Raw genomic sequence first — 68,674 nt, forward strand, 5'->3', positions numbered from 1 at the left:
CTCTTTCTCTGACTTCACTAACAAACTACTAGAACAGAATGTTCTCATCAAATTCAACGTCAAGAACACTCAAAAAGAGAGAAAAACAGGGTCTCTAAGGCTTTCCTAATCTCATCCCCATCTCCTTCTCTACTACACAGAAATCACCAAAATGATGCTGGATACGAAATGAAAACCGGAGTAGCTTCCTTATACATACAATGACCGTATCTATATTTAAGCTTTCAGATTTAAGATAAACACACATAATCTCCTTTACCGTGCACCCAACAAATTACCTATCAGTCAACCCTCTCAAAACAGAAGTTCGAGAGGTTACAAAGGAAGTTATTGTTTAAAAGTCAAAATAAGCCAATACTGTTCATATGCCCTCCTTCTGAACCAATACAGATATGAGCAGGAAGCGCGCAGTGCCATATTTCCCCGCCTACGGGAAAACAGTATATAAAGCTCCACCCAAAGGTTTCAATCATTCTTACTTCTCACAAACGACTCATTATAGTCACCTTGTGAGACTTTGTATTTAAAAAAAAAAAAAAAAAAAAACTATAAAAATTTCTTTGCCTTCTTCCTGTCCTTGTCATACATCTAAAATGGTAAGTATAAAACTTTTTTTTATGAAACAAATCTATTTTTTTTTTAAAGAAAAGTCAGTGATTTTACGACAGTGAAGTGAACCAAAAAGCCTATCTTTTCACCACACCCGGTGTTAAGAATATATTTATTTATACCTTTAACTTGTACACTTAAACAATATTTAAACCACCACCGGCATGAAGGTAGTGTTGTCGGTAACAAGAAACTCTCAGGCGTGGTCTTGAAGAATGTTTACACCGACAATCAGGAGTTTGCTCGCTTAATATAGCTATTAACCTGGACATAAAAATAGGATAGAAGATGTTTGGTTCGAACTGACCACAAGGAAACTGCGAGTCTTTCGTTAGCGGTTTTCACGAAGCTGAATGTGGGTCATCCCGTTTCTCACTAGTCACGGAAACAGAATGCGATTTTTTATAACTGTGCTTAGTTCATATACTCAGCCAGTACACCACCGTATTGGCAACTTATTTATTTATTTCTAACTTCAGAGATGTCATTGATTTTTATTAAAATTACAATGAGAGAGTATGATCAGGAAATGACTCAGTAACCTACCACGTGGTAGAATGATGGCCATTGCACATTCCAGCTTGCTTCCTAGAACCAGCGACGCGTACATCCTCATACCGGGGTAGGTGAAAAAACTAGTGGGTCAGACCGATCCTAGTGGCAATATAGGCATTGTTCTCCAGTTCAGTCTGACTTGTTACTTGAACTTTGATTATGAAGTTGTTATGAGTCATTGACTATCTAGAGGCAGATACTTAAATGTTCACATGATTGCCTTAACACACGAAGTACATGAGAGTACATGGTGGTTTTCCCTTTCAATGGTCTCTTGAAATTCTAAATAGCAGCTAATGCAGTCATGTGGTTTGGTTCACTGGTTTTAGCTGGTTGCACTACAAAGAAGGCATTCTTTTGAAGTCCATCCCTCATGCATGCTCTATTTGACCAAGGGTTTGAGTATGTTTTATGGCTAGTCATGCCAGTTTGGTCTCATTCCTTTTTCTAGAGCAATGGTTATTTAAATAACCAAGTACAGTTTTTTCAGTGTGGAGAAAATGCTTAATACAAGTTCATGAAATGGTATACATGCTCTTTGCCATTTGCATTGAATGATATGGCCTGGCTTGCATGTAGCAAACTCTTAAATCCTATATCTTTTTTCACAGCGTGAGTGCATCTCCATCCACGTGGGTCAGGCTGGTGTCCAGATTGGCAACGCCTGCTGGGAGCTTTACTGTCTTGAGCATGGCATTCAGCCGGATGGGCAGATGCCTAGTGACAAGACCATCGGAGGGGGGGACGACTCCTTCAACACCTTCTTCAGTGAGACTGGGGCTGGAAAGCATGTGCCTAGGGCTGTGTTTGTGGACCTGGAGCCCACTGTCATTGGTAAATGATGCTTCTTTAAGGGAAATGGGTTTTAATGCTACACGAGCTTTACAAGAATCTTAAACCGTGGAGTCCTCTTAGCTCACTCCTTTTCAGCTCTCACTGCAACTCCTCACTGTCTTTTTCTTCTCAGACGAAGTCCGCACTGGAACCTACCGCCAGTTGTTCCACCCTGAGCAACTGATCACGGGGAAAGAGGATGCTGCAAACAATTATGCTCGTGGTCACTACACCATTGGCAAAGAGCTCATTGACCTGGTGCTGGACAGGACTCGCAAACTGGTGGGTATCTCAGATGTTCTCGATGCAGCAAACGGAACAATTGTTTGAACGATGCTTCTTTGCATTGGCTAAAATCCATTGTTCCCTCCACAGGCTGACCAGTGCACAGGTCTGCAGGGTTTCCTGGTCTTTCACAGCTTTGGAGGTGGCACCGGCTCTGGTTTCACCTCCCTGCTGATGGAGCGCCTGTCTGTTGACTACGGCAAGAAGTCCAAGCTGGAGTTCTCCATCTACCCAGCTCCCCAGGTGTCTACAGCTGTAGTAGAGCCTTACAACTCCATTCTGACCACCCACACCACCCTGGAGCACTCTGACTGTGCCTTCATGGTGGACAATGAGGCTATTTACGACATTTGCCGTAGGAACCTAGACATTGAGCGCCCTACATACACCAATCTTAACAGGCTCATCAGTCAGATTGTGTCCTCAATCACAGCCTCCCTCCGCTTTGATGGTGCCCTGAATGTTGATCTGACTGAGTTCCAGACCAACTTGGTGCCCTATCCCCGTATCCATTTCCCACTGGCTACGTACGCTCCAGTGATCTCCGCTGAGAAAGCTTACCATGAGCAGCTCTCAGTGGCCGAAATCACTAACGCTTGCTTTGAGCCAGCCAATCAGATGGTCAAATGCGACCCTCGTCACGGCAAGTACATGGCTTGCTGCCTGTTGTACCGCGGTGACGTAGTGCCCAAAGATGTGAATGCTGCCATCGCCACCATCAAGACCAAGCGTACCATCCAGTTTGTGGACTGGTGTCCCACTGGTTTCAAGGTTGGTATCAACTACCAGCCCCCCACTGTGGTTCCTGGTGGAGACCTGGCCAAGGTGCAGAGGGCTGTGTGCATGTTGAGCAACACCACGGCTATTGCCGAAGCCTGGGCACGACTGGATCACAAATTTGATCTGATGTATGCCAAGCGTGCCTTTGTGCACTGGTATGTGGGTGAGGGTATGGAGGAGGGAGAGTTCTCTGAGGCCAGGGAGGATATGGCAGCTCTGGAGAAAGATTATGAAGAGGTTGGAGCTGATAGCCTTGAAGGAGAGGAAGAAGGAGAGGAGTACTAGAGTCTATTGAAGTTGTTCGTCATCTTTTATATGTTCCTTTCCATTCTGTTTGTACACTCTTCCCTGGAGTCTGAAAGCACTTTGAATGTTGCATAAATGTGAAATAAAGGTGGATTCAAACATTCATTGTTTCATGTTCTGGTTTTTGATTTGTGTTTTTAATTGGTATCTTCCAATTGCATATTTGTACTTTTAAGAAACGGTATTGGTAAAGGGCTGACTCCTGGGGAGTTTTCTGGAAAGCAGGTTGAGAACTCAATAGCAGAGCCCCGTGGCTTCATTCTCCTAGCAAAACAAAGCCACAGGGCTCCTCTATTAGGAGACTTACTACTTGCTCTGAGTTAATGAACTCTTTTACTCAACCCGCTTTCTGGAGCACCCTTCTCAAACTCAATCTGAAAAGAGACCACCCCCCCACCCCCTCCCAGGGGTCAGGCTTTCTGTATTTTGTTCCACAAATGGTTAACGTTGATTAACAAGATCAACACACTCTCAGTTCAAAAAAGTTTGTGTCCTGTATTTATCCCTCAAAAAGACAAACCTCATATTTTGATCCAGACAATTTGTTTTGAGGTTAGTATTTTTAACATACAAAGGTAACAAAGAGACTACAAGAAGACTAAATATTTATGTACTCATTTACAGTGCTATATTTGTTCTTTATTCAGTCATTGTAAGTGAACTTGAGCTGAACCAGAGCTACATTTAACAACTGCTTGTGATGCAATCAACTTCAAATAGAGGGCACTGTTGAACCAAAAATGTATAGCACATGCATTATCTTAACAGGAAATGGTGCATACCTGGGGGGTGTTCCAGAAAGTGGGTTTAGTGAAAATTCTGAGTTTGCTAATTCGAAGTAGTAAACCTCGCAATAGAAGAGCCCTATGTCCTTGTTTTGCTATGAAAATGAGGCCATAGCTCTCTTCTATTAGGGGGTTTACTACTTTGAGTTAACTGAGTTTTCACTCTACTCGCTTTCTGGAATACCCACCTGCTCTCAGGGCTTTAAAAGCTTTAAAATACTGGAATATATCACATAAACCATTAACTTATTTGTAGATATTTTTAACATCACAACTCTGATATTTAGAATTGACAAAAGCTTGTTTAATTTGTAAAACTTTGTTTATACCATGTTGTGTTAGAATGTTTTTCTGCCAAAGTGTTGTGTAAGTTAAATTGGAAAAGAGCTTTTCTGTACTCCCAAGTGAGAATCCTGGGGAGAGACCAGTTCACCACCCTAATCTAAAATTGGGACTGGTATGAAAACTGTCATGGGAAGACCTGTCAGGGCTTCAGACAGGTGGAGTTTAAAAATATATTCTTTGTTCTCTCTAGCAGACCTAACTGAAATAAGGGATTAAACACAGTGACATTATTCTTCATTTCCATAAGGCCACATTGTGATGGTAATGTAAAAGGGATGTGTAATGATCTTTGTGATAATAATACTGATGAATATAGATGATACTGTGATAATACTTTGAGAAACTGAGGCTAAACTGAGGTTGATGTAGTAGCGTTTTCAGTTCCCCCTTTGTTCCCTGGGTGCTACTACTGGTGGTCGAGTTAGAATGTCTTGATGTGTACAGGTGGAAGATGGTGAGTAAATGTGGTTCTGGTTGGTCCAATGACCATTTATTGTCTTACAAATTTTGCATTGCAGATAAATTATATCAAAAATAAAATAATCAATTTAACAGAAGTGGTGCACAGAAAGTCAGTGTGCGTCTCCTCCTGCACCGCATGGCACTGCACAGTCCAACTCTCTCTCAGCCGCCCCAGATGCTGTGGCTCCCAGTTCTTAAAACCTTCCCCTTAGGCTCCACCTTCAATCTCCCAGCTATCCTCAAGGGAGGGGTGGACGTTCACCTGTGTCAATGCACACACTAATAACAGCAAAGAAAAAATAAAAATCAACTCAAAACTCAATTTGGCTCCTACAGTTGAGATGCACTCAGACAGACTCAGATGCTTTAACAGTTGAGAAACAGGTTTATTTTGTTTGAAAAGTTTCGGACAAGATGAGTTATCATGAAATAAACACATTTCAGTATTGCAACAAGCATCATCAGAATTGTCACCAAGAGATGAATTATTGAATAGGTTTTAACAAAGTTCAGAAAGATACTATGGATACTACATTTTGAGGTAAGCTTAACTGGGAATACCATCTACCAAAAGTGACAAAAGCTTGAAACTTTTGAAAGAACACAGTTTACCCAACAGTTCAACCATTAACCTGACCTCCAGCTATGATCATTTGGTGTAAATCTACAGAAAACATTTAGAATATCCTTTTACCTCAGTAATAAATGTGCATTTTGATAGTAGAACTGACTGATTACTACCTTCTCTCCTACAATGTGGTGTTCCTTCTATGTTTTCTACATCTATGCATCCTCTTTTATCAAGGTAATAAACACTGGTGTGAAATGAACAAGCATTTGACTGAAGATTTCATTCACTGTCACACAATATGAGTACATGTATTGATGAAAAGTTTTATACTTTTGAAATGTACAAAACACTCACTTCAAATGCGTACACATGCATCAAAAATTTTTGGATTCTAAAAAGACAGCACATTTAGATTTACTGAGTAGTATGTTGTTTTCAGAAATTGAAAATTGTTAATTCTGTGTCTTACCTGTTCTCAATTTTTACTCTGAATTCCTAATTTTTCTGCTTTTTATGCATGTAACACAAATGCCATAAAAGAGCGAAAAGTAAATTGTCAAGTTTTTATTTACTGTCAGCAACACAACTTGTAACACTGACATATCCACTGAGGTGCCATTCTTTCGAACAAGTGATTCCTCTGACAGCTTAATCTGTGAAAAGACTAGAAGAGTTCTAGTGGACAGTAGTTATAAAAGGAAATTCATTCTGTGCAGAACATACACTCAGTTACAAAAGGGGTCAGATACGATTCTTTTTTTTCCTAGTGGCCTTAAACATGCTGTAGTCATATCTGAGTCAAACTGCAAAACATTACATTGAAAAACTGTTTGCAAACATTTTTTTTTCACTTTTACAAGGTCACAGCACAAAACCTATATAGTAAAACACCTTTCTCAGTTTTCCTTTAAAGATTTCCTGGTTAATTTTTTTATGTCCCAAAGTATGCAGAGTATCTTTGGGTGTCATCTACATTAGGATGCATCAGGGACATTCTTCTGGGGAAAAAACATTGCAAACAACCTAAGGCCATTTTTCATTTTTATCTTTCAATCAATGCAAGTGGTGTCTTCCTCCACTGCTTTAAGATTTCACTTCCTCCTGGACATTTCTTTGATTTCTTACCATGTAAAATTGCCACATACATACACACATACATACATACTGAGCGAACATGAGTGTGATACAGCATCAGCACATAACCACATAATTAATTGATAAAAAAATGATCTAATTAAACATGACCAAACAACTTTTACTGTGGACAGTTTCAGTCGTTTTTGTACAAAGAAAAGTCTTTGGTTTGTGACTCTGTGGAAGACTAGTCATTTATGGTGTCATGGTATTGAATAGTCAGCGGTGGAGCTCATTTCAGTGTTCACTGCAAGGCCCAGTGTCTCTGTCTCTTTAAGGGGAGGACCTGCTGTGGCTGGGCAGAGAAGTTAAGACGTTTTGCTCATCAAAAAAAAACAACATTTTAATAGCGCAATATTGAAGATATTGAAGAGAGATATTGAAGCTTACTTGAAAAACAGAAACAAACTTAGTGACAACAAATATAGGATAAACAGATAGAAAAATGTAGCATTCTTGAAGGACTAACTTTTTTTTGCAAGTTGTACTTCAGCTGATGAATTGTATGTCATTATATGAACGTGTCATCTTGCAACTGATCTAAACCTCAGCTTCAACGATGAAGATAAAATTAACTTTCTGACCACTGGTTTCTTTAGGATCACATTTGTTTTGAAAGCTGAATGCTGAGTTACAGGAGATCAACCCATTTGTGATAAGGCCGTAGCTGTTTTCAGACATGTGAACAATATAAAGTCTGTAGCCCTTTTTAAACTGAAGATTATCTGTTTCACAGCTATATTCAAACCACAGTTACACTTGACACAGCACTGTGAAATCCAGCTGTGCCTCTTTGAAACTGAGAAATGCTGAGAAATAGTCACTCACTGAACAACGTCTTCCTTAGCATTAAGACAAACACTCATGTACTGTTCCATGTCTAGATAGTACCCATCTTGAGATCAGCTAAGATGAGCTTCACTCTAACTGTTCGTCACATCCAAAGAGCCTTGGGCCTTGAGAGAGGTGTCCACGTCGGCTCATCTGGGTCATGTCCTTGTGCCTGATAGTCCTGACTTATTGCCTATGAATACCCCCAAATCAGAAAAACATACACTGACAATAATAACATCTGATATTATTTAAGTCTGTGAATTGCACAACGGAAAAAACAAAACAAAACAAGAGACAAATTGAACACAAAAGAACTTGCATTAAATATATTTCTAGACAGTTTACTTACAACATATAAGCTCTGTTTGAGTTTGGGTTAAAATTTTAGCTACAGGTCGACTCAACTGATTTTGATCATAGACATAGTTGAGGCACTTCTTTCAGTCATATACTTTATAACATACTGCTGAAATTGCTTGTTTTAAAATGTTTAAAAGCAACTGCCACAAAATTATGAAGTTTATTGCTGTTACAAATGTGCAGTAATTTTGCACACGTATTTTTTTAATCTTACCTAAGGCATCTTTGTCTCAGGACAGGATGTGAACAAAGAGAATAGCCAGACCAATGTTCAGCAGAATGACCATGGAAATCATGATTGTGTTAGGCCCCTGGAGAAAAAACAACACAAGACCATGTGATTTGGTAACTTGCTAAAAAGAACAAACCATCAATTTTATATTACTCAGTAGGATTCATTTTTCAGGGTTCACTAAAGAAATTAATAGAAGAAATTACGAGTTTGACTATAAACTCAAAGACAACACTGAAGCTACAGGTGATTGGATTTCTAGAAAGGGATGTAAAAAGCCTCTTTGAGGATAGGAATGTCTTGAGGAGGGGCAGTCTTACATCAGCCTGCCTGACTCTGAAAAAAAGCAGTCAGGGGATTAGAGCCAGGACTAAATTTCAAGGAACACAATCTGGCGGTGTCATCTGTACCCGTTTGAGCAGCATTCAGCACTCAACACTGGGGGGCTGCTCTGTGCAGGAATGAAGACCCCCTCCTACAACATGTCCAATCTCCACGACAGCTGAAACCAGACACTAGACTCTCTACACTTGTGGATAACCTATAATTATGGCATAGAAGTCATACTGAGATTATCTAAAAAACTCATGTACCATTGAAACAGGGGTTTGTTGTAACATGTTGAGTGTGGGTACCATCCATTGTCAAATACAAACAGAAACAGAGTTTCATAATTCTCCTCTGAAATTTATAATGCTGAATAACACTGGACACCAATAGATGTTCACAATATACTACTACTATTTATCCAACTTTGGGTATAATTTTCTTGTCCAGATTTTACTTAATCAGAATGCTAAATCTCACAAGTAACACAGTTTATCCTGACAAGTGTCCATGAAAGTTAGCTTTTAAAAACTGCCCTAAGATCATAAAATCAATTGCATTTATGGGTTTTTTTTGCTCTCTAGGTTGATGTTTAACAATTTTCAGCTTCAAACTAATAGCCCAAAATAATCTGAAAACTGAAAGGTCAGTGGTGGAATTCCCAGTTGTATCTGAAGAAATAGCTATGAAAACACAATTACGCTGAGCATGGAACTGTTTGTAAGAGAGTATAAACACTGAGCGCTGGGTAATTATCCTGTAAGACTGGGGAGGACATGTTGGCTGAGATGGAAGGTCTGGTTGTGGGGGATAAACAGAGATCAGCATGTAATAGAAACCAGGATAAATCATCCACTTGTTTTCCTGATGTTTCCAGTATCATGGCTTACATTGTAGTGCTAGTTATTTGATACAGCAGTAATTCAAACCTATTTTGAGATATTAAGTATACTTTGTGGGAGCTGGGAATTAAGTAAAATGACATTAAAATTATATATTGCCAGTCCAAACTTGATCTCACACTAAGCCATGTATCTGAATTTTACTGTACTTCTTATAAACATAGCCTTTTGCTGCAGAAAGAAGCAAAAAAAGACACCTTACATTTCTAACAAAGAAATACTTTAATGTGTTAACTTTGGGGGGATGAGAGGTGAGAGGTTTGGGGAAATGAAGTATGTTAAACTGCTTCATAAAGGAATGCCTCTAACACTACCTGACTGTGTCTGAGTGGGAGTGAGTTTGAGTGGTCTTACCTCATCCACCTCTGTGGCCTCTAGCACTTCACTGGGGGCTTTGACTACAAGCCTCTGCCTCATCTCACTTTTAGACTCAGCTTTAGTTGCTGGTTTGACAGCTGGCTTGGCAACAGCTTTAGGTTCTGGTTTAAGCACTGGTTTGTGCTCAGGCTTGGGGGTAGCTCTTAGTGCTGGGCTGGGTTCTCGTTTTGGTGGCAGTTTGTGTTCCACTTTGTTAGCTGGTTTCTTTTCTTCCTTGACCTCAGCCTTAAGTACTGGTTCGCTCTCCACACCAGAGTGGGGGCGCTCTTGGACAGATTCAGCTCTATGTTTGGGCTCAGCCGCCTTGGGTTCAGGGGTGACTGCTTTGGAAGATACTTTAGAGGGAGGGCGGGGAGGCTCTTCTTCGTCTGTGGTGGAGACGAGGCTGGTCCTTACTGGAGTGGCTGGGGCTGCTTCAGCCTCCTTGGGTTCCAAGTCCATCTTCTGCAGTGGCATGATCTCCAAGTCAGAGCCTTGTTCGGCCTTGGTGCTCTGGCGGCTCGGGGTGCGCGATGGGCCTCGGTTGCTGGAAGCAGGCCGGTCCTCCATGGCAGCAGGGGCAGCAGCTGAAGCAGGTGCAGAGGATGGAGTGGTTGGTCGGCTACCTGCCCGGCTGCTGCCCCTGCTACCACTACCCCGGCTGGTTTTGTCTCCATTCCAGCTCCCGGGGCTCAGGAGATGGGAGTCTTCTTTGCTGGAGCTCTGTTTGGAGCGTCGGGACTCTGGAGGGGTGATGCCAGGGGTTGGGGACGGGGTGCGGGCCGGAGTAGAATTCGGTCTCAGGCTGTCCATTTCTTGTGCAGAAGGGCTCTCTGGAGGTGTTGGTGGAGACTCCTCAGCTAAAAGTGGCTCATGCATCACCGTGTCTGCATTCTCATTGCTTTCCACAATCTCCTGCAGGGCTCGTTTCTTAAGGTACTCTGGGCCTGTTGAACATATAATGACACAAAGCTGCTTTACTGTGATATCAAAAGTGATTTCATAGAGCTGTTGGGCTTAAGTGCTTTTACGCAGGACATTTCACACATCCGCACACATATATATGTGTTGCTAAAATTTACTTCATGTTTGCCACAAATATTAAATAAGTATGTGTGTAGAATGGTGCTAATGGTGCAAAGCAATGTGTGTAAAATCGTGCTAAGATTGATGAAGCGGCACAGGACAATAAAAACTCAAACATTTCACCAAGGTCTTCAAACAAATCATTTAAATTTCCTGTTAAATTTAATTCATTTGATAAAAATTTGCAACCGTTTTCTTAAATTGTTCAGCTAAATGTGCACTGCCCTGTACTGTCATGTCTAACAACAAGATTTCTAGGCTGTGCTATCATAACTTAAGATTTCTACACTGTGCTTTCGTTACTCCAGGTGACAAAGTAAATCCTCTCAAGACCAAGATTGACGCTACTCAAATAACTGACTCACCACTAGTGTTATCTACTGCTCAATTAACTGACTCGCCACTAGTGTTATCTGCTGCTCAAATAACTGACTCACAAGTAGTGTTATCTGCTGTACCAGCAGAGCTGTGAGCATAACAACAGACTCTGTTTCCAAGGCTCCCTTTTGCCTGATTAAGTGTGCTAATATTGATGAGATAATTGAAGTTGTAGACAGTGGTGGATTTTAGGACTGTGACTCAAGTCTATATTTATATTTGGGCCTCTTAATCTTTACATGGTCCACTCTCTCGTAATGTATCCACTGAAGTCAGTCGGAGGGGACAACACTCAACAGCTGTCACTGACATAAGAAAATTTGTTACACCTTAATTTATTCATCGGTGCCAAAAAAAAAACAGTCATATGTTAAGATCAGTCTGTGGACATACATAGACATGTATGGGTATCACTACACTCATTTACAAATTCATATATCTTGGTCAACCCATAGACTGTCGTTTTGAAACTGCACCACAAGACCACGTCTGAGTAGTAAAGACAGAAGACCTATTTTCTTTAATTAATTTAGTCACAAGGAGAGATACTGTTTACTTTGTGTAATGTGATGCACATCATATTGGTTATACTAGTTACAAATTACTTACAATGGAATATCTAACTTTTCTTGATGTCCTCAATCATTACAGTTCATTTGAAATATTGTGGTGGAAAATCAAGTGAATTCAATTCACAGTATTGACTAAATACCCATGTAAACGTCTAGTGAAAAACCTGATGTTAACACTAGCTGCTTACCCACTCTCACTGACTGACTTTGTATTGTGGGACACAGAGTGGAATTTGGGTTACATGATTTACAGTTTTTGCCTTGGACATTTCACACCAGTTGTTACATGACAAGATGGTATTTGTCTATGAACAGAAAAGAAGAGGAGTTACACTCTTCTTTTCAGTCAGGACAAGCCACAGGGTCACATCTGACTGCTTTGCATCGCAGCTCAAAGGCAGCGATACGATCCTTCAGCCCCCCTGTCGGACGTGCCTTTTTTTAGCCATTCAAAATGTGACTACCCTTGGGGTGAGCTTCAGAACAAGATCTGCTGAATCAGCAAACAGATATTTACAGCATGGTGCTAGAGCCATTAAACACGTATTTCTCTCTGTCTCTGTCATTCAGACCATCTTTCAGCTTCATGTTCAATGCACTGGCATAACTCACCCAAAGACCAGCTCATGGTGCATACAGTTATTCATTTCACTGAGCATCTTACTCTTCCTGTGAGTGTGAGGGCTTTGCAGCTGTCATAGTGTGGTAAACTGGTATGTACCTGGTTGATAGAAGGAAGGTGAGAGCTCCCTGGCGACCATCCTGGCGACGCTGGATTCAGCGTTGGAAGCCTGGGCAGCCTGTTCAGCTGCTTCTGCTTTAGCTTTAGCATGAGCTGTCCTGCAAGAGAAAACAGATCACTCTGTAAAAATGTTATTTTGTGGTTAAGAGAAAAATTGTTCTATGTGTTATACCTGGATTAACATTGCAATAACTATCAGGTATTTACTGTTTTATGAGAGGAACATGGGTGCTTTGGGTTTTTGAACTGGTGGGATATAAAATTGGGGTACATAGTATTGAAAATCTATAGCATAATACTTCAGTCATACCATAATGCAATCATAACATAATCCTTGCATTGTGCTGTAGTCTTGCTTTCTTGCTTGTTTATGTTGTTTTCAAAAACACTTACTAGCTGTAACCAGACCTTCATGACAAAAACAAATCTATGAAAAAACCCAAAACAAAACAAAACTAAACACACACTTGGAGAGAATCAACAAACCCATAAATGTAATCTCGTATGGCATTAATTCAGTGTGGCTCTTAAAAAGGACAGTTCCTGACACATGAGCTCTCTGATTTAAGTGTCTGGCTTCTGCGGTTCACAGCAACGGTGACAAAAGCTCTTTAAATTACCAGACCTAATAAGACAGACACGTCGAAATTCCGATACTACAGATACAGATGTTCCCTACAGATAAAGATTCAAAGTAAAATGTGACATACATATGATCCTGCTTTTGGCAGAACAACAACAATTTTCCCCCTTGAGGTCATTTTATGTTATTTATGTTATGTTTATGTTTTGTATTGGAGTTGCTGGCATCACCGCTGTACACAACTTGAGCTCAGCGAGGCTGTTTCGTCTTGTCTGTATTTGGAGACTTAGGTTAGCAGTTGTCTGGACTAAAAAAAGCCATGTGCACATCCCCTACATTTAAGAGTTCCCATTCTGTACACAGCCCTGTCCGTAACAGGCGGAGTACAATTAAAGCCCCAAAGACATTTTTTTTATTCTATGAATGGTCTCTCAACTCAGATCTAGTACAACACAAGCAAGGCTGATAGTATGGCTTGAAAATGTTGGCAAGATGCATGGTTGAGGTCGCATGGCTGAGTAGTATTATTAGTAGGAGATGGTGTCCTCTTCAACCATTGAGCTAGAACAGACATAAATTACCCTTTTAACAGTCTGAAAATAAGATACGGTTACAGCTATGCAGAGGACACCTGCAACACACAAAAACACTGCCTTCAGTTCTCATCTTCTTTTGTTAATACATTTACACATGATTAGCATGCATGAAGAGTAGTGCGTTGTAGAAATTACCATGGTTTAGAAATTCAAACATTTCTACCAAATTTTGTACACTTAAGAATTACGCTTTGTACACAATATTTCTCTGTCTCATTTCTTAAAATACAATGAGTAAATCAATAGTTTTAAAGTATACAGCACCCCATTAAGTGTGAAGATCGATATTACATTACAGACAACTTGAAACTCTGGAAAGTTCTTTAGCTCACTAAAACAATGTTTTCAGAAACCCATACGGCCTACTTTATGCATAATAAAGACCTTTTTTTTTTAAAGAAGACTTCTAAAAATTCCTGAAAGTGTGTTCCAATTCCTTATCACACACCAATCTTTTTGATTTTCTGTGTAGTGGAGGTACAGGAGTTCAGTCCTCATTGCAGACTTGGATCAGGGCTCTGTGAGTGCTTGACATAGTGTAAAGTTACACTGGGCTGAAAATAGTCACATCCACTTGAAGAATCCATAGAGGAGCCACTTCCCAATGGAACTATTAGAAAAGTTCAGTTGTCCCTGCGGAACATCCTAAATGAGCACCTGTCTACTTTAATTCAACCATCCATCTTTGGGGATCTTCTCTGGAGGCATTTGGTTGAAAGATTGCTGATGAAGGCTAGTTGAGAAAATAGCTAACTGTTCAATGCAACAGCCTCCACTTCTACGCTTGAACTTCCTCTAGATTAAGCTTTTACTGAAACTAAGTAGAAACGAACTTTAATACGCATGTTTCATTCATAATTTAAATGGACTGCAAAATGTTTGGGCCGGCTTTGTCGCATCTTGTCTGTATGCAGTCAACAGCATGGAAATAAAGCTACAATGCTCTGCTCACATAACAAGAGACAATGGCAAAATATGGGGAAAAACATTACAACTGCCTGGCAAACTGGTGTAGAATGGATAAGCTGAGTGTTTTGACTGGTACTATGGTGGCGTAGAGCTTGTTTGGTTAAAATGGCTGCCTGGATTGCTGGACTGCCAAATGGTAGGCGGAGAGATCTTTGACAGATGGCATTTGCTACAGACTACTTGCCACAGTTCACTGAAATGAACACACATATACACACACACACACACACACACACACACAAACACTCTGCCTCCCTCATTACACCACAGTGTTACCCAAATGCAACTGTTCAAATCCGCATAGCGGGCCACTTTTGATTTGAGTCACTTCAAACATCAAACTGTTCAAGAAGCATTGGATATTTTACTGAATTAAATCTCCCCAGCATGACAAGGATCATATCCCAAATATCTGATCATAAGGGAGCCCGCTGGTCTGGTTCCCACACAACAGCACAATGACTCTGACAGGTCTAATCAACCACCTGACTTAAAAGTGCCTATCCTTTTACTGCAGTCATACAGCAATAAGAGAGCAAAAAAACAGTTTCTTCACTTTTTGACAGATGTTGCTTTACATGTACACATAAAAATATAGACATTTTGTCTCCTGACTCATCCTGACTGGTCTGCTTTGTGTCATGTCACAGTCTTGCTCTTGCGTGACGACAGATAAGCCTTTAGCACAACATTTACTGTTAGAACGCAGCGTTGAGAGGACACACTCACGATGGGCATCAGTGATTGATGTTCTGAAACTAAGGCGTATGCCCTGTGATGGCATTTCTGTTTGACCTGACAGACAAACGTTCACCAGTAAAACCATTAAGAGTCAACAAAACTGTAAGCTTACTGCATACTGCTTCAGTCTGAACTGTACTGATAACATCTTCATTTTACACTACTGTTTCAGTGGGACTGCTTCCTGTATTCTTTCTGTGTTTCCCTTGATTAATCTATGTCTTGTTGGATTTACTTTAAAATAACCACAAATGTCACTGAACAGACATTTGGAAAACAAATTTTCCGGTGAGAAAGAGCCCTTGGTATGTTTTGGATATGCTTTTATTATTGACGGTTGTGTCAGTGCTACTCTGTGTGTGTGTGTTGATATTTATCTGTAATGTGCTGTAGTGGCAGAGAGTGATAGTGTGTGATAGTGAGTGATGGTGTGTGAGTACAGGACTGTGCTTGGGTGTTGGATATGTATATACTACCAGGCATTTCACAAGTTTACTGCCTCTACAATATTTATATCCTCCAAATCATTCTGACACCCCCTGCTGAAGCAGGGCTTCACTGAAGCCTATAAGATTGGGCAATGTTTTAAAGAGAAGCAAAAAAAACTTCCATCCATGTAAACTTTCACAGTTTTACATTTCTGTGTAACATTTCTGTGTCCTGAACTAGTATAACCCTGAAACAACACCAGTTCACAGTTGGAGGGTTCTAAGAAGGGATAAATGCATATGCCATCTTTTGGCATTAGTGTACAATCGCTTAAGTCTGTTTTTCTACGACTCCGGAAATGAGTTGAATTATATCTCCTTAAAACTTGGTGCAGAAACACGTCGGTGCGGGTGGCTGAGGAGACGGGCCTGAAGGGAGCTATCAGCTGCTGCATGCCTCTGCGATTGTGAGGCAGCAACACTGCCTGTCCTTATTTAGACAGGCCTCCTTACTGACACTGGGCTTATGTGCGTCATTTACACCCAGTACTTCCTTGGCCTCCGCTGAGACTCGGCCCCCGGACCAGCCTCAAACTCAAAACACTCAATGTCAGAGGCAGCGCTGTTAACCTGTGCCCGGCTCTCAATGAGCAGCTTGCCAAGTATTTTTATCTGTGACTTCACCACAATGGTCACTCAACCCCTGGGTCAGAAGGAAAGTTTATTTGGGCACTGACAGGATCACAAATGTGGTTCACAACAGGTACAAATGAATATTTTTGATTAGCTTCCTGCTGTTCCCAGTTTCTGTCACACTGTGAAATCTGATCATACTTAAGTGTATGTTACATAAGGAGAGTGTAGAAGAGCAGACATTGCTTTACCTGAGAAAGTGACCTCTTAGTGATCTTTCCATTAAAGAAACTAAACTAGATTTGATCAATGTTTTTTTTTATGCCTTGTGAAATGACATGACAAATACCAGTTTCCAGCCTGAGACCACCAAAAACTAAAGCCTTTGGGATGCAGAATCCAGGCAATCTTTGTGTCTCACTACGTGCATAGGCTCTTGACTGTTCCTCATGTTTATTCCTGGAGTCTTTGTGGCTAGGCCTGGCAGTGGATGTGATGTAGGGAGCCACAAGCCACTGACACTGCTAATTGTACTTGTCTACAGAGGTAAAATATTTAGATTTCTATCTACCCTTGACAGGATCTGTTGTTCATCATTGGGATTCTTACTGTTATAAACAAAGGGCTAATTTCAGGTGTTCTGGCTTTGATAAAAACTTCCTTCCTTGTAAGGCCATGCACAAACCAAGGCATGACTAGTCTGTCCTCATCAGCATCATGGAACACTTTCTCATTTTAGCCCTGGGTATATACAGCAGGACACAAAAACTGCACAAAGTAAATGAAAATAATGGAAATACTGTGGGAAACTACAGATCCTATGCGCCAACTTGACAAAATAACTGCTCCTAATTTTAGTTAAAATTGCACAATTTCCATCCTATGCCCATTTCATTGGGAAATAGTTACATATCATTTATCAATTTTGTAATTTTTTTTTTTCATTTGGTTTCTCTTTTTTTATATAATATGGTTAAAGGTGGCACTGTGAGCAATTTGCCAAGTCAAATTCCTTGTATGTGCAAACTCACTTGGCCAGTATAGTGATTCAGACTCAGATTCTGATTCTGGAAGCATCTGGTTTAGATTGTCAAATATCCACTGTGTGACTTTTATAGTTAACTTACCCAATTAAATTATATAGTGAACTATTATAATTAACATATAATTAACAAAGCTATTTATTAACTTATGATCATGTCTTGTGTAATCCTTTGTCTGACTGCTCAATGTGGGCATGTGACACCTCAATTATATGAATTTAAAAAAAAAAACCCACAACAGGCCATTTAATGCTTGTTATTTAAAAAGCAACAATCACAATCCACTCGTAGACACAATGCAGTCAAAATGGACCTCCTCAGAAATATACTAGTGAAAATTTTGCTCTGCCAACACAGGACATTCAACAGTAAACAGTTGAGTCCAAAAATGTTGTAGCTGGGATCTTCTGCAGTGTACTGGTCTCATTCAGTGAATTTGACAGTAATTCCTGCTTTATCCTTCCCAAACTACAATAGAGTGCGATGCACATGCCCATAAAGGGAACCCTGGCTGAGCTCATTCGCATGGAATTTACTGTCACAGGAAACAAGTTTGGTGTTGCCAAAATGATAAATGCATGAATATTCAACAAGCATACCCTCAACAGTGAAACAAGAAAGTTAAACAAACACAAAACAGCTGTGAGATTGTAACTATTTGTCAAAAACTGTAAGCTGCCTTAGACATAAAATACACAACAAAGCAACAGCTTGTTAAGTACGATAGGATCATTTGTCTCTTCTGATATCACAATGTTCCAAAAGTAACAAGGACAAAAAAGCATATTCCTAATGAGTTTTAAATAAACCCAGTGGCTATTTCAACCCATTTTCCCATAAAGAGTTTCCTCTAAAATATACCACAGCAAATAAAAAAAGATCTCTTACTTGTATTACATCGGCTTCAGCCTCAACCATCTATGGCACAAGATCTTTATTTAAGATAACCACTTCACATCTCATGCTGCAGTACTCTCTACTAATTTCAAAACAGTGGCTTTCCTTCATTGCCTGAAGACATGTTTACATGAGTTATCTTTGAAACTGTGCTCCTCTGAGGTGTGGATAAACAAGAACCTCTTGGAAACCTACACAAGGTTCCCTGAAAACTGTGTTAAAATGGCCAACATCATCAACTACTGACCTGGAGGCAGCGATTTCCGCCTTCTGTTTGGCGATGGCAGCTGCCCGCTGTGCTCCTTCCACGCTGCGCTCCACCTTCTGTTTTATCTTTGTGCCTTTCAGTTGGATCATCCTCTTCTTCACTGCCTTCACTAACATGTTGTTCATGTACTTGCCTTCCTCTTTGCCACCTTCTGCAAAGGTGGTGCAGCCATAGCCATGTCGCTGGTTGTCAAGCCATTCTCCTTCGTACTTCAAGCCACTAGAGCGCTCACTGATGCCGTAGCCCGAGCGTTTGTCGTTCTTCCACTCCCCCATGTAGACCTCGGTGGTGGTGGCATCAATATCAGCCTCCACCGGAGGGAATTCCTGGCCCTCCCCTTCACCCTCGCTCTCACCCAGGCTGATGGTGGAGTTGGCGTCACTGGCAGTGGAGCTGAGGGCAGATTCGCTGCGTAAGAAGCTGATCTTGCTCTTCTGGCTGGAAAGCGAGGTACGTGAGTCAGACTTCTTCAGCTTCCCCAGCAGTGAACCACGGCGAAACAGACCCTTCTTCTTTGGTTTGACGGCTTCTGGGTCCACCTGCAGGGTGAGGGCAAAACCACCACGGGCTGGGCCTATGGGAGTGGAAGGGGTAACCACAGTCTCCTGGCCTGCCGCGTTGGTGGTGGTGATGACCGGGACATCTTGTTGCAGCAGAGTACCATTGCTGTGCTCGCTGCGCAGGGAGGTAAGTGAGTTACGCAGAGGGGAACGCACAACTGCCGCCATACCATAGGGGACACTCTGACGCACACCGTAACCATGCCGCATGCCGCCTGTGAACTGCCCCTGGAAAGTGCCTGAAAGACACAGGAAAGAGTGAAAACAGTGTAATACACTGTCAACTGTCAACTTACTCACACAAAAGGATGCTCTGTTGGGTAATGAGGATAATGAATAAACATATCACTGAAAGATCACCAATGATGGATATTCATGTATATTATCAAGGCACAGTGGTAAAGAATCACAGTTGAGGGACACATGTTTTCAGTGCTTCCTCCCAGCCTAGTGTGTTCAGTGTGAGAGAAGAATTGCTAATTTTACTCTTCTTTTTTTCCTGGCTGGAATTAAGAACATGTGATAGGGATAAAAGCCCACAAAGAGACAACAGTGGACAACCACTTCAGATGTGTAAAAGAATAAAGCCAAACATCTCTGTATGTGGGACTGTGTTTAAACACATGACAATCTACATCTCTGTAATTCACTGCTGTTAGCACTGATTTTAACATGAGCAGATAGCTGGATCTGAACATACTGGATTCTTTGAGACTTTATGCTGAAATCAAAAGGAAACCCATAGCATTGTTTAACACATGCATAATGCATGTAGAAGTTTCAAACGTCCATTCCCAGAGGTGCTAACATGAATAGAACATTAAATATGACCAGACAGAATGCTCCCTTTCATCAGAATGCATGCAAGGGCAAGCACTGACAGAGTTGATTCATTTTCATTGTTCCATGAGCTCACTTCAGTGGACAGCAATGTACTGATGTCTACCTCTGGAGTAACGGACACTAAACCACGTGCAGTTATTTATGTCCACAATGATCATGTTCATGTCCTCTCAAGCAACACATGTCTGAGTTCCATCAGCCCAGAGAGAGAGAGAGAGAGAGAGAGAGAGAGAGAGAGAGTCAGGCCAAAAGAACACTGCCGTCTAATTCTTTATTTAATTAAATATGCCCTTACACATAGTATTGCTTCTTCTCCAGTATGGACTACCACCAAATATGATGAGTCAGCTACGGGAGCTCAAACATAGTCTGGATATGGTGTGTTCTTTTCAAGTGGTCCAATCACAGACTGAAGTGGTCTTTACATTGTTCACTCAAGTGAATACATCAGTCAGTCTGGAATCTTACTTTTGAAGCTTAAAGACGTGTGTGGGAGAGAGACATTTAGGTAACGTGTTCTGTGCAAGAGTAAATGAATCCTAGTTTTTGCATCAAAGTGGTAGAGTTGGAAAAGTTGGACACACCTGAGACAAGAGACTGAAGCACTTCCTAATGTCTATACAGGTCAATACATCCACCCCGTCTCCCTCTGAGTCTTTATAGCAGGGCAGTGATCTAAAGATCTCACCATGTGAAAGATGCGGTACATCCATGTTCATCTTTGACAGCAAACTTCTGTCTGTACAAATCAACATCGTCAAAGCATAAACTCTGTTTTGCCCCCCCCCCCCCCCGCGCCAAAAGCCACTACTTGGTTTCAGACCAAAAAAGGAATCTTCTTTTGTGCCACACTACAAGATACTGGACTGATGACAACTAACGTGTATCCCTCTGTCATCTTCCTTTGGCATATGCCAGCAATGGGCTCTACACCAGTGAACCATCTGTGGCGACGCTAGGGTTCTGTGTTAGCGGGCTGCTCATATAGGCGAAACTACGAGTTTTCAGTCAAAGAACCAGACGCTGTCTAGTGAGAACAAGACATTACAGATGTCTTGGAGACCAACCCCAATGCACAATGGCACATTTCAGTGTGAACCCTGCATTAACATTACACTTGATCGCACACATAGTAACTGTCTTAAAGATCACATCCAAGTCCTAAGAAACTGACACTTATTGCACGTTGTCACTGGGAGGGATGCAGTTTATATACGGAAAGAGACCTGCAATCTTACCTCCATCAGCATATGTCTCTGTTCCATATCCATCTTGTAATCCGTTATTCCAAGTACCTTCGTACTTCGCCCCGCTGCCGAGGCTAATGCGCGTGCCATATCTACCCTTGAAGCCGTGAGTCCACTCTCCTTTGTAGACCCAGTGTCCCTTAGTTTCAACTCCCAAACCATGGCGCTTGCCTTGAGACCAATATCCTTCGTATGTGTTTCCACTTGGCCAAGTGTAAATTCCGACCACCTCAAATCCGTAATTCCAGGAGCCCGAGAACTCCCCCTGTCCTTTCGGTCCAGTGCAAATTCCATGCCCGTGGGCTTTGCCACCTTCCCAACCACCACAGTATGCCCCGCCATCGTCAAACTCAAAGCGACCTCCGCTCATACTCTTCAGAGAAACTGCTGAATACAAAGACTCTCAAAATTGTGAAGTATTAAAAAGATGTTATTAAAATTATATCCTCGTAAACTTTTAAAATCATTATTGGTATCCTCAAAATTGCAATCCTCGTTTTTGAAGCTGTATCATTGCTTGTAACGTAAATCTATTTCACCGCACGAAATATCCGCTCATATAAAGAGTTTTTCTCCCTGCATCAGTCAGACTGTCAAATTTGTTATGAACTTGCGTCAAATCCAAGCGATGTAGTTGCTGAGTCTACTTAAAGTAGGGAAAATTACTTCATTTTGTTACAGGTTACACTGAGCAACGTTCCCTTATTCTCTCTCTCTCTCTCTTTTTTTATAATTTGTCAAGCCAGTGATCTTTCATGGTTTTCAGAGTGGCTCGACAGACGGCCCTGTCCCCATTCCCTGTCTCCCCTCTTTGCTATCTCCGCGCACTTGGTGCTGTTGGAAATGTTATAACAGTCCCAACAAGGCTACCAGATCCGAGCACTGTTCCAAAAATACAGCCCAATCCTTACCCTGCAACAAGGCTCTTTTAAAAGCCGGGCCAGATCACTTGCATCTAAGGGGCTGGACGTGCGTGTTACTATACCAGGTTTAGATAAATTTGAGCTTAACTGTTTTAGATGAATGGTTTAAACAATTAATAATAAAACATAACTCAAGGCCATAAAAATATGAGTAGGTTATGCAAATATCACTGTGCTTTTACAAACTTTTAAATTAGACAATCTTTTGCTTAGTGTCAGATAGCTCTCAGTAAGTGAGCAGAACATTGTTAACGGTAAACTGCGCGCGCGCGTGTATGTGCGGCTGGGGGTGAGTGGTTGGAGTCGTGCGTGCATTAATTTTAGTAACTTTACAGTTACGATAGCTACGGTTAGAGGTAAAAGAGTCAGTATAACTGGCCATTGCTACTTATCACTGCCGCGATGGATTCCAACCAATTTAACAGATCCTGACAGATTTTAGAGCCGTTTACGTTTTTAATTTGTCCTGAACTCTCCTTGACGGCGAAACTATTTCGAAAATAATAAACCACTTGTACGGAACCGTTTAAGGATATTTTGTCCGTTTTAAATAAGACGAGCCGTTTCATTCTTATTTGAAACTTTTTGCTGACCCTCTCTCATACGTCAAACGCTGGCAGCTACAGTATATGTGACACGCTCACACATGTAATATAATCGGATATACAATTTCGCATATACATGCGTGTTATCTAAAGCGCACACATCTATGCAACACAAGTGCAACTCGCACAGATATCCTGTTGCATTAACACAAGCAGTCAAATGGAATACGGATGAATTAATCAAACTTGTATTAATAACTGTTCGGGCAAAGGTTGAAGGAGAACAGTGCCATCTGGTGGCAAATATTACATATTACACGTGTTGTTTCGGTTGCACCGGTCCGTAGAAATCCACCCAAAATTGCTTTAAATTTTGAAATTATCTTGAGAGCGAATTTTATACTTTTATACGGACACACAGTATTGTTTTAACATTGCATACAATGTCATTAAAGCGGACTAAAAGTTCTTCGAGTTTGATAAAAGACATTTAAGCAATAATTTGTTAAAGACAGATATTGTATTTATCTCCATTTTTTGTTTGGATCACTTTAATAATACACCGTCTAAGACTTAAAAATAAAATGACCTTCGTTCAATATAAGGCTATGCATCGCCCCAGGACACACACATCCATAACGCATATTAGCTGTTTGTGATTTAATAGCGATATGCTTTATCATTCATAATGTCTATAAGTGAATGTTTACCACAAGGGCATCTGATTTGTCTAGCTGTGTCTGTTCTAGTGAGGGGGTCATTCGAGATTGAGTGAGCTCGAGAGAGGTTTGAAGCCGATGTGCCGACGTTAAATCGATGATGCCCTGTTCGTGGTGCTGAAATCTCCTGCGCGCTCTCTCTCTCTCTCTCTCTCCCCATCACTCCCTCCCTCCCTCCCTCCCTCCTCACTCACCCTCTCTCTCTCCTTCCTGGTACCCTCTCACACGCACAAAACCCTCTGTCATGGCGTCTTCCAACAATGTTACCCCTACCAACTGTAGCTGGTGGCCCATATCAGCCATGGACGAAGATGGCAAAATCACAGATGGAGAGGAGAGTCAAGAGCCCACGATAGAACCTAAGCCATTTTCTAAAGACAGGCTCGTTTTGTACCACTGGACGCAGTCCTTCAGCTCTCAAAAGGTAAAAAACATACCATGAAAATGGAGGTGATCTGTGTGTGTTACCCACATGCCTTTTGCAGTGGGACAGTTTGAGACTACCGAAATGCAACGATTCCATAGATTTGTCTGGACTTGTGACTTGTAATACCGGTGGATTTATTATCCGGCAATCTAACAGCGTCGATTTTTTTTTTAGATATTACGAAACCGCTGCAGTGTGTGGGGGAAAAATTAAATGTTGTCTGGCACCAGCAAAGCTATAGCTTTAGACCGGTAATTACTAATATCTCCACAATTTGCCTGGGCGACTGATTAATGAAAATAGGCTACGCCGCTTTTTTGACCACTCGCCTCCGACTGCATCGTACACCTTTCAGTGGCCTTAAAGGACGACACTCTAAATTATTCATTAAATATGAGGTAGCTCGGTGAAAAACAAACGAAGCGTGATTATTATGTCAGTATCAGTTGCTAAATATCTATGTCCTGCTAGTATGTTGTATATTTTTCTTTAGAAAAAAATGTGACCTTAATGTGAACAGTGTCCGAGCGAATTATCCTGATGTCACGATTTTGTTCAAACTAATCAACAGTGGACTGTTGACGGTTGAAAGAGATATTATTGCAGTTCTGGTTATACCCTTCAACTTTTAAGACGACCACTTTAACAGTCTTGAAGCATCCTCACCGATCCATACAATGTCACATATTCTAATACTGAAACCCCCAGGTGTTCCACACAGACAGCACTTTTGTTGACGTTATACGTCATAATACGAATTTGTGGCTAACGTACAAGTACAGAAAATGGCCTAGTCCAAACAGGGTGATTGAAATGGTAATATTTACTTTTATTTCTGCAGCTAATAGTTGTCCATTTTGTAGGCAGTCAGCAGTACAGGAGAGCTAAGATGCAAATATATATGCATATGGCTTTTTCAAGAGTAAGATTCATAACAGATGTTCTACCATGCGGCTACATTTGAGATTTTCCCCAATGTGCTGATCATGTTACGTCCATTATTTGTTATTTTAAACCAAATGAAGAACTTACTGTTCTAAGTTTTCAGTCATGACAATTATTGACTGCAGCAACAGAGTCTAGGATTTGAATGCAGCCCAAAATGTCCGTGCTCTTTTGCAGAGCGCCATTAATTATTGTCTTTCTTAGAAAGTTTTCAGGCATATTAGAGATTCTGTCGAGCGCTTCTCTTAAATGTTATAGCAAAGAGTAGCTGTAGAATTCTGGGTAATAGCCTGACGTCTCAGCACTACCTTGTCTACCATTAACCACTGGCTGACGGCCACTCTGAGCTGCTGACCGTTGCTTTTGTCACTCATGAGTCAAGCCTCACTGGTTCGATGTCTTGATTAGGGGTAAATGAATCAGTGTTTGCAGAACTTAGAAGATCTATCTCTTGGCACTGTAATTGAAGTAAGATAACATTTTATTATGTTATAAATAGGCGGGTAATCAGTGTGGAGTGGCTCTTCCTTGCTCTGTAATTCCAATGAAAAACTTGTACTTGTTTTCTTGAGTACTCAGTTGAAACTGCATTTTGTAAAAGCCCGTCGGAAACTAAATGGTTGCTCTTTACATATGTGATTTTATCAAAGAAAAATAAAACACAAAAAAAGCATACATAATAACATAAATCATTATACATTTAATGTACATTATATACAGGTTGAGAGAGGTGTGTGGATGCATTTGTATACAACCTAACCATGACATTCATCGTTGAAGTCAAGGTGACTGTATAACTTATGCTGCATCGTATTAAAAAGGAATCTGAAGCCTGTTATACATCTGAACAATATTGTGAGGGAAGCAGCTCTTGGGAGAAATGCAATCATATTGTATATATGTATGTAGTATGTGATCAGAGATTTAGAGGTTTAGACGTTCTCTCTGTTCTCATCATGTTTCTGACGTCATTCTGTTTCTCCACACACATTTACTGTTCAGATAGAAATCATGACATACATTCTGACAATCCAGATCATTCACTTGTGCATGCAATCAATTATATTCAATGAGTGTAAGAAATCCAAGACTTTGAGATAATTTATTCACAATTCAAACTTTGGAAACTGCACTAGGTTGGTTACAGCAATAACTTTGAGCACATTACTTCAGACACTGTTAATGTGTCTCTCAACTATACCCAAAAAGTCGTATTATAGGTATAATTTCTACATGGCAGTGTTGTAAACACGTGCAGAAGCTTTCTGACGCCACTGATTCTTGGTTCACTTTTTAGATGTCAGTGACTCGGAGTTATGGTGACAGGAGGAGCAGTACACTGGAATATTACTGGGGCAGAACATTCCATAATGTTTCACTTATAATGATTAACATGAGGGAAATGTCCTGGTATTATATCACTTTAATACGGATTAGAAGTGTGTTGGCACAGAGCGTGCTCACTGGTCTCTTCTCGTGCTCTGTTTGTAAATGATACACTGTTATGCTCTTTGTTCACGTTTCAAAATATTCATCTGCAATGTTTGGGTTTGGCAAACTGGTTCAGTACTGAAGCATAGCATAGCATGTTGTATTCCTCATTTTTTTCTTCTGTTGGTATACATAAAGGTCTAGAGCAGACCAGTTGTACTTTTATCTACCAGTAACAACATATAAAATACGCATCTCGGACTGATCATATTCCTTACTGCAAATAGCTTATTCCCAAACCTTTAAACAATCAACATTTGTGAAAGAGAAACACCCAAGCGTGTGTGTGTGCTGTGGATCTAGACAGATGTCGCCCGTGGACATACTCTGTGACCCAACTGTTCCCATCTACAGTGCTGTTTGTATTTCTCCCCTTCTCTCCTGCCTGACTGGGCATATTTACCTGGCTTGCACCCATCAATTTTGGGAAGCCCACACATCACCTGGAGTGTTTAAAGTTTATGTGTGTCTCTAAACTCAAGTTTTTATGTCTTGTAGTGAGTTTGTGTCGTAAAACAGCTATTGGTACATCTCTTTTCATTTTACATCATTTTACATTTTTAAAAAAAATGCAGAGAAGAAATGTCTTCTAATTTCTGTAATCTTTTTAGGCACATTGCCAGTGCTTTCCAGAACAGTCCGTACAGAACAACTCTGTGACCATACCCTATCTGTGTCTATGACATAAGCGAGTTCCAGGTTTGGCTGAAGGTGTCAAATTTGATGTGTACACTGGACCCTTCTTATGCTGATGGATTAAAAATTCCTTATCCAAACCTCACCCCTGACTGCAGGCCTCTTCACCCTGATTCTGGCACTCCTGCCGTACTGAGGGGGACTGACCTGTGTAGTAGCTGACTCATGCCGCATTTATGTGATACATATATTAACTTTATAAAGAAAAGTTTAATTTGTCTCCTTATGCTATAAAAAGCTAAGTCAGATTCCCTAGTGTTCCATTTGGCTACTTTATGCAGGCAGTATTTGTCATTAGTTAATCAACAAGAGGGTGAAGATTAAATTGAAGGATTGACAGATAATATGAAGCTAGACTTGCAAAAACCTCTTCATGTTTTAATATGGTGCTACAAAAATGAATAGTTTTCTTTCACTAGAGTAATCTGGCAAAAGCAATGCTCTAGTCATCATTACATGAATTTTACTTGAGATTTTACAGTGAAAACTACTGAAAACTACTTGTTTCAGAAATATATTTCAGAAAGATCTTTTTTACAAAGATCTGGTTGATCTCTTGGCAGTGTTGTCAAAGCAAGTTTGTGTCTGATAATGATGTGGTTTTGAGGAATATAAATAACACAGTTTTATCATTCATTTCATGTTTCATGTTTTCCAGGGGAAAAAAAAGAATTATTATGCTATTTAGTGTGGAAGCTGAAAAGACTTTCCTCTATCTGTATTGTGATCCATTGAATTTTTTCCTTCTTTGTCCTTTTTTTTCTTTCTTTCTTTTTTTTTTACATTTTAATGCCCAAATCAGACTTTTTCCCTTTTTGTGGACATTGGAATGGATCAGTGTGTTGTTTTGTTCCTTGGTCAGGTGCGTCTGGTGATCAATGAGAAAGGTCTGATGTGTGAGGAGCGTGATGTGAGCCTGCCCCTGACAGAGCACAAAGAACCGTGGTTCATGAGACTCAACCTGGGCGAGGAGGTGCCTGTCTTCATCCATGGAGACATCATCGTCAGTGACTACAATCAGATCATCGAGTACTTAGAGACCAACTTTGTGGGAGGTATTTTTGTCAGTAATGCATCACATCATAAAACAGCAACTTTGCTTTTATGAAAGTGATGATCAAGGTCTCAGTAATCTTTGCAGCTAAAGGGTCATGTAGAACAGTGTTTAATTGAAATCCCTATCAACATCTAATAACATCTTAAAGCAATACTAAGTTACTGATAGTCGTCTGACTATTATTTTACCACGTGCTTCTCTGTGAGTATCACACTGTTTCTGTTTTTCTGTACAATGTCAGCCTCTCGTAGTAGTGGAGTGTAAGCACTGTTTTGAACTGGCTGGGTGTAATGTCATTCTGATTGTCCTCAGAGCGTCCATTACGGTTTGCTGGGGATGAAACTGAGCAACACTACTGGTCCCAGGACCTCCCCTGAGGGGATTCCCTGTTCATTCCCCCGTATAATGAAAACTAAATGGCACGAGAGATCAGGCTGATTTTAGTCAGCTCAGGGAAGCTCCTCTGGTCACTGATGAAGAACAGTTTCAACCACAGAGCTGCAATATAAACTAATATGTCATGCAGTTGATCTTTACCATTCAGACATGCACTTAAATGAAAAAATAAACGGGCCTTGTATATATCTATATCTATATCTATATCTTTGTCTGTAGTTATACATATACTAGATCATTCAAATATTCAAATAGAGTTGCTAGCGGCCAAGCACTTGATGACTGATCCAGATGAATTGAAAAAGGAACATGATGTCAGTGGTGGTTTGGCTGCTATGTGCGTTTTTTTTAACATATCAACTTGAGGTTTAAAACCTCCATGGTTTTGGATTTTGTGGCCATTTCAATAATTTGTGACATTTCCATGCAAATATCAGCTATTTTCTTTCATGTGGAAAATTAATCATTTTTGTTAGTTGCAAGTTGCTGACTAGTCCAGGAAGGATTGATTTAATGTGCTTTCATGTGTTTAGGAAAGTCCCAGGTCAAAGGGTGCAGAGGATAAAAGTGTCAACATAGACCAGGAAGGCTGGTCAGAGATGTTTTTGAAAAACGAGTACTGAGATGTGTTTTTTTAAAGGTAGAAATGCAGAATTAAACTATATAGCGCCACAAAAAGGCCAGCTGGGTTCATTTTTGGTGTTGCTGCCAAATGAGTGAGGTTCTGTCAGTGCACTGGTTTTCATAAACAGTTAGCGATCAGTTTGGGAACTTTCTTCCAAAGCAGCAGAAGAAGAAGGAAGAAGAGGGAAGCCAAAAGATCAAAAGTGCAAACCTTAACAAAACCAACAGAGTGCCTGTGTGCCTCTGATACTTGCACTCCTCTCCTGATAAATGATTTACTTTGAACATTAGGAAGGGCCTAATATTGCCTTTTATGATACATATTAATCTATAAATGATTTTTGAATTGTTCTCAAACCAGTAAGATATGCTTAACTAAGGAATGTTAATCCGTCATGAAGTTGTCATATTTACCAGCTGAAGACAGTGCTGTAAGCATCTAGTTCTAGTTCTAGTTCTAGTTCTTGCCTGTTCTGCTGAGCAGATGCCATGCCACTGGCTAATCTGATTTACATTCATTGTCTCTCTGTTCAGTTTGCATTGAACCCTGGCAGAGTGGAATAGACTTTGGAAAGAATGCAGATCATAAAAGCAGAGCTGTCAACTAGACAGGACTACAGAGCTCCATTTGCGACACAACACAGTGTATTGAGGCTTTTGCCAAAGTAGAATTTACCGGCAAACAGTCAGTATGTTCCCTTTCGTCACACAATTAAAACCTTGTCAGTCAAGAGAATTGATTCACATAGCCATTAACTGTCCTGAGTCAACGTTAAAACTGTTGTGGTTGTTTCGTTCAAGTCATGAGTGTTACTTAAACTTTTACAAGACTCTATAGAGTCTAAGGTTTTGGAGCAGCAGCAGAATGGTGCAGGGCCGGTCAATTGGATTTTTGATCTGTGTCTCTTCCTCCCGTGGCTTTTTGACTTGGCTCTGGGCTTCAGGAACCCTGGCCATTAGATTTAGGCGCCTGCTTGTATATTCACAGTCAGTGCTGCAGCGTATCTGGCGTAGAGACTTTACCACCTGCGGCTCAGATTCTCTATATTCAGCATTCTGACTGGCAGAGACATCCGTATTTAAACACAGGCACGGCGAAGACGAAGATACCCCTGCACATGCCCAGCGGCACTGCCAGTATGTTGCTCAAATGCACAACTCCTCTGTTTCAGCAGATTAAGTTATGCTTATAAGGCAGGTTTATCAAAAGGCTGTATCTGTAATATATTCAGTAAATCAGGTGATAATAATTGTTCTTTTAAATTTGATGAAATCAAACGCATTAATGTAACTGGCAGGCATCCCTGTTGGAGACTGTTTTCAGTGGCATGCTGTTGAACTGAACAGAAGCGGATGGTGGTTGATACAGGATGACATGTGGTTACTCAGACCCCGTGTGTGTGTGTGTGTGTGTTTTTTCACTGACTTAGACACTGTGGCCCGGCTAATCCCAGAGGCCGGCACACCCATGCATGCCAGAGTGCAGCAGTACCGTGAGCTCCTGGACAGCCTGCCCATGGATGCGTACACACACGGCTGCATCTTACACCCCGAACTCACCACCGACTCCATGATCCCAAAATACGCCACTGCCGAGATACGGAGTAAGTTATGTCACTGATCAGTATGTGTCCCCATGTTCTCTCTCTCTCTCTCTCTCTCTCTGTCTTACACACATTCACGCTCTCTCTTACATTCTCTCTCTCTTTGACACATACATTCTCTCTCTCTCTTACATTCTCTCTCTCTCTCTCTTACTTACACACATACACACTCCTCTCTCTCTCTGTCACACATACACACACACACACATACACACACACGCTCGCTCTCACACACAGATACTCTCTCGCTCTCTCTTTATCCCTCTCTTGTTCTCTCTCACACACAGAAACACACACAAAGACACATAAACATACATGCACACACACACACACACACACACACCCCTTAGTTATACCCTTTGTCCTGGCTATGCAGTGTAGGGTTTGGTCAGCTTTCCCAGACTCCACACATTGAAATAAACAAAGCATTTAGACCAAAAGTCATCCTTTTTTCATAGAAATGTCCTGTCTGAGCAGGAAGCTAAATTTTGCTATCTGGAAGGTTTACCTTGAGGTGGAGTGAAATCAAAACTGCAGTGAAACGTAATGATGCCAAGTTATTAAGGCTGCATCTCCTGACATCAGGTCTGTTCAGTTTGCAGGGCATTGCACTTGTATTATGCAATAGAATCATCCAATGAATCAAGCCAAAGAGCTGATCCGCTCTTACATAGGAATGAATTAGGTCGGGGAAGCCCTGTACCACACCCAATAAATCTGCTTTATGGTTTATGCAAAGAGAAGGCCTTCCCCACACTACATCTCTACCTGCGGGTTCTGTTTATCAGAGTCATTGTGTGAAAAGCTGTAATATGGTTCTCAGACACACCTCAACGTGAAGGAAAAAAACCATTGCTTAGGTCCTTTGATGCACAGTTTAATTCATATTCATGTAACAAATGCCCAGCATCACTTCATATTATTTGATTTTGCTACTCGTTTTACCTGATACTTCACTGGGAAAATGACCATAAAAAATGTAAAAGTGTAATATGCTTTAGTTAAGGAAATACTTATTCCTTCAATGAGTTTGAAGACCACAGGACATAAGGTCATACATATTAAGTCACGCTGCAGTTCAGGTTAAAGCTACTGAGTTACTGTGTATTGATCTCTGACATGATATACTTCCCACCCAAACCCCCCCACCCCCCAGGACACTTGGCCAATGCTGCAACAGAGCTGATGAAGCTGGACCATGAGGAGCCCCAGTTGACAGAGCCATACCTGTCCAAGCAGAAAAAACTTATGGTGAGCTGTTTTATCACGTCATGCGTGCTTTAAAAAAATGTACTGAGATACTTCTTCTAGAACGAGCAGAGATGAAAGAGAGTGTCTGATCCTGGACGGAGCCTCCTCTGGTGAAGGGAATGACTGGATGACATGTGAAGCGAGGTTTTATGATTGGTTCATTCAGAGATGAGTGATAGAGAACAGTGGTCAGCAGTAGAGGTTTTGCAGGGAAGAAGTGGCTGATAAGAGGAAAGAGCTCTCTAATCTTGTGAAAAGGTGAAGAATGCTGAAAAAGAATGAGTTTCTTTTTTTTCATGTGTTTTTGAAGGGAAAAGAATAGGGAATGGAGTTTTCCAGTGTTTGCCTTAGATTGTTGTTGAGATTTTGTTGTTGCTGTTGGGCAACAGTTGTCCAGCTGCCCAGTGAGGTGCTGTCTTTAATTTTGTGTGCATGTTTCACATCTAAAAGTGAGATTCTCAATGATATATCATACCAGCCTATTAAATGATGAATATAGAATATTTTCAGTGTTTTGTTCTTTTGTTCTTTGCTCTTTTCCTTTAAGGAAAGGATCCTTTATATATCCCTTTCTAATGGAAGAGCAAGAACAAAACACTGAAAACAGCAAGATTTACACAGTGAACTTATTGTGTTTATATGTGTTTAGTCATTTCAAAATTGTTTAAGATCTATTAATGCCTACAGTGCTAGAGTCACTTTTGAGACAGTCTTGTTGTCGAGCGCTTTCTTGTTTGCATCTGCTCTGGCATGTTGTTTTATGTTAACACAGAGCAGTTTCCATATTCCATGCTCTTTGGTCTGGATGACACACACTCAGTCTAATTAAACTGAGATGAATTTGATTTGTGTGAGTGAAATCTACTGCATGCTGTGGATGGATAGAGCAATGCCTGAGACAGAGCATCAACAGGCTCAGTAGACTATTTCCATCAGCCAGACTGCCATATAGCTTTATCCTAACAGACTGACTAAAGCCCAGCCATGTGGTATGTGTGCCCTGTGATCAAGATGTAACAAACATGCAACTTTTTAAACACATAGTTTGTTTCTCAGAGGACACACCTCCAGTTCTCAGTAAACTTCATGAACAAGGGCCAAGGTAGAAGAGAACACATGCCATAACGTGAGCATGACTCATATTGGTTTATGAAAGACTGTAATTTCATTCTCATTTTGAACTGGGCGTAATGAAATTACCTCAAGAGCTTGTATCACAAGTGTTCATAATCAAATCTGAAAATGACCAACATTCTCATAGCCTGAAAAGGCTGCCAAATGGACAATCAGTCCTCATCTTTCATTTGCCCTCTTCTGCTTTCTGCTCTTTGTAGTACTTTGATCTGAGTATATTAATTTCGCAATATGTCAGAGTAAAACTAAAGCATTCATATGGGGACATTCAGCATCAGAGGAGCTTGTATTGATAGCTAATTACTTTCATGCTCCCAGGCAAAGATCTTGGACCATGACAATGTGAACTATCTAAAGAAGATCCTTGGTGAGCTGGCCATGGTATTAGACCAAGTGGAGGCAGAACTTGAGAAAAGGAAACTGGAATATCAAGGTAGACAAACATCAATCCTCTTATCTCCATTTGGTTAAACAGTTTATCCCACTGCATCATCCTTCATTGTCTCGTGAGTTATACCATATCTGTCATGATTATTACCACATTCAAACTTAACTCCATTTAGAAATTCTATATTATATTTTCTTCTCCATTCATAAATTCTATATTTCCTAAAGTATTGTTTCAAGCCATATTTAAACTGATATTGCATTGTTTTCAGCATTGTTCAGTTTAACTTATGCTTTATGAAAGATGATCTGTCACTGTGCGCTTATTTATTTATTTTTATTTTTCAGTGTCTTATTTTGACATGTTTTCTGTGTTGGTTTTGTGATAGGTCAGAAATGTGACTTGTGGCTTTGTGGACCTGAGTTTACACTAGCCGATGTTTGCCTTGGGGCCACGCTTCACAGGCTCAAGTTCTTGGGACTCTCAAAGAAATACTGGGAGGATGGCAGTCGGCCCAATCTCCAGTTGTTTTTCGAGCGAGTGCAAAAACGCTACGCTTTCCGCAAAGTCTTAGGAGACATCCATACCACCCTCCTATCAGCAGTTCTACCCAATGCGTTCCGAATGGTAAAAAAGAAACCACCGTCCTTCTTTGGTGCATCCTTCCTAATGGGTTCTTTGGGTGGGATGGGATATTTTGCCTATTGGTTTTTAAAAAAGAAATATATGTAGTGAATGCCCTCCTGTTGTGTTTTGTGTCTGTGTATTTGTGTGATGTTTCAGTTTTTCTGTAACAATGTTTTACGACAGCAGGAAAATATAAAAATCTATACAGAGATAGACACTATTACTTACCTGGGTAAATCCAAGAAAAATAGCAACATTCCAAGACAAGGAATTCTGATCAACAGCACATTTTGAATGCCTTTCATCCCTTTAATTTTGCTCCCCAAAGTTTCATTTTTGGATTTTTGTTTAGAATAACATTTTTTTTATTGTATGGGCCTGCATATAGAAAAGAGAGGCCACCTAAAAGAAACAAACACAAACATTTCCCATGTATAGCATTTATACTACAGCCTCATACAATAATTTCTTTTTCCATCACTTCATTTTAGGTTTTAGGCATTCACCTTTTTGCCCTTTTGCATTTCTTCATCTGGGGTTTTTCTGGACAGAATTTGACAAGTATCAGGACCTGGTGTTCTGTATTTGTCCTGCGGCCAGATACTGCCAAACTTCATAAGGAAATGATGTACATTTGCACGATCCATGTCGGGCACCACACATACACAATGTAACACACAAGCACTGTTTTTTCGTCAGTAGAATGTAAGTGTTCACCACTAGCATGATTCAACACGATGGTTTGTGTTAGAAACAGTACCTCGTGTGAACAGAACCACGGCAAAGCTTGTACTGAAACTGGAGTTTAATCAAAACAGGGATTGATTCAGCAAAATAAAATAAATAGATTGAAAGAAAGAAAGAAAGAAAGAAAGAAAGAAAGAAGGAAAGAAAACAGTCAAAACCCAGGACTGTATCCAGCCTCAGTTTATGACCTGTGGCTCACAGTAGTAGTGTACTGAGGAAGAGCCAGGAATGTACAAATATTTGTGTTTTCAAACATTTAACTTCTGCTCATACAAGAAAATTCCTCTCACATTTGTTCCCTATAGCTGTGTGACGCTCCCTGGTTCACCACACAATTCAATGCAGAGTGAATAAATAATTCAAAAATCAAATTATTTTTTTCCGAATGAGTTAAGGGTTTTACTCATGTGATTATGGACAGGCAAATGCAGCCTCAGAGTGTCAGGGCCCTGCTGGTTTTCACGTCATGTTTTCATTTGTATTCCTGTGTAAAAACCGGTCTCATCTGAAGAGGTGCTGGTAAAAACCAGTATGGCTTCAGACCTGCAGGACTGTACATGGCTATTCCTGCTGGAGTTTTTCTTAATTTAGTGATTCTCTCAAACTGCTCTGTTTTCTCCTATGTAAACCTGGAGCTGTCCTCTAGATTCCAATACTCTAGCCTAACAATGCCCCTCAATTCCATTACTCATTTGATTAAATTCTCTAGATTTCTCTATTGTTCCGCATGAGTAAAAAACGCCTCACACAACTGCTGTATAGTTCCCTAAACATTTCAATTTATTTAATATCTTTTAATATCTAAGTTCCAGATAGTTTGCTACTGATCCCGTCACAAGTAGGAAGTAGCACAGGACAGCTATGTCATACACCATGCATGTCTCTGTAGATATGAAATCTAATTAGAAATGATCAGAGAAATGGTCTACTCATCAGCAGATTGCCAATAGCACCTGTATAAACAGTTGGTTTTATTTAAGTAGCTGTTGGAAAAAGTTTTAATAACCAAAGACAATGACCAGTGTTATTTCATCTGTGCGTAATTCCATTTCTCGCACCTGGAAGTCATTCTCGGAAAATATATCAAAATAATCACATGCCTTTGTTTTGTTTTTAGCACTTTTTCACTCTCCAAATGAACAATGCCACCAACTACTCCATGGAAATCTGGCCAGTCATAATACAAGACCCATTGTTCATCAAGTTGTTGTTCAATGACACATTTGATGAAAAAAATTGAGAGTTCTGGCCATAATTATTCATCTTTTCTCCCACACACTGCCCCGACATGAAATAGCTTCAACTCCGTAAGTGTTAGTCATTATGCTCTGAATTTAAATGTTTTTAAACAACCATCTGCATTTGCTTCCATACTGCATCTCAGCAGTGTCAAACATTGACAGAGTTTGTCCAGGGCATTTCTTCATTAAAATGTTAGATTTGTTGGATAAATAGCTGTAACGTCAGCTTTAGCAAGGGTTAGAAGTAATGACGGAAGAACATACAGAGTAAATTTCTGCAAAAGAAAAATGTGACAATATTGTTCACACAATGAGCCATAGTCTATTATGTAAATGTGTTCCCAAGGTTATACTTTTGTTTTTGGTTTTTTTTGTGTGTGTTTTTTTATTCTCATTTTAAATCATGCTCTGGATTCTAAGTCATTCTCTGACAATGTAACCATACATAACACAGAGTATAGCATTTGTTTTAAGTAAATGAAGCAAGACGCGTTATCGTAATGTTGGAAGTTCTTGTTTAGTTTGGAATACTAACGCCACGCACTGTCTTTACCATCAGTTCAAATTAATTTATTTCAGACAACAGCCTCCAGAGGTAGACTTAATGACTCAGATGTTCTGTTGTTGTTTATGGCCACTGTAGTTCACAAACAGATTTTTTATTTAGTGTTTTTTATTTTTATATTTATAAATATGCATTTATTTACGGTGCTTTCTAAGATGTTTGTTCATAAGCCTTAATTTGTTCAGTTGCCATCGATCAAAATAAATGAAGATGCTAAACAGAAGAAACCACTAATGGGGAATCTTTTCGACACAGTGTGCAGGCCTTCACCATGGCAACCCATGTTCACTTCTCTCTCCCTCTCTCACACACACAGTCTCTGTATTTGTGTCATTCTACCATGACAACCAACAGGACATTCAATTCTGTCTCTCACACACATGATATAAGATAAAAACTCTCTCTCTCTCCCTGCATTCATATCATTCTACCATTAGAATGTTCAATTCTTTCTCTCTCTTTCACGCACGCACGCACGCACACACTCCCTCTTTCTCCCCACATAAAGATACACCTCTCTCACACTCACACTGACATTCCTCCTCCCTCACACACACAGTTTCACTCTCTTTCTCTCTCTACATTCTTCAATCTGACTGGAGGATAGAAGACTTAGGCCCTGTTTAAACTTGGTTTTAAAATGCATCTTGGGCAATCGAATCACAAGTGGACAGCCGAGACACCTGTGTCTATCATGCGTCTCCAAGGTATCCAGCTGACCACTTGTGTTCAGATTCTGTTACTGCTACATCCCTTTGGCTAGAAGGTTAGTCTCTGTCAGGGACGCATCAGGACGCATTAGCGTTTACACTACAAAAGATAGTGACAGCAAACTACAAAAGATAGTGACAGCAAACACTACAAGTCCACACACTAGGTTTTGGGAAGAACTGTAATTCCAGAATTAAAGACAAGTTTAGTAGAGAACACCACCGTAACTGAGTGGATCTTCACTGATTTTATAGGGGATAGCACAAGCACACTGTGCTCCCTCCAAGTATACATCGAGTTAAGAGAGAGGATGCTCTGCAGATGTGTCATACTTCTTCATTCTTCATATAAAGCCTTACGTCAAGAACTGAAAGTTCAGCTCTCTGGGCATTTTCACAGTAGTGCCATCCAGTGGTATTAAAGCAGTGACTGTCAAAAGAGAGCATTACATCACCCAGTCCCAGCATTATCCCATCTATATACATGTTTGTAATATCAGTATAATGACATTTCTTAAGAAACAGTAACCAATAAGATAATAATATATTCCCTGGCACAGAGGCACTGTGAAGTCTTTTTTCAGTAAAGGCCTCTTGGCCTGCACCTCAGCACAAACGTATGCAAATCTGTTCAGTTGCTCAGACAGGGATCTGTCATTGTGGGGGATCTGTCATCTGTCATACGTATCTCCCTGAACAGTCCATGGTTCAGTGCCCATCGTTCTATTCCTTAGATGTCCCCCTCTCCCCTTGTCCCTTCCAGTCTCAGGTCTGCATCGTTCCTGCCCAGGGTGAAGAGACTGACCACAGCCAGCAGGGCGGCGAGCATCATTCCAGCACAGCCGGCGAACATATGTCTGGTCCCACTGCCGCTCTCTCCCCCACCCGTCCCGGATACCTCCCCGTGCAGGGCCAGCAGGCCCAGGCAGGCCAGCAGATGCAGGGGCAGCCGGAACCAGGCCAGTACACCGGCCCTGCGCTCCATTGGGATGACCCGGCCTTGCAGGAAGCTAACTGTGGGGAAGTAGAGTCCGCAGGCCAGCTCCAAGAGCAGGAATGCCAGCAGAGACTCCCTAGGACGAGGCTGCCCTGGGGCCGTGGAGAAGGTGAGCATGAAGAAGGAGAAGAAGGCCAGTAAAACAGTCAGACAGAGCAGGTGTGCTGGTTGTAACCGGTATCGCGCTGACGTGGCCAGGCGGAAGAGTGTGGAGCCTGCCATACTGGCCGCCATCAGGCAGGAGAAGATGATGCCCAGCGGAGGACCGTGGGGATCCAGGACGGGCGTCCAGAGAAACACGAAGATGTAAAGGACACTCTCAAAAAGTGCCTGCACGCCACCCAATAGGAGCACACGGCGATCCGACAGCAAGCAACGCAGGCCCTCTAGACAGCTGCGCCAAAAACGGGCCCGGGCAGACATTCGGATCTGTGGTGCGCTCGAGGGGCCAAGCAGGGGGCCATTCTTGTCCTCCTGTGCCCCTTCCTCCTTCTCCTCTAGGCCCCAGTCTGACAGCACCAACCAGCTACAGGCAGCCAGGCTGGGAATCGCCAGCAGGAAAGGGGCCACTGGGCCCAAGCCGAGCCACTCAGCAAACAGATTGGCTACCAGTCCGGCACCCACTGCCAGGACGTGGTTCCAGTCCGCTGCTTTGCTGAAGGTGCTGGGGATCCACTCTTTGGGGAAATCGTGGACCTCGATGTGATGATGCACATACCAGGCCTCAAAGGCAGTAGTGAGCAGGGAGGTGGAGAGGCCTCCAAGCACACGGCCCAGAATAAGCACAAAATAGTCCCTCGACAACTTGGTGAAGCAGCATGCCGAGTAAGTCAAGCAGAAAAGCAGGCAGGTGCGTCGACGGCCCAGCACCTGTGGCAGCCAGCCGGCCACAGGAGCAAACAACACACACGAAGCCAGACCACACACATACAAGATGGCGATCTGAGACTCCAAGAAGCTGTAATGACGGTAGAGCTTGTAGAGGTAGGGTCCCTGCAGCCAGTCTGCCCACAGAGCAAGCAGGTAAGCCTTCAGGAAAAGAGTCTGAAAGCGACGGAAAGCCGGGTTGGCTACGGCTGTGGGGGCAGTTTGGGGTGAGGCAAGTCGACGGGCCGTGAGCTCCAGACCAACACACAGAGCCACCAAGAGCACAAAGGCCAGATAAGCCGTCACAAACATGGTGAAGCTTGAAATGAGGATTACACTTTGGAAAACTGCTGAAAAGCTTTCAGGTCAACGTAGTGTCCCTCCTTACACTCCAAATCCTGTTCTGTCTCTTTTATCAATGAACTGTGGAGGAAAAGGGACATAGGGACAAATACAAACACATGACTAAAACCAACAACAGTAACACTGATAAATTACTATTATATTGATACGTTATGTACACAGAAACGCCCAATCGTTGCTATTTTAAAACTTGACTAAACATATTATGCAAACACAATTCTATTTGAGCCACCGGCACCGTACTTACGTGGAACTGACATCGTCACGTGTTTCGTATATTTAATGCAGTAAGAGAAAACAACGCCAGGTCACCTGCTCTGCATAAAACAAACGCGATAACTTAGTCATTAATTCGTCTCGACAAAAGGTTAACAAACCGAGCAAACGTTTCTCACTGAGGCAGCGTCTTCGTTACATTGATTAGTCAGTTAACATTAGTATTCACAATCGTTCATTACACTCTAACAGGAAGAATACAAGAGGCAAAAACTAAACACTTACCGCCTCGTTTCCCAGTCCTTTAAACCTCTTCATTGCGGACTTAATAATGAAAACATTTCGTGGACCAACAAGTTTTATGTCTTGTAAAGTGGAGGGAGAAAAATTTTTTGCAGTACATTGCTAGCACTTCCACCACTATTTCCGGGTTTTGAGAGAACTTACGTGATGACGTTGAATTGTTTCAAGCAAAGAACCATAAAGGAAATATAGATGGAAAACTCACGCCGTCTGCGGATAGGATCGTGTAAGGCACTGAGACAAGGAAGATTCTAGTGTTCGCACGTCTGGCGTTGGAGAAAAACAAGATTGAGTTGCACAACATTGTCAGTTCGCTGGGATTGTTTTTTCCTTATACAGTACCATTGTTTACAATAGTTTTATTTGTTACGAACGAACTGAAACCAATACCAAATTTTATGCCATGCCAATAATTAAAATGACTTTTTTCATTCAGGAGTACGTCTCCCAGTGGATGGCTCCTAAAGGACCATTTCGTCCCAAATAAGACATTCATCCCAGTACGTCCGTTTCCGTTCGTTAAGCAAAAACAAAATATGAGAGTCACAATTCTTACCGCGCTTAGTTCGATTAGTGTAAAGACGGAAGTGTGTTCTTACTGCAAGACAGGAGAGTTAGCTAGCTTCCCTTTCTATAAAATCTTGGTTTCGACGACGCATTCACTTGTAAAACAGCAAGACTGTTTTACAATCAATAAATAAATAAATGGGAGTTTCAAATTTCAGGTCTCAAGTAACAGTTTCAAGAGATAACACTAACCCTATGCTTCGTGAGAGAATTGGTTTCAGAATGTTTTTAGGTAATCATTAGAAACTGCTACTGCTGTCGTAAAGACTGTAGCTATCCAGAAAAAATGAGATAATGATAATAATAATAATAATAATAATAATAATAATAATAATAATAATAGTAATAATGAAAGAAACACACACAAAAAATTTAAAGTCTTTGTGAAGTTTGCGCAGAGCACCGACAGTAACAGTTTCACACCACGAGGTGACAGCATTTGATTCCCTTAAGAACGTACTACAATCCAAGGTATTTTACTCATCCAAAACACTGTGGTGCTTCCGAATATCCTAAGTAATCAGATCACTTTAAGGCAAGTGTCATCGAGTGCTTCCCACTATTATTCCCGTATCTTGCTGACATCAGACAGACCAATTGAAGATAATGTGTGTTTGAATTTATGCCATTCGCTAATCTACCTGTGTTTATGCTAATGTCAGCATGAAAGCAGAAAATGGGAAGTGTATGGTGAACGCCTCGCGGTTTAACAAAAGAAAGAGCAGTCCTTATGTAACCTTGGAAAGGTTAACTGAGTGAGTAGGAGGGAAAAAAAGCTATAATATGGCTATTTTGCACCGTCTGTCATTATCTCACGTGTAACTAAACAGATCTGCACATGGAATCTACCTGTGGCAAGAGAATTCAGTGTGTTTTCTGTTAAACCTAAATTTTGATTTTCCGGGGGGTTATTCCAGAAAGCGGGTTTAGTGAAAACTCAGAGTTAGATAACTCAGAGCAAGTAGTAAACCCTTATAGAAGAGCCCTATGTTTTGCTAGGAGAATGAAGCCATAGGGCTCTTCTATTAGGAGGTTTACTACTTAACCTGAATTAACTAACTATAAGTTTTCACTAAATCCGCCCTCTGGAACACTCCCCAAAAGGCCGCCCAGACAACAACAAAAAGAGTTGTTCATTAAAACATAACGACTACAACGACCAAAGAGCCGCAAATTGCACGACACAATATGCACTCTTTCAAGCTTGTTTACTGTACTATGTGGACTAAAGTATTCAGCAGTCACACTGGGAAACTGGACAATAATTGATCAAGTGCTTGTTTGGTGTGTGTTTGTGTGGTGTGGTGTGGTGTGGTGTGTGTGTGTGTGTGTGTTTACTGTCAAACCATCAACATCAAAAGAACCAGATCTGTGAAAGTGTGCATAATCTCTTTTATATTGATTCTATGGAAGAGGACAATTTACAAAATGTACAATAAGATGTGATCAGATAACTCAAATAACAGTAGTAAACAGCACTCATTTCAAACAATCAAATGAATCAAATTAGACTTGATAACTTGAAATTAAAATAGTTTTCTTGATGAACCCTGTGTTTGTATAGACTGTAGGCTAAACATGCTGGTGTTTTGACTGAAATATTGAAATTGATTTTTTCAATAATCCTGTAATGTCATATGTGACCTCAAAAAGTTACCAAAATATTTTTTTCTGATTTACCTTAAATACTGTCCCTCATTTCCTCTTGCCATTCAAACAGCAAATCTAAAACCAGATCAGTTCATTTCCTTTCAGGTACAATCTAACAACTGAAAAGACCATTGAATCGTAAGTGTCTGCAGTTATAGTAATATTTACAGCAACAATAGTATAACAGAAGCAAATACAAAAGTCAACATGCTGGGGAGAAATTGGCTGCTGGTTTTGTATCCCTGGATTCCGATTAAGCCATAAAGGAAAACAAATGAAAAATAACATATGTATTGTACTGAATTGAATGAGACACAGAATTTAAAAATAAATATAATGAACATTTGCCTTTTCTTCTTATCCCAGAAGCGAGATTAGACATGACACTTTAAAAATGCTTTCATACATATCATTCAAAACTGTCAATGAAATTAAGTGGTGATTAGGGTTTTTGTGCCTTTTCTGAACCACTGAAACTGTGCTATATATTTCACTCCCAGACTAACACAGAAGATATACCACTGATGACACTTGAGGTTTATGAGATGTGAGTGACAGTACTAATACACTGTTTTATGATGGTGATGATGATGTTGATGAACAATTATATACACCATATGTTTTTTTCCCTTTCTGTTACACACTCATATACTCTCTTTCTTTCCCTCTCTCTCTGTCTTTCACACACACACACACACACACACACACAAAGAAGGTGAGACGGTCCCTGTGTTCTCCTTCTACTGCATGTGTATTCTCTATAGTCAGTGCTGAGGCAGGACCTTTGCTGGAAATCCACACAGAGGCTCCACTGGGAATGAGTTGAATGGGAAAAGTCAACACCCTGCCTTTTTTGGTCTTCATCACATCCCTTGGTCAGACCACAGTAACCTTCAGTTCCTCACTGATGATATGACCAGGGAACATCCCCTCCACTAAACTACATCTCACTTTGTTTTTTCTGTGCTCAAAGGACACAGGTGTGTATTGGACAGTGCAAAACGAATTAGGATCAGTCAAATTTGCAAAGGATGCTATTATCTGAGACCTTTCCCCCAAACAATTGGACTGTAGTCATCCATCATTTTCCTCTGGTTTTTTTTTTCCTTTTTTTTTTCCAACAATGAGCAAGGAGCTTAATAATTGTTCCTGCTGAAATGATGTAGACGTGTCCTATTTAAGAACGCAAACTGTCCCCTCTCTTTTGTTTTCTGACTAAGCCAGTGGGTCTCTCACTGGCCAGTCATGGCTTGTTGATTGGTTTGATTGACACTTGCATTGATGCCCAGTGACGATAGTATTGGCTCAGGGGTCAATGCGGAAGGCCAGCAGCTTGTCCGAGTGCAGGTTATTGAGTGTACGGAGGTCCGGCAGGCGAAGTAATAGTTTGGGGAAGAGAGCGCTGTCATTGGGATGGCGACGCGTAACCAGGGAACGCAGGGCTCGGATCAGACCTTCCTGGAGTTGTTCCACAGCGGCCACATCGGTGATACCTGAGCGGTCTTAAGACAAAACACACGGACAATAACATTTAATAATTAAGTCATTTTCAGAAAACCAGGATACTTCTAAATGCTTCTACAACATCCTTCTAATCATTAACAAGAACTAGCAGACAATTACCAAACAGTGGACTGTAGTCCTTCATGATCACTTGACTGTTAAAGTACAATTCATTTAATTAGAAACTCATGTTGTGAGGTTCTCACTACGTACCTGCAGAGACCAAAACTACAGCCATGAACAGTGCCATCTCGTCAGCCTCCAGTCCGAGGGCGCCAAGTTTCTCACTGAACTCAAACATGGCCTCCAGCAGGGAGCCCATCCCCAGTGTCCGCAGGGTAGCGAGTGGGTACGTGTGCCCGTTCAGGAACGTGACTGTCTTGTCTTTGGGGTTAAAGAGCGAGCAGAACCTCACCATCAGCACCTGTTAGAAGACAAGGACAGAGCAACGATGAGAAAATGCAGTGTTGTTCAGGGAGGGATTATGTTACACTTCTGCTGTGGAATCCCAAAATCTGGTTAAAGAGTCCATTTGCAATCAAAAGACAGATTGTGAATATCTGTCGTCAAAAGCTGATGTCACTTTGCACAACATGGCTGCATTCTGCGTAAAGGCATCAACAAGAAAGGACTTCCGAGTTTCCAAGACATCATGTGCTAATTTTCAAATTTGCCCACTTTTCTGAATGACGTCTTAACAGATCCAAGCTGCACATTCAGTTGTTATCAGTCCAAAAGACAACTCCCAATTGTGTGATAAGATCTTACTGAGTCTACTTTTAACAGATCTATTTGGCCAATTGTTGATGACAGACATTGACCTCTGGACAGGGGCACACAGATAGTATGTGCCCGGTCCATTAATCAGGGGGATAGTGAGATGATGTGACATGTTGTGATATGGGACAGCTGTACCTGGAAGGTGCCAGCTTTCAGCAGCATGACCTGGTCATGCTGACAGAGTTCCTGGAAGCCTGGGATCCCCTTAGCAAACTCCACAACTTCACGCACTGCAGGGGTAAAGCACTGTGAGAAGGAATCCCACACCTCCTGACTGGAGCGGCCAGGGGCAGACACAGGGCACGCATTCAGAGGACAGGCCTAAGAGAAAGGGAGAGAGAGAGAGAGAGAGATGTGACCCGGACATTTGCTGAAGCACTTGAGTTTTTTTGCAAAAGCAGGTTGTACATACTACAAGATCACTTAATTGACACATTTTCTTTAACTGTCTTTTTCTACTTTATAGCATTGGTAGGTATAATGTAATCATGTCAAAGCAAGTTAATCAAAATCCCTAGGATTCTCACCAGCACTTTGGAGCCTGCAGCTAACTTCCATGGACATGAGACTTGACCATGCGACTCTCCAGCTGAGTAGTTGTTGTAATTGGCCAAACTTGTTTGTGGAGGCTGGCCAGTTCTGGATTGGCAGTGATTTTGATTGGACAAAGCCGAGTAGCTATAGCAACTGTTGTCCAGCAAGGAGCTGGGGCATCTATCGTCACTGGGGGTGACCGGGCAGTGGGCAGGAGCAGAAAAGACCGGCGGGGCAGCAGAATGGTACCCTGTGGTAGGGTTGGCATGTGATGAGGAGTGATTGTAGCTGCCATCCTGACGTGGTGGTATGTTCTGAAACGAGCTTGCAGCATTTCTTGCATTGATGTTGCTGGTTCTCTTGGCCAGGCGGTCCTGAGAGCTCACAAAGATGTCCTGGTAAGCACGGGAGATGGCGCCAATCGCCTCCTTGGAGTGGGTCTCCCCTGGGCTGGGCAGGACTGGGTGAGCTTGGGAGGAATCCACATCCATGGTACCTGATTCATTCAGGCTGTTCATGTAGCTCTGCATCTCATCCAGAAGTCTCTGTTTTTCCCGCTTAGGAATACGACCAAAGCGCACAGCTGAGAGAAAGACAGAAACACAGGAAACTGGCCTTAGTTCCATGTGTTGGGCATTTAGAACCACACCATACTAGTGAGTGCAAAGGTATTTATTTATATATGTTTACATATTTAGATTTTCCCCAGAAATTGCAGGGTTGCTGAACCTCTGAGATCAAAGTAATGACTAGAAAAAAGGTTGGTGACTGGAAGAAACTTTGTGTTTATGCTGGGCATGTTTCAGTAGTGACTTTTGGGTGTATTAACAGTGTAAATGCTTGACTTCTGACTTTGGTGAACACATTTGTGTTAAATGCACCCAGTAGTTTCAACCAGCAACCAACCAACCAGAGTCTTAAGCACATAAGGCACTATCTGCCTGTGGTAATGTTAGGTCATCCTGATTGGACGACTGGACGTGTGTAGATTGTGTAAGAACAGCTGTGCCTCTTTCCTCTTCCTCAGCCTCATCTCTCACTCGAATCCTTTCCCTCCTACCCTGCAGGTCCCTATCCCCCTCCTTTCTCTAAGAATATCTGTCAGCTGGTCAGTCTATAAATAGCACCAATGCGACCATATGCTACACCCCCCTCAACCGTGCCATCTCTCTCTCTCCACCCCTCCTTTTCTCTCTTTCTCTCTATCCCCCTCTCCACCCCCCTTCTCTCTCTCTCTCTTACTCTCTCTCATCATCTCTCCTCCACCTCTCTCTGGATCCCTCTCTCTCGGCCAGTAAGTAGGGCAGTGGGCCAGGCGAATCATGATGGCGGAGCCCATGCGATGGAGGAGAAGAGAAGAAGACTAATGGGCCTTAAGAAGCAGAGGGAGAGCAGAGGTTGGAGTGTAAAGAGCAGTGAGGCTCAGAAAAGAAAACTAAGAGGAGGAGAAAAAGAAGAAGAGAGGAAGGTTGAAGGAGGGAGGAAGGGCGAAGGAGACAAAAGCACATTGAGTTAAGGTGAAATGAGAGGGAAAACTGCTTTAGTCTCAGAGGGGTCATTGAATACGTAGGATAATGTAAATCATTGAGGTCAGGCTGCCCCTTTAATGAGATTCTCGGCCATCTCCCATGCATGTTTTCTACTGAAGGGGAGATTTGGGCAGAAGCAAGTGAACATATGTGACTTTCTTTGTATATCTCTTTTTTGATTGATTGTCAGCTTGACGTGTATCTGTAACCAGGCTCTCATAACGGGCGTAATGTGTATGCAGTATGCTAACACAAATTTATCAGGTCCCTAACTTTTTCATATGGGTGTGCTGTTTAAAACAAGCTTAATGCTTAAACTACATGTTGGCAAAAGACTTTTGGGACACTTCAGAGGTGTTACTCTTGCTATAAGACTTTTAAGTGAATTTAAGTAAATTCTACACATCGGGTGATATCTTGCTTAATTTTGACAGCAGCTTTCCATTAATTCAAAAATTGCTCTCTAACAAGTGAAATATGCCATTTCATTCACACTTAACTGGAAAGTCACCGTAACAAATACCAAGCGTGGGCTGGGGGTTAACAAAGTTCATGAGGGGGAAATGAAATGGGCTACTTTTTTAGAAGTGAAGAAACAGCCCGGAAATGAAATGATGCCATTCTGTCAACTGACTTGAACATCTGCCTGCATAAGAGAACCCAAATCTCACAAGTTCTTGTAATGAAATCCGTGTGTGCTCTTTACTGTGGCCTGAAGGCAGTTATATGAGGTTTTCCTGTTTGTGCAATGGCTGCAATGAGAGAAAAAGGGGTTTCTAGGTTGCGGTTCTTAACACTTTCAAGAGCCATCTTCAAGAGGGTCAGTATGAGTGTTTGTCTCACTATATCCCTGCTCTGTTAACTTCAGTTCATTTCTGGTGCCCTCAAAGAACACTGTCTAAATCACCCACCCACACACATATATGTAGTGCGCTCTCTCTCGTTTGCTCGAGGAGCACCCTGCATTTATCATTTCGGGCAAAGCACTGACGAGAATAAGAGGAAAACCAAACCCATGGTAAGTAGGTCACGATGTGCACGTAATGATTCGAGTGCCATTTTGTTTTGTTTTCTGGGTATTTGTTTTCCAAATATTTCCTTACTTCCATTATGAGTAGATTAATCAGAATTCAAGTATCAAGGGGGTAAGCTTCAAAAACTGGGGAATAGATGAGGCATCATTGTATTGATGAAAGGACCTTGTTTTTTGTCCTACTGCATCTCTTGCTTAATTGTTGCTCCAGCTTGCCATTAATTGCTCAAGATGTTTTAAGGGCATGCATGGGGTAATCAAGTTGCCAGTGTTCCAATTTCCTAAAATAATTCCTGTATTTGCTGCAGTTTTCAAGATGACAGATAGCTTTTGGGACTGCGTGACTCCAGTCCTCATAAATCACTGTGTACAGGAGGGATGGGGCAGGTGAGTTTAGGGAACATTTGGGGAGGGAGGGCTAAAATGAACAAGAGAGAGGGAGAGACAGCGAAGACTAGATCACAAAAAGGGCAAGAGAAAGACAGAAACAACATCAACATCTGCACTGCCAGACAACTTATGGCCCCAAAAAAACTTCCTAATAGTGCAAAATTTTAAAGTGGGAAACTAGGTTGAGGAAAAAAAGCTGTGTGGAGCTTGGTTGTCCTAGCTATTCTAAATCTCATTCCTGGAGGCTATGTCACTGAGGAAAACAACTAGGAGACACAGGAATCCTTCCAGATCCTCACCGTCTCGGGACATGCCCACGGACAGGCATTTCTTAAAACGACAATGTTGGCAACGATTGCGATTCATCCTCATGATGAGGCAGTTTTCATTCTTCACACACATCTTGTAGTTGATGTTCTGCTGAATGCTGCGGCGGAAAAAACCCTGGGGTGAACGGAGAGATGAGAGACAATGAGACGCTGCTCATGGCTCAAAGCCATTTGTTACAACCCATCACTTCATTAGCATCCATATCTAACAATACTGCTCTGTCTTACCTTACAGCCCTCGCAGGCATGGACGCCATAGTGGAACCCTGACGCAATATCCCCACAGACTTTACACAGCAGTACCATACCTCCTGCCTCTACACAAAGCAGGAAAGACATGATTCACACGATTAGTATACAACACAATGGAACGACATAAAGGAGACTCAAGGTTTTACAATCCTGTGTGTTTTACAATACTGTTTATGATCTTTTTTTTTTAACCCAATATATCCTGTTTAAAAATAATATTTAAATTCTTCCAGGAAGTTATAATTAGACTGTACCAGCGTATAAGATAAGAGCTTTCATTAAAAAAAAAAGAGAGAGAGAGGGAAGCACTCACTGGTAAAGGTTCCAGTGAAACTACAGGACCGCTTGGCAGCAATGGGGTGGGAATAAGTGTGCTGAGTGGAGGCTGAGGTGGAGCTGCTGTAGACCTCAGGGAACTGGAAGACTAGTTTTGGAGAGGGTGGTGTTCCACCACCCCCCCTCTGTTTCAACGCCCCAATTTCAGTGAAGGTGACCTCCTCTGGGGAGGAGGGCTGGGACTGAGACGAGGGTGACTGAGTCTGGTATCCGCTGGAGGGGCTGCCTGGACTGGGGCTCGCACTGCCAGAGGAGCCTGCATAGAGGATCACACCTCCTATGGAAAACATTCATATTATTAAATATAAATTAGTGCTTATGGAACATGGAAACCATTGTAAATCTATGGGAAACTATGGTGCCTTCTATGGTGACTTCCAGTGAATATATACAAGAAAAGCTCACAACAGTGATTCTGCCTGTCTTTTTTATTTTAACACTATTCTAATACTTCTCATTTTCATTTTTATCTACTTGTTATTGTAGATTGTGTACAAATATGTGAAGGACATTTCATTCACCACAGTCATATTCCAACCTCGTTATAAAATAAGCCACAAAGTGTTTTAGTGAATTAAAATGCAACAAAATGTATGAATGATAAAGATTAGCCTTATGGGTATTTAGTTTTATATGACTGTCGAGGTGATGTAACTTGCACCTCCACTGACTTGGCAGAGAACTCCGAGGCTGAAGCATCGCTGCCTCATGCTCTGAATGTAACAAGAACAATTACTCGCTTAGATGGAAAAGGCAACACGAGCTAAAAATAAAGTTAGAAGCCCAGCAACAGTACGCATACAGTTGTTCATCCAACCAACAGCGAGCACAAAACGAAACAGAATGTTTTCACGTGCCGCCATCGGGTAGCTTCGCTCTTTTTTAGAATAAGACCAACAGCAGGTTTTGGTACACTTTCTCCCGTAGGTTTCACTATCTCCGATGCCGCATCCTCCCGCATCTCCGGTCATGCGTTGTGGATGAGCTGAGACATGGTCTCACGTGTCTGTGAGGTCTGCTGCCTCCTCCGCTCCAATAATAGACCGGCTCCCCTGGCACAATGCCCAGCGCCAGCTAACTGCGCGACACCTGACCGCCGCCTCACATGGACTCCTGACACAGTTACTGCCCGTGCGAAATCCGCAGTCTCGTGTTGACAACTACAACAATCACAAGTCAGCTCTGTGATTAAAGCCGTACACTGCGGGCGCGCCCAAGGATGCTGTGTTGGTTCACAATGATACGTTTTGAGCTAAAGCATCGCCTATCTGGGAGAGGGAGATGGGAGTCACGTTTTGTCAGAATGTGCTACATGGCTTTGGTTTGACTTCTGGAACAACCTGAGGCAAGTCGGTCAAATCTATGCCAGGAAGCACTGGCTGGCTTGCCCGCTTTGCCCAAAATGTACTGATCACGAGAGACTTTCAGTCCATTGTTCTGATTTTCCCATAGCAGTGGCGGAATGATAAAGAATGCAAAACACTGCTTACAAAACAGAATGTGACGGTCTAAACAAACAACCTATTTTTCCTGGATCATCCACATAGAACCACAGACTGCGACAAAATCATTGCTAAAAGCTGCTGTTGTCTATTACAACAGAGCAAACCGTTTATTTATTTTGCATTATATTTATTTCTGGTTTCCCTTTACAATGCATCTTTAATTACAGTGAGAAGAGGTATTTTGGAGTTTTAAAACAATACTGCATTTTACAGTAGAACCTTAACTGTACTTGTTTTTTTTTTTCCTCTCTCTTTCAAACTTCCATCCGTTGTCAAACCCCCTCTGCTGATGGTGTTTCCTCTTGCTGCACATGGCATTTGTTTAGCTCGAGTGTTTTTATAATCCCCCTAGCCAGCACGTGTTGCAGGGTTTATTGTTGACACATCGCAGTTCTGGGCTTTACAAGCATGAAACAGAGCCGTACCTGAGATAGTTACTCACAGCCTGCGCTTTTTGCCCCACCCAAACAAATATAAACACTAGCACCTGTACATCCATGTGAGTTCCCAGACACCGAGTAAATACTGTAAAATAACACAAACAATGGGTTTATAGCGCAGAGTCAACGATCTACTATCAGAGATAAACGTCAATGAGTGCTACAGTTTGACTCGCGACAAACAACAACAACAACAAAACCCCCAAACCAAAACACAACAAAAACAAAAACGAAAAAAGGATTTCCTGAGAATGACATCTTACTGACATTAGAATTGACACAGAGACCGTATTTTTCCCTCTTAAATCTAACCTTGTTATTCGGCAGACTAGTCTATTCTCACGTGCCAAAACAGAGTGGTTTTTCAGTGAGCACAAGTGCCTATGCAGCCTTTGCAGGCACCATGGAAAGCTGTGCACTTGCTTGCACAAGCCAGTGCAAATTCGGGTCAGTGCAAACACTGGCATTAATTGAGGAATCAGCAGGTCCCGCAGCTCATCGTGAGCTTAGGCTACCCGTGCAAACGCTAATCTGCCAGTGAGTCAGGCATAGAAACGTGAGGATTTAGCAAGGACAATACACCCCCCGTCCCCACCACACATACACGCACGCGCGCCTTATGGATGTTGCGCACTCCTAGCCCTGAGAAAAGATTTGGAATATTAGTTTTGTGGCATGAAATGTAAAAAAAAAATCAGTTCTGTCAACGTTAAAACAGGCAAATGGAACCATAACTATTACGGTATTACGTTTAGGGTAAGTAGGAGGAAGACAGAAAACAGGGTACATTACTTACTCAGCATGAGAATTTCAGTGTTAATCTGACAAGTATCAGGGGAGCAACTTTACAAAAGTATGTCAATGTAACATGCGTGACAATTCTTTCAGGCATCTAGATTAGCACCCCTGTCCCAGTCACCCAGGTTTGGGTGGAAACAACCTAGAATGTCAACAGCAATTTCTGCACATTGTGGGTAGGATGCCAGTGGTCTTGTCTCGTGCAAACTAATGAGCATGTGGTCACTATGTGCACAATATACAACTAACATCAAACAGACCAGCATCCATTTGTTTAATCTGCCTGACTATGTGATGCTCACGTTCCTTTCTAAGAACACCGGCCACGATTTAGTCCACTCCTTCGTATGAACCCATTTGCGAGGACAGTTTTCATCAGGCCAAAAATAAATGGATGGTAAAAAGCCCCTGATAACAGTCATAAACTATTTGGACCAGAATCGAATCGCATGAGGCGGGGGAACGTGATGAAGAGCTACATTTACTCTGTAAAATCGCTGACCCACTGACCAACCTCCCCCTCTCCATCACTGCGGGCGGCATCAAAACATAAGAGTCAGTGAAAGAACTGGAGGGAGGAGGGCTTAGGAATCACGCGCCGCACGCGGCAGTGCAAGTGCATACACGTGAGGACGATTAGCGATGCGAGAGACGCTTTCACTGGGAAGATACTGTGATGCGCTTCCACGAGGCACTGAGAAACCCGATGCATCGCCTAAGGCTTCGCCTCTGTTGTAGTAATAAGGCAGGGATGAATCGGGGAGCATTATAGCCGATATTGCTGGCTTATATGTGGAAGAGGGATGCGTTGGTCTCACACCGCACGCGAGCTCACAGCCCAAACGGTTATAGGCGGCATATGAATGTTCAGTTTACAATACATGCTGTATGAGACGTCTAATTCTACTGCATTATATACTACTCCATTTTAACAACGAACTACAAATATTAAACTAATGAACCACTGACGTTTATTATTTTATAACAAAATAGTCGGGCACATGACACACCTAAAGATCATGTCAGGGGTGAGATGAAATTGTGTGGGTTAGCAGGTCTGTGAGCTTGTCACTGGAGAACTATTTACATAGCTTTCTTCTTTTTATGGTTATTTTAATCTCAGTCCCCAGTGTCGAAAGAGCTCCAGTTCACCGTAATTGGCACCTCTTCATGACAGTCTCAGAATAGAGGGCTTGCCACAGCAATAAGTCTAACTGTATTTCAGTGGTAACGCACGTTTTTTTTTTTGGAAATGCATAGGGAAGTTGTATTTATAGCGAAGAAAACAAACTCCTGTTATTTTATGCGAAAGAATGTCATGCACGGCCAGGAGTCTATATAACACAGAAACCCATTCAGTGACAAGCTATTACCTATCTGTCTATCTATCTATCTATCTATCTATCTAGAGAGAGAGAGAGAGAGAGAGAGAGAGAGAGATAAGTGCCTATGTATAAAGAGAGTGGTGTGTGTGTGTGTGTGTGAAATTTGACTACATAGTAATCAGTATGCTTAGACACCTTGACCATGACATCAATGCCTGATTCAGATGAACAACAATTTCGGATCTGTGAGTCAAAAGATAAAGGATACGTCAGATGAATGGATTTCCCTCTTCCCAATAATTAATATGGAAGACGTTGGCTGATAACACATAACTTGCCCGTTCCCTTGATTTATTCTCTTCTTACAGTTTATATGAGGATGTGGGATAAAAGTGCTATATATAAGTCGCTTGCATTACTTATTTCCTTGACTGGTCAGTAGGTTAGGGTAGTGCAACTTTATACAGTTATACAGTTTGTTTACCATGCCAAAACAGTGTTTCCTTCAAATCCTTAGAATGGGCGCGACTTGCACGAGATAATGTTTTCATCACCTGTCCAGAAACGTGAGTGCAGTGTTTGTAAATGAATCATCCGTCAATCAAGTGCGAAGTGGACAGGTTTCGCAGAAACCATCAAGTACCTCGGAGAAAACAACTTATAAATTTGTTTCACTACTGAACTTTCCCCCGTGCATAAAAATGTCACTGACATATCAAAAACGTCCCCCAAAAGCTCGACAACGTGCTATTTTACAAATCAAAACTGTCTTTTTAAAGTGCATGTAGCTCCTTTGACTTAAAATATTGAAATTGTAGATCTGAACTCTCGATCCTATTTTGATATTAGCCCTCTGAACTGAAAGTTGATCAGCGTGAAGGCAGTATGTTTGGTACTCCTCAGTATTTTGTGTTCTTCACGTAAATTATTACACTATAAACACGTCTGCATGTCCAGTTAGGGCTCCCTCATGCCTGAAAGCGCATCACAGTGCGAGCAGTGACAGCCACACGTGAGTTTGTTTTCATGATTGGAAACAGGAAGTTGACAAAACGGGCGCACGTAACCGTTCCGGCAAGTTGGTTTCACTACCCTCATACGTAGTTTATTATAGACCAAATTACTTCGTATCACTGAGTAGGAACGATTGGATACTATTTTACCACAATATACGCAATAATACAGTGTACATCCCTGACATGCAATTTGCAATCAACATTTCTTATCTTTACACGAGATGGCACTCCAAGGCAGCAACATTTCATATATCACATACACTTGTTATGGTTTTGACAGTTTTATAACTCTCCTAAAATAAGCGTAGTTGGCGCAAGAGCATTTACTCGTAATATGTAAAGACAAAAATAGCTGAATGTTGTTCCTCATCCAAATATATATGTATGAAAGATGAAGTTTGCATATTTCCAGTGGTTGAAGTTGTGTTTTTGAACAAGCACAGATGCAAAGTCCAAATGCTTAGCACAGGAGTAGTATTCTTTGGCTGTTTTGTTCATGAAGATTTGCGTTCTAACTAAGCATGTCAAACCACCCCGACAGACCAAAAACCATGCATAAATTATTCGTCACAATGAACAAATTCATGTCTGGTCGTAATGTTACCTTTGCAGTGGAAGCAGGTTATGAATAAAAACAACAATGTCAGCAACAAAATTAATATACTAACGACTACTAATAAGCTAATGCTCTATTAATAGTGACTATCACTGGTGAGAAAAAGAAAATTACTTACCAGGACTACTATCCATATCTGATATGTCTTGTTTGCGCTCTCCTGTATGACTGAATTCACACCTGTCTTTGAATTGCACTAGGTTGATTCAAAAGTCGAGTAGAAACAGGTGAGAGTGTCATTAAATACCTGTGCATACAGCGTCTAGCCCAAAGAAGGCAGAGAAAAACTCGCGCACAGAGCATCAGTCAACTGTGCCAACTCGGAGGTAAAAATATACTCTTGGCGAAATAGTATAAACCGTCACGTTCGGCACGGATTCAGGTGTGTAAGTGCAGAGGTGCCTGAATTCTCTACTATCTACAACTGTTTTGATGACGCTTTGGTTACGCCCGTCGGGAGTCCAGGCACTAGTTCTACATTCAAAGCAGCCTATGCTGTCTTCCAAAACTGAACTGTCAAACTCCTCTTCCACACCTACCAATACACACCCAGTCCACACCCACATATATCACGTTTTCAGGTGACTGGTAAATGTGACTAGCTTCAGGGTCCCCTCAACTTGTTCTATCCGACTAGGATTTATGTCGTTCCCTCTACGTACCCCACAAACTCCTGCGCTTCTCTCCCTCCTTTATTCTGGCATGCATTTTCATTGGCGGGTGTGTGGTATAGAGTTAGACGCGCTTATTCGACCGTGGGATGTGTTGGTAAAGCCATGCTGCATGTGCACTCTGCATGTGCTGAGAAGAGTGCTGTCCTACTGACACACATTTTATGCAAATTACGGAGCGTGCGATTTAGGGGGCTGAGAAGCCGGGGGGCAAGCACGTGGATTGGGGGTGGAGCTCACCGTGACCGTCGGTCTCGCGCTGATTTTAAAAGCCTCAATAATTTGAGTGTCCTGAACTTAGCTGCACACGCGAAGAGCGAGAGTCTTAAGTTAGACTGTGGGCATTTGTTCTGTAAGAATAATGTAGCCAAAACATGACGTGGGAAATCAAGCACAGTTCCTCTGGCAGGGGCAAGGGGTCTTAAATAAAATAAGCATGGAGGCTACCCTGACAGTAAGTGCCTAACAACATCAGGCATTTCCCTAGAAGGGTTGTAAATAGTAATGTGAATGAAGCTGTGCAGTTACGCCAAACTGACTGGCATTAACTGTTATTACATCTGATTGTAGACTAGGGTTGTTACACTGTGTGGATAAATGGTGGAGTATCAATTATTTTATGACAACTTTTATTATTTTCCTGGCTCTTGTCTGAATCCATTGCTGTCTGAATTACTGCAGAATAGCTCCTCCCTGTGGTAGCTTTACCAAGGTACATTTTCCCTGTTGGATCCTGTCTGTGTTCAAGTTAAGGGGCGTCAGGTCCTTAATATTTTCAAGAGGGCACTGGTGTCTGTTTTGGCAAAGCAAAATTAATCTGAAGCCAGTCTTTTTTTAAACAGTCTTAAAGTCTGGTTTTGTAATTTAACAAGAAAACAATTACTCTTGCGTTGAGTCATTACTGTAACAGGTTATGAGTCAGTAATTAGTAGTATAGTGAGTAATCACAGGTGTTGGCAGACTCTGTTCTTAAGAACTGAGGAAACGTCTGTGACATTTCTGGCCCCTGTAGCCCATGTGCATTTACCCACTGCATGACCAAGACTGTGCACCTACATATAGCACACTTAGAACACACTATGGTATAGAACAACCCCTGAGGGCAGAAGATAATGTCTTATACAGAGTTATTTGGGAAATAACTTGGAATTAATTAAGAAATTTACATATTTCTTAGCTGTTGAGTATGATGCTTTTAATGTATCAAAGAGGGTGATGATCGGAGACCAATAGACTTATGTCTTAATTTTTTAAATATGGATATATTACTGTAAACTTTTTTTTGAAACTGTGAGGAAATATGAAGAACCTTCCCACTGTAATACATTAAATGGCCATTCAGTACATACTGGCTCGGACATCCATTGTTTGAAATGGTCATCATAGCAGGCATACCAACCTAACACACCCAAGGTGGACGTTTATGGCTGCAGTCCTCCATTCAGCCAATTCACAGACTGTTAAGGTCAACACAAACAGTAAGACTCAAAGACAAGCATGAAAAAATTATAATTATAATTATTATATCATTACATTCAAACTCAGTAAACTGCACCAGAATCACTCAGGCTAAAGTTACTGGGGTTGCAGTTCAAGCTGTTGTCACTAGGGGGAACTACAGCGTAAGAAACATGTTCAGTGTTTTTCTCATGGGCACTTTGGGAAACATTTGTGGCTTGAGGGTTTATAGGTCACTGAATAGAAGAAACACCGGCAATAATGGGAACAGAAAATGTAATCGATAACCTAAGCCCCGCCCATCAAAAGAAGGTCCCAGTTTAGGTCTGGTTTTCCTCAGATATTCCCCTCGCCTCAAAACTGAAAACTGATTTTTATCTGTGAAAAAGATTAATATTACTACATATCATTGTCATATCAATACATTAACAGTCTTTCCCCCCACTACAGAGCACAGTGTATGGTTGATATGAGTTGAGAAGTACTGATATGAATTGTACCATACTGTTTTAAATAGCAAGAAAAGTAAAAGAATGGTGAAGCCTACTATATGAATGAGAGCAAAGAGTATGTATATAAGTATTATAAGTATGTATATAAATACTAAATTAAAATTTACATCGACATGTTTCATATGCTTCTGCCATTGAGAATGTAAGAAAAAAAAACCCAAAGCCTCGACATAGCCTACGTTCACGGCTAATCTTGTTAACATTTGGGATGAGGGAAACTATATGATAATCATCTCCAACATGCTAAGTGACACGATACATTATGTTTTTGCACAGAGGTTGAAAAATATTGACTCAGAAAAAGAAACAGAATTGCTTTCAAAACCCATTTAGGTGTGGAGGAAGTCGCCATGGTTAATCGGGTGTGTGAGAAGAGGCGCTGAATCCTCATGACTGGCAGTGCATACTCATACCTTGATCAACATGTTACGGCAGAACGTGTTGATAATTACAGAGTGTCTGCAGAGTTTTTGGTACTGAACAGAAGTTACTGCCAACGTACACACCTGCAAAAAAAGCTTCTTCTGCCTACGGTCAAATAGACAGCCATCAGTGTCTGTCATCTCTGTGTCTCTATTTCTCTTCACTCTGACAATTACATGAACGCTCTCTCACACATTTGTTGAAAGAGAACTCTATGTGAAGTGATGCCAGTTTAGCTTAGGGTGACGAGTAATTCAACAAGTTTATACCAAGCAAAGCAGAGCTTCACTTTATGTTTAGATAACTTTTAGTGGTGATCATGATAAAAGAGCTAAGCGCATGAAATTATGATTTTGAAAAGAGAGAGAGAGAGAGAGAGAGAGAAAATGAATTCAAACCTTATTTCAAGATCAGAGGGCATTTTTTTTCATCTTCAGACTTTTTTTTTTGCAGGCTGTAAATGCTGGTTTTCAATTGAAAAATATCCCGCCTGTTTAAAACCATTATTTGCAATGTCAAAGAAACACTCTGACAAAAATACATTTTATTACGGTCTGCTATGTAGTTTTGAAAGGTACTCTTTGAAAACAGCCCTTATTTGTACAAGGGTAGTTTTATTTGCTGAGGAGGAGGCATGGAAAAGGGAAGCTTTTCTCCTGAGCTCAGAGATTTGCCGTAATTATGGAATCACTTCCACATGTGGATAAGACTGCCTCACTGCCCTGCCCTCCCTCTCCCCTCAGTTTCTCTCTTTCTGTCCCTCCTTCCCTCTCTCTCTCTCTGTCTCTCTCTCTCCCTCTCTCCTTCTCTCTCTTTCCCCCACCCCTCTTTTAGTGGCTAGTGGCTCTTATGTGATTTTTTTCCTCATCTTTTTTACCCTCTCTCCCTCTTTCTCTCTCTCTGTCTCTCTCTCTCTGTCTCATCAGTACTGTGAGTAGTTTTTGAAAAGCCACCGCTTAAACAAAGTCTATCTTAATCAGAACATCCTGGTACATTTGGCAGTGGGCTTCACTAGTAGTGATTCAATTAGAGTGAAGGAGCCAGGGGGAAAGTGTGCTTGAGAGAGAGAGGGAGAGAGAGAGATGGGAAGGGGGGTAAACAAGGAAAAAAGAGCAAATGAAAAGAAGAAAGGCAAAAGAATGTGGTTTCGGTGAAAGAATTCTGGAGAGAGGGAGGCAGCCTGGTGAGTGTGAGAGGGAGAGGTGGAAAAAGAAAAGCCAGCGCAGAGAGAGAGAGAGAGAGAAAGAGAGAAAGAGAGAGAGAAAGAATAAGAGTTAGAGCGAAAATGTTTTTTGACAGAGGTGGGTTCAGAAAGGGTTCATGGTGACATCATGGCTGATTTTTGGGGGAAGCACGGACAGGAGAGCCATTCACCTCTCATTGAACACACATGTTTGGGAATAGGCAATGTGTTCATTTTCATGCGTTCGCTGGCACTCTGATCAGGTTGTGGACAGCTTAGCGCTGGTCCTTGGAAAACACATTTTCACCTCTCTCTCTCTCTCTCTCTCTCTCTCTCTCTCTCTCTCTCTCGCTAACACACACACACACATACATATGCTGACACACAGGCATAGTCACATATGGCTCTATAGGCACAGATATGGAACATGTGGTATTGTGAATTCATAAATGAAAATGAGCCTGAGTGTGCAGTATGGACCATAACTAACCCCCCCCCCCCCCACCCACCCACCCACTTTCCTTTCTCCCTCTCTCACTGCTCCCAATGCTCCCTCTGTGTTGTATTCCTTAGTGTATGTTTTTATTTCATGACAGTTGGAGTCTAAATGTGTACATTTTGCCAGACAAGATGAATGAGGGCCTTCATTGCTCAGGATGTGAGTTTAACTTTGTAACTGAAAAAAATTGACACAGAGTGAAAAAGTGTGTGAGTGTGGTGGTATGTTGGTGTACGTGTTTGTATGTGCATATTTGGGGGCCTGTGTGTGTGTGTGTGTGTGTGTGTGTGTGCATGTGCATGTCTGTCTTTTTGTGTGTGATGTTTGTGTGTATGTATGTATGTATGTGTGTGTGTGTGTTTGTTTGTTTGTTTTTTTGTGTTCTCTGTGTCTATGTGTCTGTGTGTCTGTGTGTATACACTTATGTATGCTTATGTATGTGTGTGCGTTTGTATGTCTGTGTGTGTATGTGTGCACGCACCCACTGCACATCTCACTATGGCACAAAAACTTCACATGACATCAATCTGAATGTAGGGAAATAGTGATCTCATTACAGGCATCTTGTTCCTTATTAAAACCTGCCGTGGTCACCATCTCTCTCTCTCTCTCTCTCTCTCTCTCTCTCTCTCTCTGCTGCCCCCACCCCCTCTCATTTACTCTCTCTGCCTTCTCTCCACCCCTCCCCTTTTTCTTTTCCCCTTACTGACTCTCTCTCTCTCTCTCTCTCTCTACTCCACCATTTTTTAAGCACAAATAAATCAGCTTCCCAGTGGGAATGTTTAAATGTTTTACATAAACTCATTTTAATCTTCACTAATTTAATGGGCAGGTCCTTGCATTTATTTGAATGAAAAAAGAAACTTTTGAGGAATTTATGAATGAGCTATTGTAAGCCAGAGATGTAGAAATACTCTTAGGAACAAAAGTAAAGGAGGAAAAGTGATGTCTCCAGAGGGGGGTGTGATGTCACTGCGATGAGTGAGGTGAGAGAGAGAGAGAGAGCGAGAGAGACAGAGAGAGAGATAGAGAGAGAGAGAGGCTCAGAGTCTGTCATGAAAAGAAGTGGTTAGAGAGAGACAAAATAAAATAAGATAAAATCTGTGTGTGTGTGTGTGTGTGTGTGTAAGAGAGAGAGAGAGAGAGAGAGAGAGAGAGAAAAATAGATGGAATTAAGTAGAGGTGGAGATACATTTCAAGGTATAGAGAGACAGAAAAGACAGAGAGAGAGAGAGAAATAAGAAACAAAGACAGAAAAAAGAAAGATAGAGAGGGAACAGAACATGCACACACACACACTCAAACACACACACACACACAGGGAGAGAGAGACAGATAGTACTCTGATCTATCTTCATTATCCTGCACTCTGCAGTCTCCCAGACATTGTGATCATAAATCTCAGCCTACAGCACACTTCACTGACATTGAAACACAAACACTGCTAACCTCTGACCTCCCTGCTGCTACTGACACACACACACGCACACACACACACACAGGCACGCGCACACACGCACGCGCACACACACAAACACACACACACACAGGCACGCGCACACACACACAAACACACACACACGCGCACACACACACACACACACACACACACACACACACACACACAGGCATGCACACACACACACACATCCATTACAGTAAGATATATAGGCTTTCACACCATAAAGGTACAACACCTAAATGATGTATGTAACACTTTCTCTGAATCTCTTCAAAGATCTCTGCTTCTCCATGTCCATCCTCCAGCAGACTGAAATACGTTCAGTATTAATACAGAACACTGCCATTCACACTAAGGGCATCTGTAAAACCACGCCGACCCTAAACTACAGTGGTCTTCTTCATTAAAACAACAACAACAACAAGAGAAAATCTGACCTACTGGCATGCAATCTTCAACAGCTCCCAGACAAACAATAATATGCTGTGTAAAAAAAGATAGCAGGGCTTCCTAGTGCCTCTGAAAAGACCACTTCCTGTTGACTTGCTAGGCGTGATGCCAGCGGTACCACACAGTCGGTACTAAAGCTATACTGCCTGTTAAAATGACACCTTAAAAGACCACAGAGAAATATATATATATATATATATATATATATATATATATATATATATCATAATTAACGCTATAATGCCTTCTTCTTACAGAAAAATCTATACATTAATTAATGCTATACTGCCTTCCTCTCATAGAAAGATGTGTACTCTCATAGAAAGATGTGTCATCTCATAGAAAGATTATCTAGTGCTACACTGTCTTTTAAATAAATGTAACTGCACTTCATGTCAAAGAAAAACATGTTGCAGTAACAAAATTCACAAATCTTATGGAATGCTCCAATTAAATTGTAAGAGACAAGAATTCATAATCTTTATACAACATAAGGATCATGATAAAGTCGAATGTGGGCGACTGAAATCATTCGACATCGGAACAGTTTGTCGTTAGGTATTTGGAGGTTCAGGCAAAGAGAATGGTAGCTTTTGATGGGTTTTCTGGAAGATGTTTTTGTATAACAGGAAAAAAAATCTCTGGCCCATGAAGAGGGACTTTAAGTTGACTGAAGGGAGGAAAGTTTAACCCAGATCTTCTGGTGAGACAGGTTACATCGAGGTGCTGTGAGAAAAGATGAGACGCTGATAACTGTTCCACTGAAGCCTAATGCAAGGAAGTTCAGAGTTATCGAAATGAGAATCTCAAACTTGCGTTTCTCACTTAGCTCATTTTTCTCTTTCATTCAAATTTATTATCTTCCCCAGAGCAGGAGGACATGCTTTTAAGGGGAATGGGATGTGTTATCGTTGTAAAGAGAAGAGGAGGGCAGGGTGAGCTTTGGTAGGTACCCACCACAACTCTCTGCCTCACCCATCAAAAACAGTCAGATGGCACTTTCAACTGGGAACAGTTAAGGTGTGTCTCTGCTGTAGGGGTTTTTTGGTTTTGTTTTGTTTTTCGGGGTGTCTTTTTAACCAAAAGCCAACTCAGAGCATCACATTTCAGAGAACAACCCCCAAGCACACACCCAGAACCACAAACAACACGGACAAGACAAACTCGCACACACGCACGCACACACACACACACATACACACACACACACACACACACACACACACTCACAACAACACCAACAGCAACAGCAACAACAACAGCACACACATCACAGACCTGAAACATAAAGAGGGACACACACACACACACACACACACACAGGGGCACACCCTTCTTTGCCATCTCACAAGGGACTTCCCACTCAGTGCCAGGTCCCTTTCATCAGAGAGGTGAGAGATGTGTACCATACCTTTGAAAAAGCTTAGTGATTCATAAATATGAAACATTCATTAACTCACACATTCATTACAACCTAATGAGTAGCAAGACTCAATATTCACGCATACAGTCTCCCTGAGCCTCTATGTGGCACACACAGACTTCCTACATTTTAATGCATATAAATATGTTTTGAAGTGCAGGATGTGGTTGGGTTACACAGTGTGGAGGAATGAGGGGTATTCTGGGATAGTGTGGATGGAGAGGGAGTGTTAGTGACAAAGGAACACCCTAAGGCATCAGGCGGTCATGTCTCCATCCACTTTTCAGTTCCTTACTTTTAGTCTTCACATATGCGACTTGTTTTCTTCCCATGTTTTTCAGTTCATGTGTGTACAAGAGCTGCCTACAGAGATGTGGCACAATGAACAACAAAGAAGAGAAGGACAGAGAGAGAGAGAAAGAAAGAAAGAAAATTGGGACAGAAAGAAATAAAAATGAAAACTTAAGTTTTTCTGTGCCTCTTTTTCCTCCCTCTGGGCATTTTGTGGCTTGTGAAAAAATGTGCTGTATACATGAAGTGTCGGATCACGTGACTCAGGCAGGGTTTATGAATCAGGGAGCATAATTATTTCTTAGTGAGAGAGGCGCAGCGAAGTGTGCCTGTGTGGAAAGAGGGAGGGAGGAAAAAGAAGAGAGGGAGGGAGGGAGAGAGAGAGAGAGAGAGAGAGAGAGAGAGAAAGAGAGAGAGAGAAAGAAAGACAGAAACAAGTCGGTTGCTGCTCTGACTTTGCAGGCACAGGGTCTCGGATGAACTGAGAGACTACACCACTCCACTCTTCTCTTCTCCTTGTGGTCTTCAACTCGTTTGTCTGTTTGGGCAAGTTGCAAATCCTCGCTGACTGCCAGAGCAACACTGAAGTGGGTGAGTTTGACTCTCAAAGAACTCTTGAAACAATGTCTTCATTTGTCTCTCCCCCCTCCTCTTTCCTGACTTCCTTTCTTTCTCTTTTCTGCTCTTGAGAGAGAGGGAGAGAAAGAGAGAGAGGGGGAGAGAGAGCGCCGGAGAAAGAAAGAGAGACTGCAACATTTTAAAAGAAACGGAGCAGATTCCTCTGACAGCTTTAATTGAAGACAGAGATTGAAAGAACGAGGGAGGGAGAAGGAAGAGAGTAAAAGCGATCACTCCTTCCATACGCTGGAACAGGTCTCAGTCAGATAGCACTTAAGCTCCCTCTCTCTTTGATTCATCCTATTAGAGCATGTGTGTGTTTGACTATTTGAACGTTCCTGCATTTGTACCCGGTGCGCACACTTGTGTGATAGTATCAGTGAGTCTGTTGTGCAACGACAAGCATGTTGAACACGGCGCTTCAGCAACATGTGTGTCTATAAGCATGGATATGGACAGCATCTGATCTACTCTGTTTGAACTGCTTGATAAAAAGGAACCCATTTTTGACGTAACTGCACTTTCTGTTTTTAGACAATAACAGAGCTAGCAGTGACTGTGAGGTGTGTCTCTAGCTTTTCATAGTCTTTCAGAGATGGCCATTTGACAATGACTTTTTTTCATTCTTTTTTTTTTTTAAACCGAGCCTCCAAAGGTTACATATAAACAACCCAAGGCCAGGTGAACAGGTTTCACTTGTTACAGCCTGATGTTATTACAAAAGTATGAGGGAACATTTAGCATGAAACAATTTGAATTTGATTACTTAACATCTTAGCAAAAGCTGTTAAGGCACTTTGGGGATTTTGACTTGTGTTGTTTGCTCTGTCTGCCTTCATGCTCAGCATGAGGAAACACAGGCAGAACATGCTGTGATTACATATGTTACAAGTTTCTTTACCCACAATGAAATTAGTATTTGAAAGCACACATGAAAAGATTAAAGAAGGGATGAAATTCTCCTCATTTGGTCTAAAGCACTTTGTCTGTTTTAATTTAAAAAGAAAAAAAGGAAAAAAAACCCTGTTACTCACAGGGACGAGGAGAAATGATCTGTAAAGTAAGTTATGATTTCACCCCCACCCCTCCTTTCTTTTTGTCCTTGATCAAGTCCAGTGATTTTTCTCACAGGGACCTTTCTGAGTGAAGAAGTGTGAGCATGGGTAGCTATGCCTCCTCCAGTAACAGAATGCCCATAAACTGTAGCTCTATTTGTTTTGTATCTGTTTTTTTTTTCATTGTATATCTCATGCATCTGAAGTTAGAAATGCTCAAGTCCATTAATGCAGTGATTTTTATTTATTTATTTATTTTAACTTTTGTGGTTGGCAGTCGACGTGTTATTATGTTCAGATCGGTACTTGTTGTGTCCTGGCATGGTGTGTTGTGTAACTCTGAAATATGTTAGCACTTAGCGCGGGCTATTCGCAAATCCGTCCCACGTTTATTCTGAACGCCTGACGGAATTCTAGTTAACACATTCAGCAAAGGCTTGGGCAGGGGGAAAACCCAAGAGCAATCAAACACTACCAAACAACAGTCCCAGAAGAGTGCCCATACAGAGCTTCACAAAATCTCAAACCCAGGAATAGATAAATCAGTTTCCTCAGAAATTTTCTATAAAATTAAAAAGAAAAAAGCTTTTGGGCTCTTGTCTAATTATGTCTCGCAGATCAGCTACATGAGTTTACACAAGCTCAGACAGAGACAAAGAGAAACAAACCATCATCAAACCTGACAGGCATGTTTTGCCATAACTTATGCTGACTTGTGCGCATCTACCCCCCCCCCCCCCCCCCCCCCCCAAAAAAAAAAGAAAAAGAAAGAAAAAAGAAATGCTGTTTGAGTCATGGATAAACTCTGAAGTTCATTGGGCATATTTTCGTGTTTGTGATTGTGCGCTGAGGTGTCATATCAATCAATAAAGTCTGTGTTATTCAGAGCCAAACCATGATTGATCCATAACTCATCAATGACTTTTTCCTCATTTTGGCAGTAAATGGAGTTATAGACAGTTATAGACAGTGCAATTATAGACAGTGGCATGTGCAGTAAAGGCTCTTGCATGTCATTTTGTTTCCGTTATGTGAGGTTTTCGTTTGGTTGTGACTATGGAAACAATCTCTTTTGGCTTAATGCTGGGTCATGGAATAGAACTGAGGACTGTTAAGCTTTTTTCAAGCTTTGGTTGTTTGTGTATTTGTGGCTTTTCTGAGTGACATTACATGAGATGTCAACATTGTGTTTTATTAACTTATGCACACACACACACACACACACACACACACACACACACACACACATACACCAGAACTGTCCTGCTGCCTCCTAAACCATCCTCTGGAGTTTTCTCATAGCAGTACTTCAGCACTGGACCTCCCCCCTTCTTTCTTTTGGAGGGGGCTTCTCTCCTGAGACATAAATCCAGGAGCTGATCCTTGCCTCTTTCAGGAATTTTGGGGCAATTGAGCACAAGTATAAGGGAGGGTTCAGGACAGGTGTTTTGAGGGGAAGGGTGGTGTGGGGGGTGCCTTCTGTCTCTGGTCTATAATTATGTAGGAAACCATCAGATCACTATTTCCCTTGTATATTTTTGCAGGTGTGTGAGGATGTGATCCTCAGAGTAAGTGTGTAAGAAAGAGTTGTATAATTTGTCAAGCTGTGCATGTGTGAGCTCCTCAGCTGCTCTGAAATGTGCGTGTGTGTGTGTGCGTGTGTTTTCTTTTGGGACGTACATGTATTGGCATCCACTGCTTGTGTGCATGCGATTCCGTCTGACTTTATTAATGAGAGCCTGCTTTATTCGCCCTGCCTGCCCCTTGTTTGTGTGCGTTTCTACACACGTTTGTTGCATACTCCAGCCATGTCAGATCGGCTAAAATGAGAGCAATCCATTCTTCTCAGCTGGACTGATAAAATAAACTTTTCTTCATTTCAAATGTGCAGTTTCACAAGTCAAACTCTCCCCATATGTTTTCACTTAGCCGTCTTTCTTTGCTGATGATTGCTCATAATCAACAATGCTTAAGCTATGTGACTGTAAAACAATCACCTGTAGCTTGAAACACTTATAGTTAAATGCGATGTGTGTATATGTACAGTGCTCGCTCTCTCTCTCTCTCTCTCTCTCTCTCTCTCTCACTCTCTCTTTCTCTGTCTCACTCTCTCCATTTAAAATCACTTGTGAGATAATGCCTCACGCTTTCCTCTCTGCTCTGTCCTCCTCAGACCTGTACTGGTTCTGTTTGTGCATAAAGCTCCTCCACCTGCACATCATGGAACAGCTCTGTCAAGATGACTTCAGTGTGTCATTGAGTGCTTTCTGCTCTCTTTTTTTCAGTCTCTCTTCACTCTTTCCATTCCCACTCCATTTTTTTTCTTTTAGTCACAACCAGTCAACACACATCTGCTATGCTGCAGTCCAAGGCAGATCTCATCTCTTAACCGTAAAAACAACAGCAGCATTTTTACGTTTTTGAGTTTTGGAAGGCTCTGGGTTACAACATAATTACAGGTTACACGTATAGGACAAATACGTTGCATACGACTTGAGAGTAATAAATTGGACAACGTGGTTTGTATGACATTTTTTGGGAAGGATTTAGTGTGGGAAGGAAAAAGAGTGAACATCTCTCTCAACTCAGCCATCATGTGACTTTTTTAAAAATATTTTTAAGAAACTTTGAATGATTACATAAGGCATATTGGCAAGTGACGAATGATGAATTTGCGTAGTCGTTATGGTTACGACATTGCTGGCGTTACTGAAAATGTGTGTTCATTGCCAGGAGTTTTGCTGGTGTCAAACTGGTTTTGACTGATGGGAAGCATGGCAGTCCAGGAGGGGGCTGTTTATCAGGGCTCCTGTCATTCTTCCACCGTAGGGCTCCAGACTCCGAATGTGTCAGTTTTATCTCCCACAATAAAAAGGTTTATGGTGGGTGGCAGAGACAACTGCTCAGATAACAATGACACGCTTTGTTTAATTTTGTAACACTCCAAATTAGTGAAGCCACATTTTAGTTTTGCTTATTAATGCTCTCTGACAGCTCACCAGCCGCGGGTCTTCCTTCTCAACCCTGTCTGCTGTACGGACAGAGGAAAAGCAATGAGCAAGAAAATAAATGGAAAGCGAGAAAGAAGGGATGGGAGATGGTTCAGAAGAGAGAAGACAGAGGAAATGAAAGACTGAAGGGGGGAGGGAAGGAGAGAGAGAGAGAGAGAGAGAGAGAGAGAGACGGGGGATGGGTTGTTGATGGTACCTGGCCTCTGCTCTCTATCCTATGCCTGAAGGGGTGTGTGTGTGTGTGTGTGTGTGTTTTGACCTTCTGCATAACCACTTGAACCCCACGTAGCCTGCAGCCAGCACACAACAGCCAAATGCATCAGAAACAAAATGCATCCAAACATCTTCATTCCATAGAATCCACACACAGGTTTATAAGAGACTATGGAAAATGGCTCAGTTATGGCTTCATCCCTGTCTTATTTTTATGTGTTTTTGCCAAACGCTGAAGAACAACAAAAGCTTCTTCAAACATACCTTAGTCACACACAGTGTCTATATATTCCTGGAAAAAAGATGACTATCTGTTTCAGAAACAATCATTTTCTGACTTACTGTCGATTTTCGAAAAACCAAAACACGTAATATTTAGCATTTGGCTATGGAAGAAGGGTAATACAGCATGTGTCCATACCCTGTGTCAGACAATGCAAAGAGAAAGTCTCTTACACACCTGCGTTAATTCTATACACTGGATTTGATGCTGACTAAATTACAGTTACAATACCCTTTACTGTCTGATGGCTTCGTGACGGGAAAGCTCTGAGGACAAACTATTCACTTGCTGAAAACTGACTGTTTTTTCCTAGGTTGAAGCTTTAGCGGTTTTGCAAAATAAATGAGTTTCAGCTCAAAATTTGGAAACTCTTTCTGAAAGAACGTTAATTTTGAAAAGAGTTCATTTTGCATCGTTGT

The 68,674-nt window shown here is 41.5% G+C and overlaps 5 protein-coding genes across 8 annotated transcripts; 2 read left to right on the forward strand and 3 right to left on the reverse strand.

The window, feature by feature from the left end:
- The first annotated feature begins 539 nt into the window (after positions 1-539).
- On the forward strand, positions 540-3,418 carry LOC115808022 (tubulin alpha-1C chain-like). Its single transcript, XM_030769260.1, has 4 exons — positions 540-596; positions 1,776-1,998; positions 2,132-2,280; positions 2,374-3,418. The coding sequence occupies exons 1-4, from the start codon at positions 594-596 to the stop codon at positions 3,346-3,348; spliced, it is 1,350 nt and encodes a 449-aa protein (XP_030625120.1). The 5' UTR covers positions 540-593; the 3' UTR covers positions 3,349-3,418.
- A 4,672-nt stretch (positions 3,419-8,090) lies between these two features.
- On the reverse strand, positions 8,091-21,634 carry jph2 (junctophilin 2). The gene is made up of 5 exons (XM_030769258.1): positions 21,256-21,634; positions 18,594-19,413; positions 12,436-12,554; positions 9,676-10,625; positions 8,091-8,171 (listed from the first exon to the last, which is right to left on the reverse strand). Exons 1-5 carry the CDS (start codon positions 21,632-21,634, stop codon positions 8,091-8,093), a joined length of 2,349 nt encoding a protein of 782 aa, XP_030625118.1.
- A 2,061-nt stretch (positions 21,635-23,695) lies between these two features.
- On the forward strand, positions 23,696-34,196 carry gdap1l1 (ganglioside induced differentiation associated protein 1-like 1). Of its 4 annotated transcripts, none has more exons than XM_030769623.1 (6): positions 23,696-23,875; positions 27,849-28,065; positions 30,518-30,691; positions 31,848-31,942; positions 33,395-33,509; positions 33,853-34,196. In XM_030769623.1, exons 1-6 carry the CDS (start codon positions 23,696-23,698, stop codon positions 34,194-34,196), a joined length of 1,125 nt encoding a protein of 374 aa, XP_030625483.1. The 4 variants fall into 4 exon arrangements, with proteins under 4 accessions (XP_030625483.1, XP_030625484.1, XP_030625485.1 ...); XM_030769624.1 differs by having other exon boundaries at positions 27,873-28,065; XM_030769625.1 differs by lacking the exon at positions 30,518-30,691 and having other exon boundaries at positions 27,873-28,065.
- A 3,449-nt stretch (positions 34,197-37,645) lies between these two features.
- mfsd5 (major facilitator superfamily domain containing 5) lies at positions 37,646-40,169 on the reverse strand. The gene is made up of 3 exons (XM_030769558.1): positions 40,083-40,169; positions 39,829-39,898; positions 37,646-39,641 (listed from the first exon to the last, which is right to left on the reverse strand). Exon 3 carries the CDS (start codon positions 39,528-39,530, stop codon positions 38,085-38,087), a length of 1,446 nt encoding a protein of 481 aa, XP_030625418.1. The 5' UTR covers positions 39,531-39,641; positions 39,829-39,898; positions 40,083-40,169; the 3' UTR covers positions 37,646-38,084.
- A 3,453-nt stretch (positions 40,170-43,622) lies between these two features.
- nr1d4a (nuclear receptor subfamily 1, group D, member 4a) lies at positions 43,623-54,837 on the reverse strand. The gene is made up of 9 exons (XM_030769274.1): positions 54,822-54,837; positions 52,261-52,266; positions 48,981-49,280; positions 48,644-48,732; positions 48,386-48,530; positions 45,128-45,717; positions 44,736-44,921; positions 44,034-44,244; positions 43,623-43,819 (listed from the first exon to the last, which is right to left on the reverse strand). The coding sequence occupies exons 1-9, from the start codon at positions 54,835-54,837 to the stop codon at positions 43,623-43,625; spliced, it is 1,740 nt and encodes a 579-aa protein (XP_030625134.1).
- Positions 54,838-68,674: the final 13,837 nt, after the last annotated feature.

Source organism: Chanos chanos, chromosome 3 (assembly GCF_902362185.1).
Source record: "Chanos chanos chromosome 3, fChaCha1.1, whole genome shotgun sequence".
Classification (NCBI taxonomy): Eukaryota; Metazoa; Chordata; class Actinopteri; order Gonorynchiformes; family Chanidae; genus Chanos; species Chanos chanos.

Excerpts from the sequence above, each read along its gene's own strand:
- jph2 (XM_030769258.1), bottom strand. The coding sequence starts at position 21,634 with ATGAGCGGAGGTCGCTTTGAGTTTGACGATGGCGGGGCATACTGTGGT. Across the intron at positions 12,555-18,593 it reads GCGGAAATCGCTGCCTCCAG|GACAGCTCATGCTAAAGCTA; the intron begins GTCAGTAGTTGA and ends TTTCTCTTGCAG. Across the intron at positions 10,626-12,435 it reads ACCTTCCTTCTATCAACCAG|GCCCAGAGTACCTTAAGAAA; the intron begins GTACATACCAGT and ends TATGTTCAACAG.
- gdap1l1 (XM_030769623.1), top strand. The coding sequence starts at position 23,696 with ATGGCGTCTTCCAACAATGTTACCCCTACCAACTGTAGCTGGTGGCCC. Across the intron at positions 30,692-31,847 it reads CGCCACTGCCGAGATACGGA|GACACTTGGCCAATGCTGCA; the intron begins GTAAGTTATGTC and ends CCCACCCCCCAG. Across the intron at positions 33,510-33,852 it reads AAGGAAACTGGAATATCAAG|GTCAGAAATGTGACTTGTGG; the intron begins GTAGACAAACAT and ends GTTTTGTGATAG.
- nr1d4a (XM_030769274.1), bottom strand. Across the intron at positions 48,733-48,980 it reads TTTCACTGGAACCTTTACCA|AGGCAGGAGGTATGGTACTG; the intron begins GTGAGTGCTTCC and ends TGCTTTGTGTAG. Across the intron at positions 48,531-48,643 it reads ATGCCTGCGAGGGCTGTAAG|GGTTTTTTCCGCCGCAGCAT; the intron begins GTAAGACAGAGC and ends CGTTCACCCCAG.
- LOC115808022 (XM_030769260.1), top strand. Across the intron at positions 1,999-2,131 it reads CCTGGAGCCCACTGTCATTG|ACGAAGTCCGCACTGGAACC; the intron begins GTAAATGATGCT and ends TTTTCTTCTCAG. Across the intron at positions 2,281-2,373 it reads TGGACAGGACTCGCAAACTG|GCTGACCAGTGCACAGGTCT; the intron begins GTGGGTATCTCA and ends TTCCCTCCACAG.
- mfsd5 (XM_030769558.1), bottom strand. The coding sequence starts at position 39,530 with ATGTTTGTGACGGCTTATCTGGCCTTTGTGCTCTTGGTGGCTCTGTGT.